Genomic DNA, 72,089 nt, shown 5'->3' with positions numbered 1-72,089 from the left:
ACAATGCTCTTTGGTCGTCATGGTGCCTTTTACGATCTCCACTGTACCTATAGATGCCCACATGAATGTTACCCAGAACATAATGGAGCCTCCATCGGCTTGTGTCCGTCCCGCAGTATAGGCGTCAAGCAGCTGTTTCCGTGGCAGTATAGGAGTCAAGCAGTTGTGCCCGTGGAAGGCGACGGATTCATGCCCAGTAATAGGCTTGATGAAGAAGGTATCGGGATTCATCAGACCATGCAATGCTCTGCCAATGCGCCAATCTCCAGTGCCGGTCGTCACGTGCCTGTTTCATTCATATTTGTCTAACAAGGGGAGGCCGCCAATAATAAACGCTCATGGCCAGAGGTGTAATGTGGCAAAGCACCAAGACGCACTTCTCAGCCATTGTCGAGAAAATCGACAGTCAAAAGAAACCGCTGCGGTGAAATACTCTCTACGATTAATAATTTTCTACAGCATCGTGGCGCAGCGGTAAGCGCTCGGGATCTTAATTCGAAGGTCACCAGATCGAATCTCGCGCCATGCATTCTTTTTTTTAGTATTTGTTTTTTGTAATTCATATGTGTGTATACATACACACACACACACACACACACACACATATATATATATATATATATATATATATATATATATATATATATATACGAGGGGCGTTCAGAAAGTAAGCTCCGATCGGTCGCGTAATGGAAACGACTATGAAAATCCGATAAAGCTTTGCACAGATGTGTTGGGTAGTGTCTCTAGTATAACCCCAGTTAGCATCACGTCGCTCTTCTCATTTCTGAGCTCGCAGTGAGTGCGTAAAGATGTCTAGAAAATAGTGTCTGCCGCCAAGTACGAGGGCCTGGTGAGAAATTTCGCCTGAAGCTATGCAGCTAACATTACATAACTGTCGTGCTGTTTCTTCTTCAAGACAATTCTCAGCCGCATTCTGCAGGGGCAATGAAGATGCTCCTGCATCGTTTTCAAATGGAAATGTGAGATTACCCACAATACAGTCCGCAATTGTCTCCCCCTGAGTTTCATCTCTGGTCACATGAACCGCTGTCTTTGAAGACAACATTTTGACACAGACAACGAGGTGTAGGCCAGCGTGGAGAATTGGCGGAAAGCACTGGCGGCTGCCTTCTATGATGAGGCTATTGAAAAGTTGGTACAACGCTATGACAAAAGTCTAAGTCAGAACGGCGACTACGTAGAGAAGTAGCTGAAAGGTGTAGCTAATTGTTACAAGTAAAACATTTCTGATGTTCACTGTGGTTTCAATTTGGCAATCAATCGGAGCTTACTTTCTGAACAGGCCTCGTATATATATATTCCCGACAATCTGTTGCAACAATTATGCATATAATAAGTTGTCGAAAGTCGTTTGTCGTGGAAAAACTGGCGACTTCGAACATCATGATGTTTTCCGCAAACAAAGTTGTATTTCATAAATGTTATTAATTGTCCTCGTAATGTTAACCACGTATAGTTAACGGAAGACGTAGAAACTATATTCCGAAACGAATACATATAGCGTAAGTCAAACATTCGAATTGGAATAGACCCCACGAACACAAATTTGCTGTGGCAGGTATGAAATATAAACTCCGTTACTCGCTCGTTACACTTGAAGGACAGGTGTTGAATGGGCCGAAACGACCCGCCGCATAACAGCGTAGTTGCCTGCTAACTTAGAAAGAAGGTAGATGCGGTCCCTAGCGCAACTTATAACATCGTCGAAAATTGGTGCGGACGTGAGAGCTTTGGTACACCCTGTTAAACAAACGGAAAAATGGAGGCGGTACAATTGGAGAGCGATCTGCCTTCACCAACATGCATAAGCAATTCACTAATAGTATATATATATATATATATATATATATATATATATATATATATATTACAAAAAACTAATAATAAAAAAATTGCATGGGGCGACATTCGATCCCGCGACCTTTGGATTACGAACCCGAGCGCTTACCGCTGCGCCCAATACGCTGTAGATAATTATTAATCGTAGAGAATATTTCACCGCAGCGGTTTCTTTTAACCGTCGATTTTCTCGACAACGGCTGAGAAGTGCATCTTGGTGCTTTGCCACATTACACCTCTGGCCATGAGCTTTTATTATGCGCAGTATGAATCGAATCTGAGCCCGCATCTCGTGGTCGTGCGGTAGCGTTCTCGCTTCCCACGCCCGGGTTCCCGGGTTCGATTCCCGGCGGGGTCAGGGATTTTCTCTGCCTCGTGATGGCTGGGTGTTGTGTGCTGTCCTTAGGTTAGTTAGGTTTAAGTAGTTCTAAGTTCTAGGGGACTTATGACCACAGCAGTTGAGTCCCATAGTGCTCAGAGCCATTTGAACCATTTGAATCGAATCTGAATTTCACAATTGGCGGCCTCCCCTTGTAAGACATGGTGTTAACATTGGCACAAGCAAAGGTCATTGGCTGCGGTGGCCCATCGTTAGTAGTGTTCGGCGCAGTGCGCGTTCAGACACACTTGTACTCAGCCCAGCATTAAAGTCTGATGTTAGTTCCGCCACAGCTCACCATCTCTTCTGTTTTACCACTCTGCCCAGCCTACGATGTCTGATATCTGTAATGAGGGGTGGAAGCCCAACTCCACATCTGGACATCGTTTGACCTTGGTTTCGCCACGTGTTGAAGACACTCACCACAGCATTCCTTGAACGCTCGACATGTCGTTAAGTTTCCGACATGCTCATGTCGAGCCTCTGGGCCATCAAAATCTGTCCTCGGTCAAACTCAGATAGATGAAGCGCGTTCCCCATTCTACACATGGACAGGACGCTCACTGAAACCGCATGCACCGTGCGTGTTTCTGACTAGCAGCCATTCCTCGCCAGGTTACGCTGCTATCGCCTGGACGGAATTATATCGACAGTAGGTCGACGGTTATAATATTCTAGCCGATCAGTTAATATACAGGCGCCACGCTTGTAGATACCTTTCGTGGGCCAGATACGGCCCCTGCCTCGCCTCGGAGGATGTTTGTCAAAAGAAGCGTCGCTATGCTGTGTACCGTCAAGCTTCCTGGAGCAGCCACAGCGTCTGGGAGCGCCAGCCGCGTCGCTACGTGGCGTGCAGGTGCAGCACACGGGGCTGCAGTCGCAGACACCTACTCGCGTCTGCGCGCTGAAGTGATACCGCTTATGTATTCTTCCACAGACTTCTATATAGGTCGGCAAACCACCCCTTGTACACTCTCAGTCCCGAGTTGAGTACGGCGTGCGACGGAACAGCATACGGACTTGGAGGTAGCTGCCTCGACTGCCCCAGAGTGGGCCGATCGCCGTGTGCCAAGACTTGACCCGCCGTCATCCATCGAAGACGAGCTTGGCAACGGCAGAAGGCAGATCGAATATGACGACCTGCCGCACGAACGTGGACTTCGAGAAAGAATGCACGGTTTCCACGGAAGAAACCCTGGACTTAGAGCTGTCTACTACGACCTCCAGACGTAAACAGACTGACGCACTTACCACCAGTGAGGCACTTCAAAATTCAGCAGCAAAGACAACAATAGGAATAACAAACACAGCAGCATCAGCAGCAAGAGTAACAACAACAGCACAGTTAGAAGATACCGTCTATAGTTCTTCAGTGCTTGGAAAACTGCAATACCTTGTACGACTGGCTAGTGCAGAATTTCTTCAACCTTTCACGGCCTAACAGCAAGGTGGCGACACGTTAAAGCTGTTCTGTACTATAACCAGCAACTATGTAACGGCGATTAACATGGCACAAATCAATCGCATCCCATGGCTACACGTTTCCTGCCACGAAACCGGCTATCAGTAAAAGAGTTATAAGGGGCGTTCCAAAAGCAATGTCTCATGATGTAGAGATGAAAGAAGAACTTAGAGGTATGGGCGTCACCATATCAATTGTTGGCTATCACAGGACACTAGACACACAGAAGCAAATTCTAATGAGAGTGGTAATTCTCCATGACACTGAAGACCACAGGAAAATCTGCGCATTCATCGTCGGTGTTGAGAAGGTGTGAGCATGCAGAGGACCTCCGCAGTGCTTCAGGTGCCAGGGCTCTATTATGCAGCCCGGCACTGCACCAAGCCATAAAAGTGTAGCGGCAACCACGACAGTAGGGAATGCCCACAGTCAAAGAAAGATGCCGCCAAATGCTTTAGCTGCGGCGCCCAGCACCCAGCAAGCTACAGTCGCTGCACCGCGCACCTAAAAGCTTGGCGACGCCAGATGGGTCTCCCACCTCTTGATACAAAGACGATGCAGTCCCACAAACATGTACACCAAGCAGCGAGTTCGCAGCCCAAACAGCAGCAGGAAGTACAACCAGACTGTCCACCCGCCATGGAATGTCGTTCAGCTAGACATTTGGCAGGGGATTCTAACGCCAGACGATGTAAGGTGCCACATCCCGTCACCAACAGCCGCAGAAGACAGTCACCCTCAGCAGGGATCTGCACCCAGAGGTCTGCGTAACAGACTATTATGGACCTCTCCCACATAGTCTCTGAAGACTCTCCTCGAAGAAATGTCAAGAATGCTGACCAATGTCCCTACTGTAAACGTCTCGGCTGTCACTGCAGCGATAAGAAGACTGAACAAGCCCACATATAAAGGCAATGAAGACTTCGCTTACTGCAACGTGCAATGCCAATGGCAAAGAACTCCAACCTATTGGAATTTCGGAAATTCCTACAGGATGAGAACACTGACGTTGGTTTTGTGTCTGAAATCTATCTTAAGCCAGGATTGCGAGCCATTGTCGCAAGCTATAGTTGTTATCGGAATGATCGGCTCACTGCTGAGAGAGGCACAACAGTTTATGTCTGCAACTCTCTGCAGCACTACCAAGCGCCGTCTTACCAATGCAGAAGGCACGTCAGCCACTGTGGAGACCCAACAAGGACATGTAACTCTCTTCGCGGTCTACTGGTCACCATGTGGACATTTCACGCCTGAAAATGCTGAACAACTGCTTCAAATTACAAGCAAAGGTTTTTTCCACCGGTCATCCAAGTGACCTTAACGCGAAACATCCGATCTGGAGCTCCAGGATGACCACATGCAGTGGCCGCATCCTGCTATGAGCTATCGACAGATCCAATGCTCAAGTGTGTGGACCCCTTGAACCCACTACCCACCCGCAAGGAAGAGGAGCACCAGATGACAGTGACACTAGCATCTTTAAGGGATTCCCTAGTTCCATCTCAGCACAGGTCATCCATGTCCTCTCCTCAGATCACCTGCCAGTGGTGTTTCCAGTGACGCTGCAGCCCACTGCCAACCCATGAGGATTCGACACTGCCAGGACCAACTGGGACTGATACCAACAGCACATTCACAATACACTTGAAGAACACGCAGTTGGTAATATCACGAATGTCATTGAAGCAGTAACTCACGTCACCGATTCAGTGAGGGAGGAAGTTCACAACACCACTCCATCGCAGCGACACGGGACAGCAAACACTCCCTACAGAATTTTACAAATCATCCGATAGAAAAACCAGGTATCCAAAAGAATGGGTCTCACCAGACAGTGTCAGACGAAAGCTCGTATTAATATCCTCCACCGCCCGACTGAAGCGCCCCTAAATGAACACCGCAACAGATGCTTGTCCAATAAACTTGCGACGCTTCGGCAGGTCGCATTTTTACAAAAGTAGGCCGCGATTGTAGCCACTGACAACACCAGCTGGTCATATGCACACAACTATAGGCAAAGCAAATGCCCCTGGCTGAAGCATTTGAAGCGAACTTCCGAAATCTGCAGGACCCAATCAACCATGCACACGTCTAGATGGTTGAAGAATGACTGCAGGCTGGTGGAGAAGACGCAGAAGAACAGGAAGGAATAATAGTACGCGCAGTACAGCAATGCACGAAGGCGAAGAAAGCTCCAGGGCACAGTCTCTCTTCTTGGTAGTCACACTTTCACTCACGTTATGGCATGTCAAATAACAGCGTGGATGTCACCATAATACAAGCAGCGCCAGATTTGCACGTGTGGGCACAACTGGTAAGTTGTTTTCCAGCATAGATCGGTCCATACAAACGCATTCGTATATCTACCAAGTTTCATTGCATTGCCGTAATTGCAACCCACAATGAATCTCCATGAGCAGCTGCACTATAATTATAACCACTTATTACTAAGAACAGGTGCACTCTAAATACAAAGCTAGATAAATACAGGGCGTCCTAAAAAGAATGACCCGATATTAAATAGAATTATTTATTAGGAAGAAGGGCTAGACACCAACAAATTGCATACTAAATCCGTCATAAATGTTCAATATGTCCTCTATTGGCTACACGGACGACATCTAGCCGATAGTCAAATTCATCCCAAACTGAGCGTAATGTGTCTTCTGACAGTGAAGCTACAGCAGCTGATATTCTGATTTTTACTTCATCAGTGTCACGAGGTAAGGTACGAACGTAAACACATTGTTCAACATATCCCCACAGGAAGAAATCATATGGTGTTAAGTCAGGGGGCCTAGGAGGCCAAGCGTGTAAAGCCTGGTCTCGCGGTCTTGTTCGCCCTATCCAACGTTGAGTCACGTTGGCATTGAAGAAACTGCGCACATTGTTGTGCCAGTGCGGTGTTGCTCCATCTAGCTGATAGATGAAATTGTCAGAGTAAATTTTTGGGAATAACCAGTTCCGTAGCATCGCAGTATGTCCTGTTACGGTTTCTTCCTCAAAAAAGTAGGGTTCATAAACCTTGCTTTGAGAAACAGCACACAAAAAATTCACTTTTGGTGAATCACGTTCGTGTTCAATTGTTTCATGAGGATTTTCGAGCCCCCATATACGCAGATTATGACGGTGAACCTTACTGCTCACATGGAAAGTTGCCACATCGCTGAATATCATCCCTGACATAAAAGTGTCATCTTCCATGTCCTCTAGAATAGCACTGCTAAAGTCCACTCGCTTCACTCTGTCAGTATCTCGAAGTGCTTGTACCAGTTGTAAGCCGTAACACACGCCACACTGTCATGCGCGGTAACGCAAGTTCTCGGCTAGCACTACGCGTAGACTTGCGGGGGCTCCGCTCAAATGCTCGTCGGATTTGTTCCACTGTTTGTTCAGGAACGCGTGGCCGGCCAGGACTTTTGCCTTTACAGAGGCATCCTGTTTCTTTAAACTGTTTATACCACCGCCGAATGTTCTTTGGTGATGGTTTAGCACGAAATCGAATATGAAACCCCCGCTGAACTGCGATCACTGACTGAGTACGACTAAATTCAATAACACAATACGCCTTCTGATGCGCGGACGCCATATTGCGCGAGACTGGCTGCACGCTCCAGGTCAGCGCTCGTAACGACAACTAGCGGATTTTTTCCTGAAACTCTAGACCATGTATCTAGCGCTGTTTTAGTTACCTAGTGGCATTTGTCTCAGTATTATTACAAGTTAAAACCGGGTCATTCTTTTTGGGACGCCCTGTACTGTAACTCAATATGTCCGTCAGAGAAGAATCAGTTGTCCAATAGTGTAACACATAATTTTCAATAATGGGTAACGAGGGGCAGGGAATTTCAGGGGCGTCATATTAGAGGTCGTTACCAAGGAACAAAGTGAAGTACATTGTTACCCGTCCGCTACATATGTCGATGTCGCCGAACATTCAATTTCTCTCGCAGGAATACGGTACCCCAATGACGAACCGAATAAAATGAGACAGTCAGGGAAGAAATCGATGAAGCACGCACAGCACAAAAGGAAGACTGGGGGAGAGCGAGAACAATTGCTAACAGCCTATAAGAGAACCTCCCCTCCCTCCTGATTGAAACTGCGGAAAGAGTAAATGGAAACAAAAGGTCCGAGCTGAATGGCCGCGCCAACGGCCGCTCGCTATACGCACCTCATTTGTGGAAAAGCGCGAGATCTCGCCGGCGTACATACATCATGCGAGTGTCCAGTAATTAAGCGGGACACGGATACCGAATTAGGTTCAGTGCGGCGTGATGTGTGTCTAACGAGAGAGCGAGCGACAGCGCCCAGCCGACTAACAGTAATTTGGGAAGAGCCCTGCGTTGTTCGGTGTGCGACCATTATGATTATCGAATGTGTTAATCATGCGCAATGAAACGCTGGTGAATATTCAAGCAGCGTCAGGCCCAAAACGTTATGCTAACACAGAAAAAACAACCTTCCCGCTAATTAGCTAAACATTATTTGCCGCGGCCTACTCAGCAATACGTATTTTGTGTGTGTACTGTTCCCTCTGGACCACGACTGACTGCGTCTGATGTCCCTGTGCTGCTCCCAGAAACAAGAAGAAGCACCATTTTTCCTGTCCGTCATAGTAAATGCTGTACTACGGACTCTGAACATGCGCTAATCAGAGATCAGAAATCGCCGTTATGTCAGTGTGGCACTTCCGATCGTCAGTAGCTCTGCGAGTATGACGAGTCTGATGAGGGAAACTCGCCATCGCACCTTCCTCAGATTTAGTGGTAAAGTGGCCCAGTGGACAGCGCGTCAAAAACTGGACACAGATGAAGCATGGAAACAGGAAGAAGTGTGCACTGAACTGTGAAAAAAGAAGCAAAATAAAAATAGTGAACGGTCCAAGTTCAAGGTATGCAATAACTAATGGATTTGAATAGCAACGCCGTCGCGGTTATGTTGACACGGTGTTGGATTGCGAAGGAGGAGCCGACCGGTGTGGCCGAGCGGTCCTAGGTGCTACAGTCTGGAACCGCGCGACCACTACGATCGCAGGTTCGAATCCTGCCTCGGGCATTGATGTCTGTGATGTCCTTAGGTTAGTTAGGTTTAAGTAGTTCTAAGTTCTAGGGGACTGATGACCTCAGAAGTTAAGTCCCATAGTGCTCAGAGCCATTTGAACCATTTTTGCTATGGAGGAGATCTGGGACCAAATCTCCCTCATGCCCATTTTTTTCACAAAATTTTGAACTGTCTGTCCAGTCACTGACGTGTCGTGGTGTAACCTCCAGACGTACGTATCTCCTATCCATTCTACACAAGTATCACATCTTATGAGTCTTCTGTTTCGTTTTGGAAATTTTGACTCTTGAATTTCTTTGTTGTAACACAGCCCACCCGCTTATTTGTTGTTTTCATTTCTGTAAGAGGTCTAGGCGGCATCTGACCTGCCGTCACTGTTCATCACATTTACTTGAGGCGGTAATATATTCTTACCAGATGATTCATATCTATAAGCTATGTATAGTATGACAATTGCCAAGACAACAGAAGGAGAACAGAGACGTCAATGACCGGACGAACAGTTCATAAGTTCGTTGGAAAAAAGAAGTGAGAGAGAGAGAGAGAGAGAGAGAGAGAGAGAGAGAGAGAGAGAGAGCACAAGGGACCTCCCGCTCCACGGTCCGACACCGTGACCACGCAACAACGACGCGGTTGATACAGCAATTCGCTCGATGTTACATGTCTTGAGCTTGGACCGTTCACTGTTTCTATTTTGATTCTTTTTCAAAGTTCAGTACACCTTCCTGTTTTCATGCTTGATCTGTGTTCAGTTACCGACGGGCTGTTCAATGGGCCATTTTACCATTAAATCTGAGGAGATGCGATGGAGAATTTCCCTAGAGAGAACCGTGGCGCTACTGTCGCTTCCTTGATTCGTTATTGCTTAATAAAATGTGCTGGAGAGACAGGCTGACTTGTTTTGTGGGACTGTGGAGGGTGCAAGACTAAAATTTATTTATTTATTTATTTATTTATTCATTTATTTATTTATTTATTTATTTAACCTGGCAAGATTAGGGCCATCAGGCCCTCTCTTACATCTAACCAGGCATTCTACTTATTTTACATTCATATGTTTTAGTAGGCATGTTAAACGACATCTAGTATAAAAAGTGAAATAAACAATTTGAAAGGTACACCTGGAAAAATACATACATATAGAGTTTATATTCTTAGAACACAAGTACTGTTATAATTAGACATTATTGAAGAGAGAGATTTTATATAGGAGTGCTGGCAGCAGGGAGTATGAGGGAGACTCATGGTGAAGGGAGGAGAAGAATAGAGAGACATGATGAAACATAGTTAAGGAAATATAAAGGAAAAGAAGATTGCGTGGCTAATAGAGATAGATGAAGAGGAAGGCATCTCAGGAGCAACATAGGAGACGCTAGCTTTGCTATTTGACAGATGAGGGGATTGCCCTTGTACATTAATTTTGTGGAGAACTTTATGAGGATGATAGTAGTAAATGCTTCAACTTCTTCTTAAAAGCAGCAGGAGATTGAATTTTGCGGAAGGTAAGGGGAGTTTGTTCCAGAGGCGAACAGCGGCAACTGAGAAAGAGTTTGCAAAAGTTTTTGTTTTGTGAGTGGGCACAGTTAGGATACCAAATAAGAGTGACCTCGTGTTTCGATTATGATGACATGACAGGTTTTTAATCTCTGAAGCAAGGTACTGGGGTGCTTGCGCGACGAGGAGTCGGTGGAGTAGACATAGAATGTGGTAGTCACGCAATTTGTCCGGCCGCAGCCACCCTAGCTCAGAGTATGAAGCACTAACATGATCATATCGGCGAATGTTGCAGGTGTAACGCACACAGGCATTCATGGTTAGCTCTAGCCGTCTTTTGTTTTCAGTACTCGTGCCTTGTTGAATCACATCACAATAGTGGAGGTTCGGTAGAACGAGTGCTTGCACGAGCTGGCGTTTCAAGTCCTGTGGAAATATGTCCCGAAACTTTTTGAGAGCATAGAGACAAGCAGACGTCTTTCGGCACACTGCGACTGTATTCTCCGCCCAGTTGAGATGCTCATCCAAAGTTACACCCAAGTTCTTCACTGTTTTCTGATATGGTATTGGAGTACCGTCGAGCAGAATAGGAGGTAGCCGTTCGCGGAAATCTGAACTTATTAATTTCTGATGCGTCTTTTTTGCATTTAGTTTAAGCCCCAGGTTTTTCGCCCATGTCACTACTGAAGACAGATCATCATTCATCTGAGCGATTGCAGTGTTTACATCTTCAGGTCTGACGCTTAGGTAGAGCTGGAGGTCGTCGGCATAGAAATGATATTTACAGGAGGACAGAACCGACGAAATATCGTTGACATATAAAGAAAACAAAAGTGGTCCTAAGACTGATCCTTGGGGCACTCCCGAGGAAACATGTTTCCAGGAAGATTTTTCATTTACGCAGACAACACATTACTGTCTGTCTTTTAAGTAGCTTTCAAACCATCTCATTGCACTATCACAGAAATTAAGCTGTTGCATTTTTCTGAGCAATATGTCAAAGCTAACAGTGTCAAAAGCTTTGCTGAAGTCCAGTAGCGTCAAAATTGTTGCCTTTCGATTGTCGATGGCATATTTCAGGTCATCAGTTACTTTAATTAGAGCAGTGTTTGTGCTGTGATGTTTACGGAAACCGGATTGAAATTTGTCATATAGGCTGAATTCATGCAAGTGTTCAGTGATTTGGTCATGAACAATATGTTCAAGTGCTTTGGAAACAGCAGGCAGTATGCTAATTGGTCGGTAATCACTAGGCAGTTGCGGGTTTTCGATCTTAGGGATGGGTCGAATTAGGCTTCTTTTCCATGCAGTGGGATATATTCCGTTCACGAGGGAAAAATTAAATATGTCAGTTAAGACAGGTACTAAGATATCGGCAACATTCTTAATCATGGTTATACCGATACTGTCGTTGCCTATTGCATCAGAAGAGATTCTCATTATTGCTTTTCTTGCCGTATTTGTTGTTACATGTTTTACATGGAAGGTATCGTTGTTAGTTATCCTGTTTGGGGATTCTTGTGGACGGTAATTATCAGCTGTGCTGGTATTCAGAGGTGCAGAGAAGAATTCATTTAATTCGTTAGCTGACACATGAAAAGTAGTTTCCGATTTTGCCTTTCCGACCCCCAAGCTACGGAGATTCTTCCATAGAGTCGTGGGCGTCAGATCGCTGCATACAAGGGAGCGAGCGTACCTGATTTTAGCATTGCGAATGCATTGTTTCACTCTGTTCCGTAGCTTTTTATATTCTTCGAAACGCTCGGGTTTCGGATCTGCCTTGAAACGCCTGTGGGCAGCATCCCTATTAGTCATCATTTGACGTAATGAAATGATGTAGTGCATACAGTCGCCATTCAGCATTTAATATGCTCCATTAAAGGAAGAGTGTTCCAGAATGAGATTTTCACTCTGCAACGGAGTGTGTGCTGATATGAAACTTCTTGGTAGATTAAAATTGTGTGCCGGACCGAGATTCGAACTCGGGACCTTTGCCTTTCGCGGGCAAGTGCTCTACCAATTTAATTTTTTTAAACATATTTCTATTTTTTTGTTATTTTTCTTTAATTTTTATAAAGCCCCTTAATAAAACGAAACTAAAAAAACAACCCTAAGTGCCACCGCCACTTTTCATCCTATAACAAAAAAATCTGGTCCACTTCAGGCGTTGGCTCCTGACTAAACCTACCCCAGAGAGCTGCCTATATACCAGGGGAAATATGGGAAATCAAGGTTAGGGCTATCGTTACAAACAAAACAAAATCTTCCTTTTTCTGAATTTTAATTTTATTTTTATATTTTTTGTGTAGTTTTGTTTTGTAATTGATCAGAGGCCATCTGCGCCCCGCAGGTAATATGTTGAGTCACGTCTTCTCGAAATTGATGTGTTCCGTTCAATTGTTCAGAAATGTTCATTGGTTCAAACAGGAAACCTTCTTCTCTCTTGGCTTAACACATTCCAGCTGCGAGGCGGGTCGTGGAAAGCACTCCCAAGGAAGTTCGAGAAAAATTGTCTGTATTTTGGGTGACGGACAACGACATAATGATGGTCATTGAGGTATGTCCAAAAATCGAGTACAGAGTCTACAGTTTGTCCAAATAGGTAGTGAATGACATGTCCGCGAATCCAATTCACAGCATGGGTCTTTGTCCGAGGAAAATAGTCACGTTCCGGTAATAATAATGAAAGGGGAGTAATCCGATCCGGAATGTCGCGCGTTAGAAAAGCCACAATACGACGAATCAAGTGCCAAACCTCCGCCGCCGGTCCGCAAACAAACCGATGTTCATCATTGTCTGGCACTCCACACGCGGAGCATAGAGGTGATTGGGCGAGGTGGATACGATGAAGGCGAAATTGGTTGATTTGCTTACCACTGACAGTTAGGTACCAGACAGATTGAACATTCGTGTCAAGGTAACAGGCGAACACCGCGCGCCATACATGACGCCAGTCAACCTGGGGGAACTTTTGTTCAGTCGGGTTACGTGGACGACCTAATTGGAGGACATTATATACTGCCTTCGTCTTGAGTAAAAGCTGTCTTGGTAAGGTGAGGCGTAGGTAACTGAGTTCATGAAAGAATGGTCGTATATAATGGAACTGGGCCGGAACATACGAGATCATCACTGGGGCTGACAGTGAGGCCGGCGAATATGCCGACAGGAGGAGACCAGTGAGGCTCGTTGGGCAACGTGTCCATACCGTCATCTGGGAGCTGTCAAATAGGGCGCGAGCTCTATCCGGCACGTGGAACAAACCTATCCCACCTCGTTCACGGGGAAGAGTAAGGGTTGCATAGTTAACTTTGAACAACAGCCCAGAGCTGACGAAAGATGCAATCGCTGCCAACATGCGACGTGCCACAGTAAGCGGGAAAGGTGGAACTTGTGCTACATGGGGAACTCGGGATGCGATATATATATATATATATATATATATATATATATATATATATATATATATATATATATATATATATATATAGCTCGTTGGAGAATATCTAGGGATCGAAGGCGATGGCCCATAAGACCTGCTCTGATCATTAAAAGGAGGCGTCGGCAGTTGATGGTGGCTGAACGCCGGAGATCAGATGCAAAATCTATTCCCAAACAGCGAATGGTATCAACGGTGGTGAGAGGTGTAACGCACTCCACGGGAAGTCCCGTGCCAATGAACATAACTTGTGACTTACGTATGTTTAAAGAGCTACCCGACGCCTCACCATAAGTCGCTACCCACGTCAAAACAGCTCGAACCTCGTCGGCATTACGTGGACTCTAACAAATCACGGAAGATGCAATAAAATTCGAGGGGAAGACCGTCGGGTCCTGGGGAGCGATTGATGATTCCTACTCGGATCGTATCGCGGACTTCATCATCAGTCACCTCTGAAATCAAGTCAAAAGCCGCATCTCCTGGGATACCACCGAAGTTGAGCTGTGAGACTTCCTCGATCAACTCTGGGGAATGTGGAATTGCGGCGTAGAGCTGCTGGTAGTGGGCGTGAAGCACATTCCCTATTGCAGATTGGGTTACGTAGCGACGCCCTTGTTGGTCTGTTAGGACGTGAATCAATTTTCGGCGTCGATTTTGGCGTTCTTGGATGATATGGTACATCGATAGATGTTCATGAGGCATGCGATCAGCAGTACGAGATCGTACTATCGCTCCTTCCAAATGCCTTCGCATGAGATTGGAGATTTGGGCCTTAGCATGGTTCATCCTTGTATAGCGCTCAGGGGAGGCTGCCATCGTGGAGCATTCTCGTAGGATCCTGTAGTAAAAGTCCATAGTGCTCTTCTTGCAGGCGACAACATCTTTGCCATAACGTATCAAAGTTTTTCGAAGAGCAGGTTTTGCACACTGGATCCACCAGGATATGGTAGACGGATACGTGGGACCAACTGAGCTACCCAAGCACCACTCACGCCCCGTCCTCACAGCTTTACTTCTGCCAGTACCTTCCAAACTTAACAGAAGCTCCCCTGCGAACCTTGTAGAACTAGCACTCCTGAAACAAAGGATATTGCGGAGACATGGCTTAGCCACAACCTGGGGGTTAGAGCACTTGCCCGCGAAAGGCAAAGGTCCCGAGTTCGAATCTCGGTCCGGCACACAGTTTTAATCTGCCAGGAAGTTTCATGGAAGAGTGTTGTCAGGAAAAAGTTCGATGCTGCAGCACACACTTCAGATTAAACATGCATATGAATAGTTTGTATTCTCGCTTAGTCCACATCCTCACAAGTAAACACATTTGCTCCGTCAAACGAAAACTGGGCACAGAGCAATGTCATTGTTATGTTCCTGCGATCACAACGAGCTCTTTTTGTGTATTGTTTTAGCCATGCGAACCTGTGTTTATGAGCTAACAGAGAGTTATGTAGCTTATAATTAATTTCTGTAACTTTTTCGGAAACAGTTGTAAATTTATTTTAACAGTTAATCTTCATTTAGAGAATTCAACTCCTCCTCATGCCCTGTTTTCTTGTACAGTCGCCACATACCCGGTTACGTGTGAAAAGTGTCTACTTAATTGCTACATCTCTGTGTAGAGATTAAATATCAAAATAAATCTATAGCAATTTTCGAAGAAGTTTTGTGTGTACATACCTTCGAACATTTATTCATTTGGAAGCAGTCATATGCTTACATATATACTTATACATATACACACAAATGCCCAGATACACACACACACACACACACACACACACACACACACACACAGATATAAATATATATAAAGGGTGGTCACAAACTTTCTGGAAAGCTTGTAAGGTGTTGCAGGGTTGGTTAAGCTGAAAAATAATTGTTAAGAAAATTTTTTTAGATAAATTGCTCCATTTCTGACTTAATTAGCATTGAAGTTAGCCAATCAGGGCGTTGTGAGCCCAAATTCAAACCGCCCTGAAGATACAATTAGTGTCAATTAAACTCGCAGCGTAGATGATAACGCACGACACTGTTGAGGCTTTGGTTCGGGTTGTATCCCTACTACCGTTCTATGCCCAAGTTTTGTATCGCTCCCTTCTTCGGTTTTAGGAAACCAAAAGGAGAACACTTTTGGCGACACCGTCTCTGGCAGGTCGCTTGAGTTTGCAAAGACCTGACTGGCCAATTTCAGTGCTAATTAACTCAAGAACGGGGCAACATACCGAATTTTTGTCTTAACAGTTGTTTCTCAGCACAATACATCCCGCAACAACCTTACAAACTTTTCAGACTGTTTCTCACCACCCTGTATATACAAATACATACACACATGTAAATATCCGAGCGCCCACACGCAAGCAAAACACACATATACACACACACACAGTTAAGCAACCCTGAATTCCAAAAAATCGTGTGGTGGAAAATTGAGTTTCTTGTTGGGGAGGGGATGTTTGCATTGGCAACAGATGACCTTGTGGGAGCCACGCAGCACGTGTTATCCACGCAGTTTCCCGCCCATTTGATGACAGTGTTGAGTTAATTGCGTACGAACAGACATTCGTTTTTTCGGAGTCTAAATGTGAGTTCATTCTCGAAAAATATTTGAAATCGCAGTCTTTCTTAAAATATTTCCTCAAGTAAGTGTGCCTAATAAATCAACGATTTCGTACATAGTCGCTTATTTCAGAAAAACTGGTAATGTCAATGAGTGTGAACGTTCCGGCCGACCTTCGTTGTTAAATGATGCGTCTTTGAGAAATACCCGCTCATCCATGCTATTTTTACCAATAAATTCGATACGAAGCAGTGTCAGCTAACTGGAGTGCGTTACGGGAATATTCGCAGAGACACAAAGAAGCTGAAACTCCGTCCGTGTCGCACGCATGTTGTGCATGAGCTTCGAGAGCTCAGCAGGGGCCAAAGGCTGCGTTACTGTCAGTGGTTTTTGCGTTTTGTTAGCAACAGCGATCTGTTAATGAATTATGCTTTCTCTTCTGATGAAGGGTGGTTTCTTCTAAGTGATTATGTAAACAGCGAGGAACACAAATATTGGAGTCCAGAAAACCCTCACGTTTTTCCATGAAAAGGTTGGGGTTTGGTGTGCAATTTCGCGCTAAATAATTGTAGGTCCAGTTTTCTTTCTCTGAAACAATAACAGCTGAACGTTACCAGGACATCATCATGATATTCGTAGCATCGTTAGAGACTTACGCGAGACGCTGCTGGCTGCAGCAACATGGTGCTACAGTGCAGACGGCGAATACAACTGTGGTAATGTTGCGTAGCTTCTTTGGGGGAGACCATTTCACGTGTCCTGTGGCCGTCTAGATCCCCCATCCCCAGCTTTTTTCTTTGGGGACGACTGGAGGATAACGTATATAAGAACCCCTGTCCCACAATCGACCAACTGAAGGACATCCTCGAAGACGAAATAACCATCAAGAGTGTAGCAACCATCCAAAAGATAGCAGCTAGGATGAAGAAACGTGCTGAGGAGTGTGTTTCAGCACGTGGAGGACATTTTCAGTATCTACTATAGCAAAGGTCCGCCCCGATAGCTGAGTGATCAGCGCGGCGGTCTGTCACGCCAAGGGGCCCCGATTCGATTCCCGGCTGGGTCGGAGATTATCTTCGCTGAGGGACTGGGTGTTGTGTTGCCCTCACTATCGTTTCATCATCATCAGTGGAAGGCAACGGGAAACCACGACTTCTCTAGACGCTCATGCGGTGGACCTCTCTGACAAGGCTTCCCCCATGACAAGACCTGCCGTAAGGCAGAACACAAAGTTATGGGAAAACACAGATTGTGATTGTATATACTACAATAACATTAATAAAGATACTATTTTTAAGTAGCGTTGAGTAACTTCTAGCTCGCCCTCATTGTTTGTATTGCTAACCGATCTGTCATTGAACTGGTACATAGTAATCGTATTCCTGCTCAACGTGTGCAGGGGCAGTATCGCGCGTCAACGGTTACTCATGCGAACTGTGTACTCCCTCTCCCTTCTCCAATGGGACAGCCCAATTGTACATGATTGAGATGGTAGATCTATGGTTGGAATGGGAGTGGTAAGGTGCTAGTGCATGTTAGATTTTTTTTAAAGTTTAACATGAGCCAATTTTTATTTCCACTTTCTTGCTAACAACGTCAAAACAACACAATGCGTCTGAAATTACAAGCTAAACATTTCACTAGGTTCAGATAACAAATCTTCATAGATTACCCCTGAGACAAATCTCACAACAAAGAAAACGCCAACTATTCACATGCTGATATTATCTAGCTTCCATTTTTTACATCCACATAAAAGCAATAAAAGCGTATTTTAAGCACACATTAGAGATGGCAAAGTCAATTTTGAGATACTCCAAAGAAACAAATGTGTATGCAATAAATCGCTGATGGTGTGCAGCAACAAGCCACAAATCTCGTTTTAGCTTATTTTATTCAGAAAGTACCGTTACCGGCTTCGAATTTTTCACCGTTCATCATCAGACGGTTTTCATGCTTTCATCAAAACAAAGGTCGCACTTGTTTCCTTTGAACTACCCTAGGATAAATAAATAAATACCCCAAGGCAACTCACAGTTTCAAATGGCTCTGAGCACTATGGGACTTAACTTCTGAGGTCATCAGTCCCCTAGAACTGAGAACTACCTAAACCTAACTAACCTAAGGACATCACACACATCCATGCCCGAGGCAGGATTCGAACCTGCCACCGCAGTGGTCGCGCGGTTCCAGACTGTAGCACCTAGAACCGCTCGGCAACTCACAGGAAACCGATGTATAATTCATTTTGATGAAAGCATGAAAACCGTCTGATGATGAAATGTGAAAAATTCGAAGCCGGTAACGGTACTTTCTGAATAAAATAAGCTAAAACGAGATTTGTGGCTTGTTGCTGCACACCATCAGCGATTTATTGCCTACACATTTGTTTCTTTGGAGTATCTCAAAATTGACTTTGCCATCTCTAATGTGTGCTTAAAATACGCTTTTATTGCTTTTATGTGGATGTAAAAAATGGAAGCTAGATAATATCAGCATGTGAATAGTTGACGTTTTCTTTGTTGTGAGATTTGTCTCAGGGGTAATCTATGAAGATTTGTTATCTGAACCTAGTGAAATGTTTAGCTTGTAATTTCAGACGCATTGTGTTGTTTTGACGTTGTTAGCAAGAAAGTGGAAATAAAAATTGGCTCATGTTAAACTTTAAAAAAAATCTAACATGCACTAGCACCTTACCACTCCCATTCCAACCATAGATCTACCATCTCAATCATGTACAATTGGGCTGTCCCATTGGAGAAGGGAGAGGGAGTACACAGTTCGCATGAGTAACCGTTGACGCGCGATACTGCCCCTGCACACGTTGAGCAGGAATACGATTACTATGTACCAGTTCAATGACAGATCGGTAACGGGACATTTTAAGCAAAGTAACCTAAAATCACTTTGTGGCTGGTTGCTAAACACCGTCAACAGTTTATTTCATATAACAGTTACAATCTCCAACCATGTTTCCATGTGACAAAAATATATATGTATCTCTGCCTTTATTTACTTCGACAGTTACAATAAAACAGAGAACACAGTAAGGTATACACTGAAAGTTGTTTCAGCAGTACAAGACAGGCTGAGCAAACTAGGTCTTAAGTTTCAGTATTTATCCTAGCGACGATCCAAAGTTTACGTAAAACAATGAATGAATACCAGATTTTACAACATGATTTACACACCTCTACAGTTTACGACGCCCCATGCAGACCCCGGGCGCCTCTGGTCTGGTTCGCCATGCGCCGAATCCTTCGCCTCTACGAGGTTGGAATAGGCCGCGCATCCCTTCCCCAGTCCCAACAAAGAACAGTAGCCAAATAAATTTAAAGGCTCTAGGGGGCGCACATAAGATCCAACCTTAAGAACACAGCAACCATTACACATTAGTACTCAAAACATTTAGTTTGTAAGTTCAATACACTTAACACAAGTAGTCCAAATCAGAACACCCTCCGCAATAACGTCAAAGAATCACCAGTTACCGGCCGTTTGTATCAGTTCACAATTGCTAATAATTACTCTTTTAGTGACTGTGAACAAATGCGTCAAGAGTATACTTCGGCAAGAATTGATTAAACAACAACACTGAGTCGAATGAACAAAATAATTCGTACTTCCAAGACTGGCATACAGGCAAGCAGATGACAGTACCCAAATCCATCTGAAAAACAACAACGCCACAACGAAGATGAGTATCTGCTGGAAACGGTAACAGTAACTATCCAGATTGACCATAAGTGGAATGACCATATAAAACAAACAGTAGAAAAACCAAGCCGGCCGAAGTGGCCGTGCGGTTAAAGGCGCTGCAGTCTGGAACCGCGAGACCGCTACGGTAGCAGGTTCGAATCCTGCCTCGGGCATGGATGTTTGTGATATCCTTAGGTTAGTTAGGTTTAACTAGTTCTAAGTTCTAGGGGACTAATGACCTCAGCAGTTGAGTCCCATAGTGCTCAGAGCCATTTGAACCAAGAAAAACCAAATGCCCGACTGAGATTCATAGGAAGAATCTTAAGAAAATGTAACTAATCTACTAAGGAAGTGGTTTGTTCTACTTATCAATATTCCATCAATACGTGATACTTATCAGATAGGAGTGACGGGATGTGTAGAGAAGATCCAACGAAGGGCTGCGCTTTTCGTCATGGGATCGCTTACCCGTCCTAACAAAGTGCAGTGGCAGACGCTACAAGAGAGGAGTTGTACATCACTGAGAGGTTTACTGTTTAAATTTCGAGAGAGCACTTGCCGGGGGGAGTCGGACAACATACTACTTCCTCAGATATACATCTCCCCTAAAGACCTTGACGACAAAATTCGGAAAAATTGGAGGCTGTAAAGAGGCTTAATGACATCTTGCCGCACACCATTCGCGAGTAGTACAGGGTAGGGGGGCGGTATGATCAGTTAGTAGTACCAGGAACATGCTCCACAACACACCACTAGTCCCTTGCAGAGTATCATGTAGATGTGAGATGCGACACGTATTTTGAGTTTTGAGACGAGTACCGGGTTTTCCTACACTAAGTACAGGGTGTTTCAAAAATGACGGGTATATTTGAAACGGCAATAAAAACTAAACGAGCAGCGATAGAAATACACCGTTTGTTGCAATATGCTTGGGACAACAGTACATTTTCAGGCGGACAAACTTTCGAAATTACAGTAGTTACAATTTTCAACAACACATGGCGCTGCAAGTGATGTGAAAGATATAGAAGACAACGCAGTCTGTGGGTGTGCCATTCTGTACGTCGTCTTTCTGCTGTAAGCGTGTGCTGTTCACAACGTGCAAGTGTGCTGTAGACAACATGGTTTATTCCTTAGAACAGAGGATTTTTCTGGTGTTGGAATTCCACCGCCTAGAACACAGTGTTGTTGCAACAAGACGAAGTTTTCAACGGAGGTTTAATGTAACCAAAGGACCGAAAAGCGATACAATAAAGGATCTGTTTGAAAAATTTCAACGGACTGGGAACGTGACGGATGAACGTGCTGGAAAGGTAGGGCGACCGCGTACGGCAACCACAGAGGGCAACGCGCAGCTACTGCAGCAGGTGATCCAACAGCGGCCTCGGGTTTCCGTTCGCCGTGTTGCAGCTGCGGTCCAAATGACGCCAACGTCCACGTATCGTCTCATGCGCCAGAGTTTACACCTCTATCCATACAAAATTCAAACGCGGCAACCCCTCAGCGCCACTACCATTGCTGCACGAGAGACATTCGCTAACGATATAGTGCACAGGATTGATGACGGCGATATGCATGTGGGCAGCATTTGGTTTACTGACGAAGCTTATTTTTACCTGGACGGCTTCGTCAATAAACAGAACTGGCACATATGGGGAACCGAAAAGCCCCATGTTGCAGTCCCATCGTCCCTGCATCCTCAAAAAGTACTGGTCTGGGCCGCCATGTCTTCCAAAGGAATCATTGGCCCATTTTTCAGATCCGAAACGATTACTGCATCACGCTATCTGGACATTCTTCGTGAATTTGTGGCGGTACAAACTGCCTTAGACGACACTGCGAACACCTCGTGGTTTATGCAAGATGGTGCCCGGCCACATCGCACGGCCGACGTCTTTAATTTCCTGAATGAATATTTCGATGATCGTGTGATTGCTTTGGGCTATCCGAAACATACAGGAGGCGGCGTGGATTGGCCTCCCTATTCGCCAGACATGAACCCCTGTGACTTCTTTCTGTGGGGACACTTGAAAGACCAGGTGTACCGCCAGAATCCAGAAACAATTGAACAGCTGAAGCAGTACATCTCATCTGCATGTGAAGCCATTCCGCCAGACACGTTGTCAAAGGTTTCGGGTAATTTCATTCAGAGACTACGCCATATTGTTGCTACGCATGGTGCATATGTGGAAAATATCGTACTATAGAGTTTCCCAGACCGCAGCGCCATCTGTTGTTGAAAATTGTAACTACTGTAATTTCGAAAGTTTGTCTGCCTGAAAATGTACTGTTGTCCCAAGCATATTGCAACAAACGGTGTATTTCTATCGCTGCTCGTTTAGTTTTTATTGCCGTTTCAAATATACCGGTCATTTCTGAAACACCCTGTATCATGGTGCACATATCCAGCTGTGCAGGCTCTGAGGAGAACGAACATTGCCAGACTGCATTCGTCACCGCCGTACCATGGTGCCACTGGGCACACAACACGACCACCCCTGGTTCACAAAGCCGGTAATTTATTTCTTCCTTCACGTTCTCCATAACGTTGTGTTTTAACAAGATAACGCAAGACCGCACGTTGTCCGTGCTGTCCTTACCTGCCTCCATACATAGACTGTTCGACTGTTGCTGTGGGTATAGTATGCCGACAGACAAGCATGACTGTGAGATACATGTATCTGCCATCTAAGATCAGTTCTGCCGTAAACCCATTCGGGTTGGAGCAGTTTTTGTTCCCATGGGTTGTCGTGTTAAGCCTCACCCGCCGACTGTTTCCGCCTACAGTGGCACCCAATGAACGTGACGACATACTTTGTGCCCTTGGAAGCATCTGACTCGATCTTACTTGCAGGTGGGAATCAAGCAGCCACTTTGAACATCGACGACAATGATGTACGATGAAGCACTGAAAATTTGTAAGAGCAACGGGATTCGAACGTTGGTTGGGTGGTTGTTTTGGGGAAGGAGACCAGACAGCGAGGTCATCGGTCTCATCGGATTAGGGAAGGACGGGGAAGGAAGTCGGCCGTGCCCTTTGAAAGGGACCATCCCGGCATTTGCCTAGAGCGATTTAGGGAAATCACGGAAAACCTAAATCAGGATGGCCGGACGCGGGATTGAACCGTCGTCCTCCCGAATGCGAGTCCAGTGTCTAACCAGTGCGCCATCTCGCTCGGTCGGGATTCGAACCCAGATCTCCTGCTTACTAGGCAAATTCGCCATCCGCTGCGCCACACTGGCACCACGGCTACGGCAGCTGCAGGGGTTACCTCCCTTGCCGGTACAAATTCCAGTTCACAGCTAGTAAGCAGGAGGGCCGGGTTCAGTACCTGTGCTGGTGCAAATTTTAATTCAATGCCTCAGCCTACAACATTATTGTAGAGACTCAATGTGTGTCGGGAAGATCAATGTATACGATTAATATGTGATCATAAATTAATCGAAGCTGATCATGGAATTGTAGCTGAGTAGGAAAGGCACTGCAACAGTCATAACAGCGGAAAGGTTCAAATGGTTCAAATGGCTCTGAGCACTATGGGACTTAACATCTATGGTGACCAGCTCCTAGAACTTAGAACTACTTAAACCTAACTAAGGACAGCACACAATACCCAGTCATCACGAGGCAGAGAAAATCCCTGACCCCGCCGAGAATCGAACCCGGGAACCCGGGCGTGGGAAGCGAGAACGCTACCGCACGACCACGAGATGCGGGCACAGCGGAAAGAGGCCAAATTCTAGTCCTTACTTGCGATATAGTTTGCTTTCAAGATGTGCGAGGTAATCGGTTGTGCTACTGGATTCGTGATTTCGCGCCAGAAATGTCACTTTTCGCGGTAACGGACGTTCCCAAAGGAGTCTTATAGACCCTGTGCTGTTCCTAATCCAAATTAATGGCTAGGGGACAGTTAGACCAGCCCTCAAATTGTTTGCAGATGATACTGTAATTTTCCATCTAATAAAGTAATCAGATAAAAACCAACTGCAAAATGATTTAAAAAAGGTATCTCTAAGGTTCTAAAACTGATAATTGACTCTAACGAAAAGTGTGAGGCCATCCACAGGGATACTAAAACTAATCCATTATATTACGATTACACGATAAATCACACAAATCTAAAGGCTGTCAGTTCGAGAAAATACCTGTGGATTACAATTACAAACAGCTTAAATTGGAACGCCCACATAGAAAATGTTGTGGAGAATGCGAACCAAAGACTGCGTTTTATCGGCAGAACACTTAAAAGATACAACAGATCTAATAAGAGACAGCCTACACTATGATTGTCCGTCCTGTTCTAGAGTATTGCTGCGCGGCGTGGGATCATTAGCATTAGCAGATAAAATTCACGGAAGACATCAAAAAAGTTCAAAGAAGGGCAGTTCGTTCCTTATTATAAATAGCAGAGAGAGTGTAACAGATATGATGCGCGAATGCGGCGGCAATTGTTAAAACAAGAGTGTTTTCTTTTTTTCGTCGAGATCTTTTCATGTAATTTCAGTCATCGACTTCTTCCTTCAAATGCTAGAATGTGTGTCATTCTGATACTGGTGTCCAAAACTAAAGCAACAAATAGCTAATTCAGGACACAATCATGCAAACTGTCAACAGACGTCAGAACGATCATGTTCTGCACGGAAGATGGCATTCCGGTCAACGGAGAAGCACCACACCCCTGACGTTAGGGCACCTATCAAACAGGGTAGACCTAGTGTTTGCCGGGTAGTCGCACATCCGTAATCTCTGTGTACACAGCCACAGACGGTGCTGTATGGCACAGGTAAGACGCCTACCAGAACCTCTGCGATGGAAGGCCACAGAAAGAGTGGAAACAGGGAAGGATGGAAACAGGGCAGTTGCAAACTGATGTGGCCTGATGGTTTAATGTGAGTCGTTCTGTTGTTTCTCGAACGTGGCGACATTTTATAGAGACCAAAGCTCTGTCCCGAAGACCAGGGCAGGGCCGACCACGTGTGACATCAGGAAGAGAGGACCGTTCCTAGGACATAAGGGTAAAACGGTACCGCCGTAGTATTGCAAGACAACTGGCATCTGACCGCAGCATCCACTGGACGTGTTGTATCGAGGCAAACGGTACACAGAAGGCTTCGGCAGAGTGGCCTTTATAGTTTCGAGACCTGCTGTACGTGTACCTCTGACGCGTCTTTACATAAAAACGTCTAGAGTGTAGTCGTCAATATGCCACCTGGAAGGTCGAACAGTGGGCCAATGTCCTTTTCACAGATGAGCCCGGTTTGGGCTGGACAGTGATTCTCGAAGGATTCACATCTGAAGGAACACGATTTCGGGACGCAAACATTGTGGAAAGAGAACAATATCGAGGAGGATCCCTAATGATGTAGACGGGGACTATCTAGGCAACTCGAACACCTCTTAAATAGTACGGGTGAATCAGCAAAATTTAATTGCTGTCAGGTATTGTGACGAGATTTTCGGACCTCACTTGCGGTTGTCACGAGGTACTGTGGGCCCAGACTTTGTACTGATGAACGATAGTGCTCGAACTCGTAGATCACATGTGGTTGATACTGCACGCGTGGCATGGCCTGCTCACTCTCCCAATTTGAATTCCATAGCGCTTGTCTAGATGCACTGGGGAGACGGGTTCCATCACGTCATTATTAACCAACCACTCTCTTGGGAGCAGTTCTGCAGGAAGATTCGGCCTTATTGCCTCAACGTGAGACTGATCACATCACCTTAGTCGCTGTCAAGCCCGTATCGCTCCCAGAGGTGTTCACAACCCATACTGTGCACATTAACTAGTCGTCACAATTTGTCTACTGATCCGTTGAGTTGGTGAACAATGAAGAACGTTTTGTCTACAGTTATGCACGTTGCAGTTGCTTACATCCTGTATTCTTTACATTGTTTCTACTTTACTGTCACATGCTTATACTGTTTTGTGGCAAAATAAACGCAATCTTGCAAAATTTCTGGTTGTTGCTTTAATTCTGGACACTAGTGTATATTTGACTACGAGGCCGCGTAACGTTTTCAAGCTATCAGTCTTCAGACTGAAGTTAAAATCTTCTGGGTTATTAGGCCGCGTCATGTTTCTTCTAAAATGTTCGACGTTTCGACCCCTCTTCTGGGATCTTCCTCAGGATCTTTTGGTGTCCACTATTGCTACAAGAAACATGACGCGGCCTATTAACCCAGAAGATTTTAACTTCAGTGACAACGGCCACGAAAGCCTGCAGACTTACATAAAGCCTGCAGACTTACATAGTCTTCAGATTGTTTTGATGCACAGCGCCACGAGTTCCTCTGGGGACCGACATGAGGCTGTCCTTGCAGGGTCCTATTTAAAAACCCAGTCCCAGCACTATTTCCTAACGCATTCCTAAACGACGTTCCTACAAAAAGCTATGACTGCCTCACCAGCGAGTTCTGAGGGATCTCTCCAGGTCTGTTAGGTTGCCATTACCTTGCTTCTCCTAATCGCCTACTATCTCCTGGCCTCCTTCATCAAACCAAGGTTGTTCTCTCGCGGTCACCACCAATAATTAGAGTTTGAAAGGTGTCAGCATGTAACGCTGGAAATGCATATCCTCCTATTTCCCTCTATTGTACTATAATTTTTTCCTTATTTTGTCACCTGAAGATATGACATTTCTGTCTCTTTATATATTGTAATTGTTTTACTGTTTATATATATATATATATATATATATATATATATATATATATATCGATATATAATTGGTTTGTTTTGTAAATATTATTTGTATTTTTACGCTGGGTCTTGCCTAGGGAAAACTATGCTATCGAACGATTACATCGATAGGTCGTGTGAAGAACCAAAGTGTTTAGGATCTTTGGGAGTATTAACTCTGTCGCGTGGAGCGCGGGCAGACGGGGTCCGGCTGGAGTAGTGCAGTGGAGCGGGTGTGTTGTGTGACGCTCCCGCGAGTTGCCGCGCTTTCGGGGTTTGGCAGCATGTAATTGCGCTCGACTTGCTATGTTAGTTTCTGACACGGTGTCGCGGACGGGAAGCGTTAGCTGGCACACATCAAGAGCCCGTTTCGGCTGGAGACCGTGCCGAGGAGAAGGCGCGCCAACATCCAGCTTCTGCAACAGTGACGGCCGACAATGAGTGACTGTCGCCACCTCCTCGATCGACGACTTCAAACCTTCAATCAACCAACAAGGAAGACTGGTAGCACGTAAAGTTTTAGAACTGTATGGCAGGCATCAGCTTTTCAAACTGTTAAATTTTTCTCACTAAATTACAGCAACGTAGCATGAACCTTTGTTGCTCATTGTCCCAATTGCATTACCAAGCAGGGTCCCTTCCTTTTCCGGAATGAACCCGAGTGTCGTTGAAATTCAAACGCCAGCATTAAAGTAATATCATTCGATTTCACTGCTTTAATTTCAAAGTTCAGTTAAGGTATTCATAGCTGGCTACAATATTTAGATTATTTAGACGTCTCAGCTGTCCCATATCACTCCAACAACACACGCCCCACTCCAGTAAAGAGCCTCCACAGCTTGAACAGTCCCTTGCTGGCACGCAGGGTCCATGGATTCGTGATGTTGTCTCCATACTCGTACGTGTCCATCCGCTCGATACAACTTGAAACGAGACTCGACCGACTAGGCAACATGTTTCCAATCATCAACAGTCCAATGTTGGTGTTGACGGGATCGGGCGAGGCGTAAAGCTTTGTTTCGTGCAGTCATCAAGGGCCTTCCGCTCAGAAAGCCCATGTTTCGTTGAATGGTTAGCACGCTGACACTTGTTGATGGCCCATCACTGAAATCTACAACAATTTGCCGAAGCGTTGCACTTCTGTCACATTGAACGATTCTCTTCAGTCGTCGTTGGTCCCGCTCTTACAGGATCTTTTTCCAGCCGCAGCGTTGTCGGAGATCTGATTGTTTGACGGAATCCTGATATTCACGGTACACTTGTGAAATGGTCGTACGAGAAAATCCCCACTTCATCACTACCTGTGAGATGCTGCGCCGAGTGTAATATCTCGTTCCAACTCCCTTAAATCTTGATAACATGCAGTTGTAGCAGCAGTAGCCGATCTAACAACTGCGCCAGACACTTGTTCTCATGTATAGGCGTTGCCGACCGCAGTGCCTTATTCTGTTTCCATATCTCTGTATTTGATTACGCATGCCTATGCCAGTTTCTTTGGCGCTTCAGTTTATAAACAGAAGTTAATAAAATTTCGTTACTGATATTCTGTTGCTGTCCAACAAGTGCACATCGCATATGCTATTTTTAACTCAAGTTTGGCTATTTCAATTAACTCGTCACAGAACTTAAATTTTCACAAATAATATAGTAGGATTACCAGAAATGAAATAATATTTGTTATTAGTAGAATAAAAGCTGTTATCGCGTACGCGTCCGGGTAATTATCAAGCTGTGGCGTTTCTCATTACGCACTCCGCCCCTCTGTACAACAGCAGCTGCTGAAATGTAGACACGGAGAAGCAACCTGCGAAACCTAGGCCCCGCACCGCTGAACGGCACTTAGGGTCTCACCGGGCTTGGGGGAGCACCTGTTGCTTCGGAAAAACCGGAGGTAGCAGTGCAAACAGAAGTACGGAGCAACACATAACGGAGATTTTTGTTTCCATAGCCTCCAGACATCGGAGTAAACAACTCTTGGACTTCGTTTGTAGATACCAATAGATTCGTTACTTTTCTTTTCGGCTTATTGTAGCATAGATATTGCCACCACAACTAGGCCTCGGCTTAAAAAGCGACAGGGCATTTAATAATGTTAGGATTACCAACGAGAACCAGCTATACATGTGGAGAGTGGGAAAAAGGTGTATTGCTGCTGTTGAAACGTTAACGTCGTTTCATTATTAGGGTAAGAATGTTCAAATGTGTATGAAATCGTATGGGACTTAACTACTTAACCTAAATTATCCTAAGGACAAACACACACACCCATGTCCGAGGGAGGACTCGAACCTCCGCCGGGATCACCGCACAGTCCATGACTGCAGTGCCTGAGACCGCTCGGCTAATCCCGTGCGGCATTAGGGTAAGATTATTCTGAGAAAGCATTTACTGGTGAAATATATCTGTGGTGTCACCGCTAGACACCACAATTGCTAGGTGGTAACTTAAATCGGCCGCGGTCCTGTAGTACATGTCGGACCCGCGTGTCGCCACTGGTAATCGCAATCCTAGCGCCACCACATGGCAGGTCACAAGATACGGAATAGACCTCGCCCCAGTTGTACGGACGACATAGCTTGCGACCAGACCTACCAAGTCTTCCTCTCATTTGCCGAGAGACTGATAGAATAGCCTTCAGCTTATTCCATAGCTACTACCTAGCAAGGCGCCAGGTGTATCAGTGCTTATAGCTTACTACTATTCAAGAGATGTATTCCAACAAGAGAATAAAGTTAAGTATATTATTCCAGCTACGTACTGTTCTTCTTATTCATTAATAAGTCTCATGTTCCAGTACTTCACGCCCGTCTGCGTTAGTTTAGCGTGCACTTTCAGCCACTTCGATCTACAAGGTGTTGGCCCAGCTGCCGACACATCACATGGCGACGAGAGAAAGTGTTTTTTCTGCTTTGGACTGATTTGTTCTTTTTCCCTTTTTTGTGCTCTGAATTGCTTGTGTCATGGCTTCGCCACAATCTCCAGATGTACTGTCCGAATTTTTTCGCTTGCAGAATCAGCAGACGCAGGCGTTATTGGAAGCCCTTGGACAGCTCGTCCAGGGTCAACGTGCGCTGCAAACCGATGCGGCAGCCGCCGCTTCATCGCTACCGCAGCCACACACCGCTGTCGCACCGCCATTTAGGCCCTTTGAGGCCACGTGCGAAACCTGGACTGAGTGGGCCAGCCAGTTCCAGTTTCATCTCGCGGCATACAGAATTCAAGGTAAAGAGCGGCAGCCGTTTTTGCTTTCTTGTGTCGGTGTGTCTACCTACCGTGTGATAGTGAAATTGTTTCCCCGACGCGACGTAGCAACTCTGACCTACGAGGAAATTTTGTCGGCTTTAGATGCCTATTTCAAAGAAACAGTAAATGTAGTTGCAAAACGGTATACGTTCTTTCGTACAAAACGTACGGCCGGTCAGACTAATAGGGAGTGGGTTGCAACTTTGCAAGGCCTTACTAGAGACTGCGCGTTTGCCTGTGAATGTGGCCTCCCATATTCCGATACAATGGTGCGTGATGCAATAGCACAGAACGTTTCTGATGTTCGCATACGGGAACAGATTTTGAAACTCGTAAATCCCTCCCTTCAACAAGTGATAGACATATTGGATAGGCAAGACACACTTGACTTTGCTCAGGACTCATTTGAAACTTCGCCAGCAGTGTGTCACATTAATCGGCCCGCCGGGCCCGCTGCACGGGACGCTAAGCGGCCCTCGCGCCCGTCGCAGCCGCGCTCGCAAACACGTGCGCCGCGTAAGCAAGCAACTGCAGTGAAATCATGCCCGCGGTGTGCAACTAGACATTCGCGTGAAAATTGCCCGTCACGCCAAGCTATTTGCTTTTACTGTCAAAAGAAGGGACATGTACAACGTGTTTGCCAGAAAAAGCTTAGATCAGACAATCGCAATAATTCCAGGCCTTTTGCTTCGCGCCGGAATCGAACCCAGGACAATCAGGCTCGTGGACCTTCGCCCATGGACATTAATGTAGTTCATTCCCACCCGTCCAGTGACACTTTAGCTAACAGTGACTGTGTTCGTCCCACCCAAAGTGTGTGTCGACGTCGCAGGAAATCCCGTAAAGTCGCAAGTGCTTCTGTACCTGTATCAGTTCAAATTGCACGTGACAGTCGCTCTTGTCGTCAGCAGGACAATAAACTTTTTGTGGACTTAGCCTTTGAAGGCAAAGTGATCCCATTCCAGCTCGATACCGGAGCTGCAGTTTCATTGATTAATCACGACACGTACAAACAACTGGGCCAACCGCCATTGCGTGCCGCAAATGTTAAGTTACATAGTTACTCAGGACAGCATATACCTGTGTTAGGACAGTGCAGCCTTCTTGCAACATACAAGGGACAAACAAAACTTGTGTCATTTTACGTTCTTCGTTCTTCTACTGCAGTGAACTTGTTTGGTTTAGATTTGTTTCAATTGTTTAATATGTCTATAGTAAATCAGGTCCTATCAGTGAATCAGACTGTGCCTTCCGCCAGTGTTTCTAGTCTTTGTGAAGAATTTGCAGACATTTTTGCACCGGGCCTTGGTTGCGCTAAGAACTATGCAGCACATTTGGAATTGAAAGACAACGCGCAACCGAAATTTTTCAGAGCGCGCAATGTTCCCCACGCATTGCGTGATGAGGTCGCCAGAACATTACACGAGTTAGAATCTCAAGGTGTAATTGAACGTGTGCCGGCTTCTCTCTGGGCCTCACCCTTAGTAATTTTGCCAAAACCTTCCGGAAAACTGAGACTTTGTGTGGACTTCAAGGCCACTGTGAATCCACAACTTGTGACTGCTACTTTTCCTTTGCCCCGCCCGGAAGATCTTTTTGACAAACTGTGCCCGGGAAAATATTTTTCAAAATTGTACCTAGCAGATGCGTACTTGCAGATACCTGTGGACGAAGACTCCCAGCGCGTCTTGGTGGTAAACGCATCTTGGCTTGTATCGCTTCAAAAGACTGCCATTCGGGTGTGCATCCGCCCCTGCATTGTTTCAGCAATATTTACAAACTAGTTGTGCGTCGGTCCCTACTGCTGCCAACTATCTGGACGATATTGTGATCTCAGGACAGACAGAAGCAGAACATTTGTAAAATCTCCGAACATTATTTCAGGTATTGCGTCAGAATGGTCTTCGCTTGAGAAAGGACAAATGTGTGTTCTTTGCTCGGGACTTACCCTACCTGGGGCATGTCATAAATGCCCAAGGTATACATCCGAGTCCAGAGCACCTCCGTGCCATACAGGACTTCCCTGCTCCGCAAGATTTGAAACAGCTACAGAGTGTGCTGGGTAAAATTGCTTATTATTCAAAGTTTGTGCGCCATGCTTCTTCCATTTCAGCTCCGCTTCATCGCTTACGCCGTAAAGGTGTTCCGTTCGTCTGGACGACGGAATGCGAACGCGCCTTTCGCCAGTTGAAATCGGCGTTACTTTCACATACTTGCCTTACGCCATTCGATCCCCGAAAACCCCTTTTGTTGATGGTAGATGCTTCGGAATTCGGGATCGGTGCTGTGCTTGCGCACAAAGATGGCTCGCATGATCGCCCTATTGCCTTTGCGTCCAAATTGCTCTCATCTGCGCAAAGAAATTATTCACAGATAGAGAAAGAAGCTTTAGCTCTCGTGTTTGGTGTTACCAAGTTCCATGACTTCTTGTATGGTCGTCACTTTACCATCATCACGGACCACAAACCTTTGACATCGCTTTTTCATCCGAACAAGCCTGTACCTCCACGTACAGCGCAGAAATTCATTCGCTGGTCTCTTTTTCTCTCGCAGTACCGCTACGATATCTTGTATCGGTCCACTGCTAAGCACGGAAACGCTGATGCGTTGTCCCGTTTGCCTGTTGCTGAGGATAAAGCATTCGATTCTTCCGAACTGGCTTGCATGTTCATTGATTCGGAAGCCGATGACGTGGTCGCATCGTTTCCGATTGATTTTCGTCGTGTAGCTACAGCCACAGCTGCTGATCCTGTCCTTGCTACTGTTTTGCGTTTTGTTGCTACGCAATGGCCCTTGTCAAAGTCACGGATCGAAGATCCTTTGGTTCGCCGTTTTTTTGCTCACAAGGAGAGACTTTTTGTACGACGTGGTGTTTTGTTGTTGCGTTCTGATAATGATCAATCCCGAGTCGTGGTCCCACGTTCGTTGCAGTCCTCTGTCTTAAAGCTTCTTCACCAAGGACATTGGGGTATAGTGCGTACGAAACAACTTGCTCGTCAGCACTGTACTTGGTTCGGAATCGATGCTGCGATTACGAATATGTGCTCCTCTTGCGTGGCGTGTGCCGAACACCAATCCGCACCGCCGCGTAAATTCTTTGCATGGCCGAACGCCACTTCCCCTTGGCAACGCTTGCACATCGATTTTGCTGGTCCATTCTGGAATGCTCGATGGTTGGTTGTGGTCGATGCTTTCAGTAATTTTCCTTTTGTTGTCCGGATGTCTTCCACGACGTCTTCTGCCACAATCCAAGCCTTGTCTGCTATCTTTTGCATTGAAGGTCTTCTGCAGACTATTGTTTCCGACAATGGCCCACAATTCATGTCCGCAGACTTTCAGTCATTCTGCAAGGCCAATGGTATTCAACATCTGACATCCGCGCCGTTTTCGCCTCAGTCCAACGGTGCCGCGGAACGATTGGTCCGGACTTTCAAGTCACAGATGTTGAAATTGAAAGAATCGCATTCTCGGGAGGACGCTTTGTTACTCTTTTTGTCTTCGTATCGCTCTCAGCCCCGCGATGGTCGCTCGCCGGCTGAATTGCTCCATGGTCGATCTCATCGCACCCTGATGTCTTTGCTGCATCCGCCACATCAGGTTCCTGTGCAGCGGCAGACTCCTGTTTTTGCTCCTGGCGACGTTGTCTATTATCGCAACTATCGCGGTTCACAGCGTTGGCTCGCAGGGCGCATTCTTCGCTGCCTCGGCCGCGCGATGTATTTGGTTTTGGGGGCCTCTGGTGAGGTGCATCGGCATCTCAATCAGCTGCGCCTCTGTCGTCGCCTGGGTTCTGCCGCTCCCCGTCTGCTTTCAGCGACGGAGCCGTCAGGTCAGCGCCCTGGGGACCCATCTACTGGCTCGCCTCATCCCCAGGTGTTACCGACGCTGCCTTCCATTTTGCCCCATGGCGTCGCGCCGCCGCCGCCGCAGCAGCCGCCGCAGCTGCCGCCGGCGCCGCCCGCAGTGGACGCTTCGCTGCAGCCGCCACGCGCCTCCCTGGGTCACGCGCCGCCGCTCGCTTCCCGTGACCAGCCGTCCTCCGCCATGGACCTCTTGCCCGCTCCGGACCAGATGTCGTCTTCGCCCGTCGGGTGCTCCGACCACATGGAGGTCGACCCTTCTGTCTCATTCCGTGCGCATACACCTCATGTTGACGTGCACCCTGGACTAGGTTTGCAGGCGTTTCCTAGCTCCCCTCGGACCGAATGGCCGGGTGCGGGTGGCACAGCCTCGCCTGTTGTTAGGCTCCCCACCTCATCGCATACGTCAACATGGGGTCCTCCCCACGGCGGGCGGAAGCCTTATCTCACGACCGTTCGCCGATTTGCGGGGGAGGAATGTGGTGTCACCGCTAGACACCACAATTGCTAGGTGGTAACTTAAATCGGCCGCGGTCCTGTAGTACATGTCGGACCCGCGTGTCGCCACAGGTAATCGCAATCCTAGCGCCACCACATGGCAGGTCACAAGATACGGAATAGACCTCGCCCCAGTTGTACGGACGACATAGCTTGCGACCAGACCTACCAAGTCTTCCTCTCATTTGCCGAGAGACTGATAGAATAGCCTTCAGCTTATTCCATAGCTACTACCTAGCAAGGCGCCAGGTGTATCAGTGCTTATAGCTTACTACTATTCAAGAGATGTATTCCAACAAGAGAATAAAGTTAAGTATATTATTCCAGCTACGTACTGTTCTTCTTATTCATTAATAAGTCTCATGTTCCAGTACTTCACGCCCGTCTGCGTTAGTTTAGCGTGCACTTTCAGCCACTTCGATCTACAAGGTGTTGGCCCAGCTGCCGACACATCAATATCTCCATAGAAGCGTGTGATAGTCGTATCTAGCCCACAGTGTAGAGTGTTCTCTTTGACAGCACACGGATGGACGACAGAAATAAGTTGAAGGTGCTAGGGGTGGAAGAGAAATAACGTATTCGTTGATTGACAACAAAGGACAAAGACCCTGGCAGCCTCATATGCCTTTGATGCTTTGATGAAATGTAACCATAGTGATACTTTGTGTGTGAAGTGCATTGCTGCACTTAATTTTTGCTATGATTCGTAAGTCTATTGCTTTACACATGTGCTTGCGTATTATTTTGCACTGGTTGCAATGTTATGCAGGTTTCTAGATTCTGTCATTTTGTGTGGATATTTTTACGCCAGGATGCTTTGTAATAATTTTTGTTTGGTTTTTTTCGGTAACCACGTGAATAGAAACTTTGTTTTCTTCGTACAACTCTACTCCCCACCCCTACATGTTTGCTTGAAAAATTTAATAGAAAACGACTGCTAATGTCATTTTCTTAATCTTCTTTCTTGTCATGTTTTTACAAGAACTGAGTTTTTATGTTGTGAATTTTAGCCAGCGAACAGATGTGTAGTTATGTTACTTCCATTTCTGATTAGGTTGAGCACGATCAGTACCCGCACGTGTAACTTCTTGTTCAAATAAATTAATTTCGGCATCTCAAATGACTATTCACAGATACGTCTCTGATCCATTACCATTACCATCTCTTCATTACCATTACCATCACAAGCCTATGCGATGCCCTGAGCATTCTAAGAACTTTATTTTGTTGTGCAATCCTCTCTCTGTAAATCTATGTTTCTTTTATTTTGTAATTTTCACCTTCGTTAGGTTAAGTTCAGCACGCTATGACCATGTGTATTACAAACCTCTATGCGTGCGATGTGGGAGAAACTCAGTTATGGCCCACGGAAAGGCCAACGTATTTGTGCTTATTTGTAAACCAGTGGTGATGTGTTATCGTAGTCAGACGAGAGTATATTTTTCACTCATTTATGTAGTTTTCACTTGATACAGACAGCTGAGACATGTGCCCTGTACCAGTTGTCACTACAAAGAATGATCTATTTACAATAAAGTTATAACCATGTATTATATGCCTTCAGGGCTTAAACGTTTAGATTTTATTCAACCTCCACTCTCCCTCACGCATGGCTAATTCAATTATTAATTCAGAAATCTCGCACTGTGTTTGCAGAGGAGCGCAAATGGATCAGCGACCCAAGTGACTGAAAGGCCGTCAGACTGCGCACTTCACGTTAGCACTCGAGAACTGGACAGCAAGACATGCCGTAAAAGCGCGTTTTACTGACACCAAGAAGTGGTCGCCCGACGTATGGTACACTCGAGTTCCGATTCCTGTTGCTCAAAAGGCAACTTGTGGCTGTACTGGTATGAGCAGCCCTTAGAGGCTCGCCTTCACACATTCCATTTAAGTACTTTGTGACTAAAGCGCTTCTGGCCTGTTATTTACTTTATACGTGACTTGTAAGTGCTGTCTCTGTCTTGTATTGTTAGTCAGTACTTACACTTTTTTATATAAAAAATTGTCCTTCCCATAAATTTGTAATTAAATGTCTAAATTCTGATGAAGACACTCTTAGAAGTGTTGAAACCTGGTTAATAAGACTAAAAAGTTGTGACCGAGGGCTCATTTGTTTCGGTTTTAACTTTTAATAATTTTTTTAAAGAAATAAAGCCTATAAATCATCAAATAGATCAAAACAATTTAATAAATACATCAACACAATGAGCAGCATTGGCACCTACTTAGGCAAAGGTACAAGACGTTAATACTTAAGTGCCATACTGACCACTCAGAAGCTACGTACGAAAATGACTTTCACCTTCCGAAAGGAGCAATATTAGCATTTGCCCAGACCGTAGCTTACAATTCTGATCGAACTAACTTGCTCCTGTGACTATTAACTTCCTCCCGGCCCCATTGCAGGTATGGATATTATTACCCAGACCAGAATTCGAAGACAACTCTTCAGAATACATTAACAGATCAACAAATCATACTGCATAAAGTAATTATTATATACAGAAGAAAGTGTCTTAAAACAAAACCAAATCAGATTATGGTTCAAAATTTAACAAGCATAACACCGCTGGTCTAGGGGTAGCGTCTTCAATTAGTGATCAAAAACTCCTCAGTCTCAGATTCAAAACCAGCCACATCTTCAACTTTAAATAAAAATAACCAGAAATGGCTGCCGAAGACTTCCGGCATAAGAAGTCACCCTCATTCAGTCAACATCCTTCTCAAAGAGGGCGGAGGATTGGACAGAGGTTCAGGGCACTCTCTTGTCCTTGGAGTTGGAAACTTCCTCTAAAGCAGAAACATCAGCAATGATCAACGGCATGAGAATGCAGAAGGCAATGGAAATCACTGCATTATAGGCACATAATGTGTATCCACTGGACATCTGGCCAGTAACTGGATGTCATGATGATCTCTCCATTTTCAAAAGATTCCCGATTTGTCCCCCTTCAGACCTCTGGGACTGCCAAGGGGGAGGTGACCATGAGAAAAAGGTTAAAGGAATACATCTACCAAATAACGGAGGATGTAGGTTCCTAGTGCTGCACTGAAATAAAGAGGCGGGCACAGGAGATGAATTTCTGATGGACCGTATCAGACCACAGAACTCTGATGAATTAACAAAAAGTTATAAGATAGAACTACTAATCACTAAAAGATATTTTTTTATAACACAATACATAACTTTTTACTACAGACTGGCCACCACTGTGGTCCAGTATACTGAATCAGTTGAATGCAGCAAGAACCAGGATAAGAGATACCACTTCTTACAATAGGGGCATACTACATTAACGCCCAAAACTCACAATGGTGACAACTGTGCTGGCGTAAGCTGTCGCCAGCACACCGCCCGACAAAGAGGTTGCAAGAAATCGACGATAGGCGCTGAAACAAGCGCGCCTACCAGGAGAGAGGACATAGACAATCTCGCAAGAAACGCGCCAACAACGTCCTCTTGTATTTAGATCGCTGCTACGGACCGGAGAGCCCAGTCAGTCACAGACCGAGTCAGTCAGTACCTAGCGACCGGACTAGTGTACTTAGCGGTACTGGTACTTCACCAGTAGTGAGGCTAACGTGGATTACTATGGAAGAGCTTGTACCACAACAACTTGCTTAAAGATAAGTAGTTACAAACATCCGGCAGTTCACTCGAAATTGTGTGGAACAATATGTTCGCCGGGAAAGTTTTAAATCTCACAAGTAGCCCCTTGTTCTTATGAATGAAGAACCCCGTTAATATATTTGTGCAGTTGTGTTATACAAAAAAGATACCAGCCACCAAACAACATCCTCTCGAGCATGCTTCCCATGGTACAAGACTCTACAGTGACAACGACGACACAAAAACAATTACATAAACACTAGCCAAAGTGCCTAGTTAGTAACGTCAACAATGGCCTCTATCAAACCGGAGGTGGTGCCTGTGAGCTCTGACAAATTTCTTTATTTAAGCAGAAGAATACGACCTCGGCAACGAAACCTCAAAGGATCCAGTTTGAGATCAACAATCCGGAGAGGGAATACACACAAACACAGTAACCACACCGAGCTGAAGATCGTGATGACAACTAGAATTTGACTTCCTGCAGCACACAGGGTCATATCGCCGACTTCAGTTTGTTGCCGAAATGTGGACATCGTTTCATACTCGCGTATTATGACATATCAGGAGACCGAAAAGTCATGGATACCGTAAACAACTCAGGTCGTTCTGTTCGACCACAAGAGAGACTGATGTCATGTTCGTTGACTTTCGGGTGACAGTCGAAACACTTCCACAAAGTCGTCTAATGTACAAAATACGAGCGTACAGAACATCAGACTCTGGTTCCGCGCCTGAGTCTTTACTCGACTTTGAGAGGACTGGTCTTTTCTGACAAAAATGAAATTGCACGAAAACCACGAAACATCGTTTTCCGGCTATTATGGAGCTTCATTTTGTGTTCGCCTGGAAGCTAAGCTTGCGCTGAAGAACGCCCAGGTATTGGGAGGCACGTGAGCTGGCCGCGCCGGCACTGACAATGGGCAGTGTTTCGCTGCGCGCCGACCCGCTGCCGGCGCGAACTCTGGACAATGGGACTCGGCACGCGGGCGAACCCAACAAGTGGGAATGCGACGACCGAAACACACAGGCAATCTCTACCTCACGCGGCTGCCTGATGAACGGCTGACGACGATTTCCCTTTTTCTCCTCATCCTCCCCCTCCTCCACCTCCTCATACACCTTCTTCTTTTTCCGTTGACGTGAATATTAGTACAAATATAAGAACAAGGTACGAGGTGTATTCAGAACCTAATGGGAATTTTTTAATTTGTAATGACAGTCTCTGACGCTACGAAGTTTGCCGCGTCCACGATATACAGCTACAATATCACATTTACGAGTGAGCATTTCACGCTACTTTCATCTCCTGTGTCAGCCTCTCCACCTCAAAGTAGTACTTGCAACGTCCCCAATTATTTGCTCCATGTATTCAAATTTCTGTCTTCCTCTACGGGTAATCTTACCCTCCAACACATCACCATAATAATTCTCTGTCACTGCGTAAGTTTTGAAAGCTTCGTGAGGCGTAAGATATACAAAAGAAAATCTTCTTACTTATCTTCATTTTGGCTGCAGTTATTGTGTCCAGGGGTACATTCTTGCGGCTGAAAGGTTGTTTTTTTTTTGGGTTCTTTTTGATCTGAATAATGTTTGAAGATTTGCCTCTTTTACTCTTGAATTTTATTTTTCTCACATTTTTCAATATCACACCTTCGTTACAAATTCCATTTAATATTCCAAACTACATTGTTAGTGTCGATCATAAAAAAATACGTCTGTCTCCATCAGAGGCGTACCCACTGCTATCTACTTTCTGCGGTACTCACAATGTTCCAAAGAGTTTATAAAGCAAAAGAGTTTACAAACTTTCATGAGAAAAGAGGAATCTTCGCTAAATATATCATTATTTTGTAAATGAGTCCAGAAATAAATTTAATAATTAGCGTTAAATTGTGCAATTTACAATATGAATTTTAAGTATACTAGAAGTTTCGTAATTTCAAATACATCTAAAAGAAGAATTTTAACTAGACATACAGTGTAACAAATTGATTTCTTTTTATACATTTTAGTATGAAATTAAATACATCGTATACAAAATCATATGAAATTCTTTTAGATAAATAACTGAGATAATTTTCATCTACGCAAGAATCGATAGTATAAATGGTATTGGTTATTTCTATAAAAAAAAGAGAGGGTGTTCCATTACAAGCTCCCTCTAGTACCATGGAAGTTATTCCCCGACATCTTAACAGATGTCATTTCATCCTATCGCTTCCTCTTATCAGTGTTTTCCATATATTCTTTTCCTCATCGATTCTGTAGAAAAACTCCTCATTCCTTATGTTACAGGGTAATTGAATTATCAGCATTCGATCTAGCACTACATCTCAAATGCGTCGATTCTCTTCCGTTCTAGTTTTCCCACAGTCCATGTTCAAATGTGTGTGAATTCCTAAGGGACCAAGCTGCTGAGGTCATCGGTTCCTAGACTTACATACTACTTAAATTAACTTAGGCTAAGGACAACACACACATACATGCTTGGGGGAGGACTCGAACCTCGGGCGGGAGGGGCCCCGCAGTTCATGTTTCACTACCATACATCGCTGTGCTCCAAACGTACATTCTCAGAAATCTCTTCCTCAAATTAAGGCCTATGTTTAATACTATAGGCTGATTAAAATCATTCAATAGTTGACACGCCACGCGTTGGAGCTGGTTTCCTCCGATCAGAACGCTCAACATCACGCCATAACCCTTCGCCGTTGCCAAACCACCACAACAATTGGTCAATACTCTTCTAATTCATTGGCTGGCATTCTATCTTGATGTGTTTGTATCCCGAATCATGCGTGTGGCACTTTTATTTCGTATTTCATCATACATGATAACCACACCACAAAAAACACACATAGGTAACAATGCAAATGAAATACACACATTTCGTACACAGCACTAACTGAAGACTAATGCATACTTTGGCACAAGACGCGATTCAGAAACACATATGCAATTTCCACAATCACGTAGATAGGCTTAAATTAGATAAGCTTCACGTAACGCTGCTTAAAACCGAGTTTTTGAAATATGCAAGTCATCAGTGTGACTGGGTGATCACAGTTAAAAATAAAACATGTTGACCCAATTTTGTATTTCAATGCAACGGTTAGCGTAATAGCCTGCCATTTTGATGGTCGTAGGTTAAAATGTTGTGAAATTTTTTTATTTACAAATGTTATCGGAAGAGTTTGATTATCATTTTTATTCAATAAATTGGTATTTACGCAATTTTTTTATTTCTAATTCTTAGTCACACATCACTGACACACACTATATCTAGATACAGCCTCAGCATTTTACTTTTCGGATTTTCCAGCTTTCGAACCACGTTCAAACTTCTGAAATCCCACGCCCGATTCGCAGGAAGTTATCTTTTCGTTGTTTATTCACTCTTTGTTTCGTGGTTGTCTCCTTCTTAGAAGACCCCCTCCCCCTCCTCTGGGAACCGAATTGGGACTGGTCCGGACTCCTTTGTCAGTGGAGAGACAATAATGACACTTTTGAATTACATGCCTCATGCCCTGTGGATAGACGACATGTGTTTTTCATGCAGTGGATTCCATCGCCTTCAACATCCTCATCCGTTGACCAAATTATGATTCAAATGGTTCTAATGGCTCTGAGCACTATGGGACTTAACATGTGAGGTAATCAGTCCCCTAGAACTTACAACTATTTAAACCTAACGAACCTAAGAACATCACACACATCCATGCCCGAGGCAGGATTCGAACCTGCGACCGTAGCGGTCGCGCGGTTGCAGACTGAAACGCCTAGAACCGCTCGGCCACAACGGCCGGCGACCAAGTTATCAAAATTTGAAATTATAATGTCCATGGCTCTTTCTGCTTTCTGTCGTTGACTCATTGTACGAAGATCTTACGGGAATGGATGCTTGTGTAAGTATCTTATTTAAATAAAACACTAAAAGCAGTATTTTCATGTTACATTACCTAGTACCTCAATCCTGATAATAAGATATTTAATCAATTTCATACAAATATGAAATAATTATCATTACCTTAGAGAAATATTTAAATTTGTGGTGTGTTCTGAATTAGTATCCTATCTGGTGTTTTCTAGTATTCATCATTGTTATTATTTCATTTAGTGGCAATAGAACCTGCACTTCCGATAGGAGCCAGATCCAAATGTTTAATTTTAACGTAATTTGCATAAAAATTAACTATAATAAAATTTCGTTATACCAGATCGGACGTTTAAGTTATACTACTGCATTTATTATACAGGGTGATTCAAAAAGAATACCACAACTTTAAAAATGTGTATTTAATGAAAGAAACATAATATAACCTTCTGTTATACATCATTACAAAGAGTATTTAAAAAGGTTTTTTTTACTCAAAAACAAGTTCAGAGATGTGCAATATGGCCCCCTCCAGACACACGAGCAATATCAACCCGATACTCCAACTCGTTCCACACTCTCTGTAGCATATCAGTTTGGATAGCTGCTGTTATTTCTCGTTTCAAATCATCAATGGTGGCTGGGAGAGGTGGCCAAAACACCATATCCTTAACATACCCCCATAAGAAAAAATCGCAGGGGGTAAGATCAGGGCTTCTTGGAGGCCAGTGATGAAGTGCTCTGTCACGGGCTGCCTGGCGGCCAATCCATCGCCTCGGGTAGTTGACGTTCAGGTTTCATAACTAACCTTTTTCGTAGGACTCTCCATACAGTTGATTGTGGAATTTGCAGCTCTCTGCTAGCTCTGCGAGTCGATTTTCCTGGGCTGCGAACAAATGCTTGCTGGATGCGTGCTACATTTTCATCACTCGTTCTCGGCCGTCCAGAACTTTTCCCTTTGCACAAACACCCATTCTCTGTAAACTGTTTATACCAACGTTTAATACACCACCTATCACGAGGTTTAACACCATACTTCGTTCGAAATGCACGCTGAACAACTGTCGTCGATTCACTTCTGCCGTACTCAATAACACAAAAAGCTTTCTGTTGAGCGGTCGCCATCTTAGCATCAACTGACGCTGACGCCTAGTCAACAGCGCCTCAAGCGAACAAATGTACAACTAAATGAAACTTTATAGCTCCCTTAATTCACCGACAGATAGTGCTTAGCTCTGCCTTTTGTCGTTGCAGAGTTTTAAATTCCTGAAGTTGTGGTATTCTTTTTGAATCACCCTGTATTATAAACACTTAATAAATTTTGAACTTCCAAAATCGCTAAAATCATTTAATTATATAGATAAATACGTGAATAAATGACTTCAGAGATCTTGAAGGCTGAGAATTTATTCAGTGTTCATAATACTGCAGATCGCCCCGATGCTGACAATGTCAGAAATTATAATGTGAAGTATGTTACACGATCTATTTTATGCATGTTAATGAATTTCGTGTTATTAATTGTTATTTACGAAAGACTACAGAATGTTTGCTGTTGTTGTTTTCTATTTTTTGCATGCTCTACTCCGAGATTTAGTGTAAGCACATGGATCTTTTGGGCGCTGGATCGCGATTTCTACGAGCCGACAGCTATTCCTTGCAGGAAGATACCTGAAGCATTATCAACGTGGCATTATCTGTTACCGGTGTTTAAAAGACAGAAAAATGTTCATGTTAACACTGGAACAGTTGCAGTTGTTCCAAGCTTGCTTACACACACAGACATGTTTCAGTAGCTTAAAGTTTGTCATTGCGTGGCAGTGACACGCAATACATTCATTTCCAGTGCAGAAGATGAAATCATACTTGTGTGATGAATTTATATATGACATCTAAAAGGAATTATTTTGCACTTCATCTGCTTGAGTGATACTTGCGATTTATACAAAACCTGAGCCGAACATGAAGTGACAATATTACTAAAAACTATAGCGGTATATTATCTCTAACTGTCTATAATTTCGGGTGAACCGAATTCATAAATGAATAATCTTTCTTGAAGGGAACAAAATACAAACAGTCTATTTGTGAAAATTACACCGTTTGACAATTTGAAAAGTGACCAGAAACAGGAAAAAAATTTAATTTGGCTTGAATATTTGTCCAATCCGTCCAGAAATTAAAGAAATGCTGCGCGTCAGAAATGCTGGTTCTCATAGCAACATGCTAAACAGCAGCAGAAGTTACCAAATAAGCATCAACCAGTCGCAAAATCATGTTTTATTTATTCACTTTTGCAGAACGATTTCAACTGATTAACAGCTATCATCGGTGCTTTCAACGAATATGTGCCCTGAGTAGTAATACTGACTTAAGTTTGACCTCTGCTTAAGGGGCTCCGGAACGCCCTATACTTGCAATGTTAAAATAACGCTTCTAAATAACATCTTTCCTCACAAAGTATTTGAGGTAGGAAGTTGAACTTTTTACAGATTATTTATTGGCATATGGGCTACAACTTAACACAGGGATTTTACAAAATTTTAGTTCAGTTATTAAAGATGAATTTTTTTAAATTGTAATGAAAATTCACAACATTTTTTTGCAATTTTTTATTTATATGTTCAAAAATATACAGTTTTTTGGAAAAAGGCTGTGTTAAAATATGCAGAAGGTACTGTGTAACATTTACTGAAAGTTTGAAACAAATATGTTTGGAAGATCCTTACAAAACATGTAATTAGTATGAGAAAATAAAAGTTTTGGGAATCGAGCGACAAAGATTGGATGAACTTTTTAGTGCATTCCAGGTCCATAGGATGGATTATCTTCATCCTCTGCAAACTCCTCCTCCAGCTTCCTCTTGTTCCTCCTCCTGTTTACTCTTGCTTGTATTTCTAGACTCTTTACAGCCCTGTCTGCAGCCCGAAGGCGTTCCTTGTCTAAAGCAAGCATCGCTCGTACCATGTTAGAACCTATCTTCATTCCCATATTTCTAAATACCTTGCACCTTACAATGTTGCCAGCATTGAAAGTCGCAACAGCATCATACACACCAAAGTGAAGTGTTTCTATTCCAACAAATACAGTCTTGGGGATTCTCGACCATATAGCACTATTTACACTTTCATTGGGGTTTTGAGTTTTTCCGTGAATACACTTTTTCAACAGTTCAGGTGCTGCTAAGTCTCTGAAAATAGGTTTTATCACCTCCATTATTGCATGAGGCAGACTATGCTTATGAGTGTACACTTCACCAGTTAGCAATCCTTTGTTATATTTACACCAACTGTCTTCTTCTTTGGGACACAAGCTATGTTGGGGATTTTCATCGGTTGAAGAAGTATGAAAAAAAAGAGCCCAAACAGCCTTCTTCATTTCGTCGACACTTTGTGTATTTTGCCTAATAGCCATTCCATAATAGTTCTGTATTTTGTCAATTACACTGTCAGTTAACCTTCCCTTCCCATCCAACACTTTACCATCACTGAGTTTTTGTTTTTTGTACGAAGCTTTCAGTCGCCGAAGCCTTGTTCCCATTCGCTTCTGTACGTGTCCAATACACTCAAATTTCTGCACTGCAACATCATCACCATAGGGCCTCAGTCCTTGAACATGTCTGAAACTTTTAGAATCACCGTCACCAAGGTAATTAACATATCGCACTTTATCACACGCCTCAGAACGCTGGAATATACTGGCAACACCAGCCACTTCCATTCCTCCACTACTGCCACTATAGTTCGCTTTGCAATTATTTTCATGTGTATCTTTATATTTTTGTGGACATCTACAATACTTTGATATTACTGCTACATCTAAAACTTTCCCTGTATACATACTGGTGGCAGATACTGCACCATGAAGAGATGTGTGTCCCCGTTTATGCCAGGTACCATCGAACGCTGCAGTCAAATCTCTGTTACCATTATTTTCCATTACTACCTCTTCCACAGCGTTCTTCATAGATTCTATACAGACATCTCCTACTTTAGACCCTATTAATTTATTATAGGTCGTAAACTTGGTTGGGGGATTTGGAAGATTCATGATGCCACAGAAAATTGCACCTGCAGTAGCACCCTTACCAACTGAACGCAAGGAATAAACAAATCTAATGTTGTGTTCGTAGATTTTGCTACCATTTTCTTCAGTTGCAGTTACTACAACACTGTTCCAAAAGGTGGTCATGTATGAACACTTATCACATTTCAGTTGTATTTCACTAGCAAGTCCTACGTGCTTTATTATGGAGAGATCCAGACCAACTTCACTACAATGAATACATCTTACACAGTTTGAAAAAATTCCTTTGAGAACCGACATATCAAATATTTCATTCACATCCGATTCGCCCATAAAACATTCATAGTTTTCACTCACTGAACCAAGCTTCTTCTGTGAAGTATTTTCTTTCCCACTTTGACTGCTATGGGCAGGTGTACTTGAGAGGTTAGGTTCACTCACTTGGTTATCGTCTTTATTGTTTCAGTAATAACACATACCTTTGGCTTTCCAACATTTCTCCTTTTCTTAAAAGCCTTCAGAGGATTTCTAATAACTTTACTTTTACTCATTATTATACTTCAACAAAACAGAGACTCAAGAAACAGAATTAATTACGAATATTTTCGAGATAACGACAGAGTAAATAAACATGAAACAATCGACAATCACACCAGCAATATATATTGAACCACCACAGGTTAGCCACAACACATACTTTATCTCACATCACTAAAATGTACCTGATGAACACGGACGTTAATAATAACACCATTTGACAGCAGTTTAACAGCGCCACAGTGGGTCACGTCCATGTAGAACACATTTCAAAAAAAAATTAAAAATAGTTGTAGTCTTCGGAATTGAATAAATTATATATCTATTAAAAGGTAATAGTCTGCAGATTCAGAAAACGCAAAAAAGTAAAAATTGAACTTTTCATGATTTTGAGCCTTTCCGGAGCCCCTTAAGTCAGTATTACTACTCAGGGCACATATTCGTTGAAAGCACCGATGATGGCTGTTAATCAGTTGAAATCGTTTTGCAAAATTGAATAAATAAAACATGATTTTGCGACTGGTTGATGCTTATTTGGTAATTTTATGGTTTACGGTCTCTGCACAACTTGGGAACCACATGGAGCCCACAATTCAGGCAGCGGAAGTATTACGAAAGACTACAAGTGTTACGAAAGACTTTAATCTGAACTTTTACTGGGCAAAGACAAAAGCAGTTCTGCCTCTATTCTTCCTAAAATTTTAGACGAATCTGCAATAATATTCTTCGGAATGAAAGTGTAATACTGATACTTAAGTACTCAGCTAATGTCTTTTTGAGCGACGAGTACAAAGTTATTATGATGCAAACCAACACTACATTCGTCGTAACACTTTAAATTTTCGTGATATATTAGCCCGATTTGCTCGATTTTTTTCGTTGTTCTATTAGTAAACTTATTTGAATTCACTGCCGGAAAAAGAAATAGAAATTAGTACTCCTGGGGGATAGCAGAGGTATTGATAATGTTTTCAATGTTGTCAGCTAACAGATATCGGAGTGACGTAGATACCAGAACACCATCTGTGTCTATCCTTCAATAGGAAATGCTCACAGTCAGAAGTCACCGCGTGAAGCAAGCAGGCAATCACTCCACAAAGTCGCACTAGTGCCTCTTGCAGCCAACTGAGCGGTTTGAAAGGTGTCAAATGATGGCCTTCCGAGTGGCGGGATGTTCCTTTCGGAGAATTTCCACACACGCTGGACGAGGTACGTCACTTGTGCAACGATGCTCGCATCAGTAGTCAAGTGAACGTTCGCGCACCCGTAGACGAGGTTCTGGACGTCCTAGTAGCACAGACGCCGGCCAAAATCGTCGTCTTGTAAGGGCAGCAGTGGCAGATCTTACTGCTGCCGACGCACATATAAGAGGCTTGTGAACCCACACCTTTCTACGCAAACTGTTGTGAAATGGTTATTAGGAATGGGACTACGGGTGAGCTGAGCCCGTCTTCAACTCATGCCACAGCATCGACGTGCCCGGCTCCAATAGCGCCGTCAGAAGAACGCTTGCAAGATGGAATGGCGTGCTGTAGTCTCCATCAGTCTGTGAATTCCTAAGGGACCAAACTGCTGAGGTCATTGGTCCCTAGACTTACAAACTACATAACTAACTTATAACTTAAACTAAGAATAGCACACACAACCATGTCCGATGGAGGACTCGAACCTCCGGCGGTCCGGTGGAGAGGGGGGGGGGACGGGAGGGGGGGGGGAATTCCTTGACAGGACGCCTCAAACCGCGTGGCTACTCCGCGCGGCCTTCACCGATGAAAGCAGGTTCTGCCTGCAAAGCAAGTGACGGTCGTTTGCGCTGCGATGTAGAGCTGGTGAGCGCTGTCTCAAAAATGCACTCCTCCAAAACACATAGGCCCCATCCCAGGCCTTATGGCCCAGGTTGCAATTAGCTACAACTTTCGTTCAGTGATGTTTCGGGAGGCGACGATCACCAGCACTCGGTATGTGCAGTATGTTGTGTTAGATACGTTCTTTTATCGCCCTTGAAAGAGGATAATGCTTTCCTACATGTTGTTGTGGTCTTCAGTCCTGAGACTGGTTTGATGCAGCTCTCCATGCTACTCTATCCTGTGCAAGCTGCTTCATCTCCCAGTACTTACTGCAACCTACATCCTTCTGAATCTGCTTAGTGTATTCATCTCTTGGTCTCCCTCTACGATTTTTACCCTCCACGCTGCCCTCCAGTACTAAATTGGTGATACCTTGATGCCTCATAACATGTCCTACCAACCTATCACTTCTTCTAGTCAAGTTGTGAAACAAATTTCTCTTCCCTCCAATTCTATCCACTATCTCCTCATTAGTTATGTGATCTAGCCATCTAATCTTCAGCATTCTTCTGTAGCACCACATTTCGACAGCTTCTATTCTCTTCTTGTCTAATCTATTCATCGTCCACGTTTCACTTACACACATGGCTACACTCCATACAAATACTTTCAGAAACGACTTCCTGACATTTAAATCTATGCTCGATGTTAACAAATTTTTCTTCTTCATAAACGCTTTTCTTGCCATTGCCAGTCTACATTTTATATCCTCTCTACTTCGATCATCATCAGTTATTTTGCTCCCCAAATAGCAAAACTCATTTACTACTTCAAGCGTCTCATTTCCTAATCTAATTCCCGCAGCATCACCCGATTTAATTCGACTACATTCCATTATCCTCGTTTTGCTTTTATTGATGTCCATCTTACATCCTCTTTTCAAGACACTGTCCATTCCGTTCAACTGCTCTTCCAAGTCCTTTGCCGTCTCTGACAGAATTAAAATGTCATCGGCGAACCTCAAAGTTTTTATTTCTTCTCCGTGGATTTTAATACCTACTCCGAATTTTTCTTTTGTTTCCTTTACTGCTTGCTCAATATACAGATTGAATAACATCGGGGATAAGTCGTAGGGTCAGTACTGCCTCATGTGTTCCAACATTTCTACGGAATCCAAACTGATAATCCCCGAGGTCAGCTTCTACCAGTTTTTCCATTCGTCTGTGAAGAATTCGTGTTAGTATTTTGCAGCCGTTGCCAGTTAAACTGATAGTTCGGTAATTTTCACATCTGTCAACATCTGCTTTTTTGGGATTGGGATTCTTCTTGAAGTCAGAGTATTTCGCCTGTCTCATACATCTCGCTCACTAGATGGTAGAGTTTTGTTACACCTGGCTCTCCCAAGGCTGTCAATAATTGTAATGGAATGTTGTCTACTCCCGGGGCCTTGTTTCGACTTAGCTCTTTCAGTGCTCTCTCAAGCTCTTCACGTAGTATCGTATCTCCTATTTTATCTTCGTCTACATTCTCTTCTATAATATTGTCCTCAAGAATATCGCCCTTGTATAGACCCTCTATATACTTCTGCCACCTCTCTGCTTTCCCTTCTTTGCTTACTACTGGGCTTCTATCTTGATATTCATGCAAGTGGTTCTCTTTTCTCCAAAGGTCTTTTTAATTTTCATGTAGGCACTATCTATCTTTCCCCTAGTGATATGCGCCTCTACATCCTTACATTTGTCCTCTAGCCATCCCTGCTTAGCCATTTTGCACTTCCTGTCGATCTCATTTTTGAGACGTTTGTATCCCTTTTTGCCTGCTTCATTTACTGCATTTTTATATTTTTCTCCTTTCATCAATTAAATTCAAAATTTTTTCTGTTACCCAAGGATTTCTATTAGCCCTCGTCATTTTACCTACTTGATCCTCTGCTACCTTCACTATTTCATCTCTCAAAGCTACCCATTCTTCTTCTACTGCATTTATTTCCCCCATTCTTGTCAATCGTTCCCTGAAGCTCTCTACAACCTCTGGTTTAGTCAGTTTATCCAGGTCCCATCTCCTCAAATTCCCACCTTTTTGCAGTTTCTTCAGTTTTAATCTACACTTCATAACCATTTATACCCACATACTACCCCTGAAACTCAAGGTGCTCTGCAAGACGATCAATAACTTCCCTGGCCAGCACTATCACAGGAGTTGTCTCCAATATATGCTGGGATGATATTACTCTAGTAACTCGTCAACCAACAACTCGGGCTAAAATACGTGAATAGGTCGAGCAGACGAGGCATAATACATCCCAGAACAGCGCTGTCGCTCGTGGAAGCTACACCACGTGCTAATGTGAGTGTTTCAGAATGGTTTGGTGCCTGGCACATCAGAAATGCTTATGCTAGTGATCAGTAAATGTCATCTTTTCTTGTGCTCCTTGAGCACTGTCGCAACAATAAACCTTGAGTGAAATGGAGGCCTGTAAATGGGTGTACTATTTTTTTCCGGCCGTGTAGTTTCTAACGTTGTTGTTTAGGTAGACTGCAGTTCGAACACTTCGTTTCCAGCAGCTTTCCACAGCGTTGTGTCGTGGTAACTCGTCTCTGTGTATCTACTGCAGTCTACATCCATTTGAAACTGCTCACTCAGTCGAGCTACTTTTAGCGCTCTCCTTTTCTTCCATTACTAAAGTGCCGACTCTGTGACAGGTTTTTTCCTATCAATAGTGCCGGCCGAGGTGGCCGAGCGGTTCTAGGCGCTTCAGCCTGGAAACGCGCGTCCGCTACAGTCGCAGGTTCGAATCCTGCCTCGGGCATGGATGTGTGTGATGTCCTCAGGTTAGTTAGGTTTAAGTAATTCCAAGTTCTAGGGGACTGATGACCTCAGATGTTAAGTCCCATTGTGCTCAGAGCCATTTAAATCTATCAATAGCGCTCTTATTTTAGGCTGTGGCACAAATTTCTTTTGATAATAAACCGAACCAAAGAAATCATATATTAGCCGATATTAGAGAGCATAGTTATGTATGGAGTGGAGAATTGGATACTAATCTGAAACACATAAAGAAGCCACAAGCAGTATAAATGAACTTCTGGAGAAGATCACCAAGAATTTGTAGAAAAGAGAAAGTAAGAAGCGACGAAATAATAAAGAGGATGGAAGCAAGAGAAAGAATACATGACGTGATGGATACAAGGAAGTTACAAAGGTACGGGCCTGTAAGAAAAATGGAGGAAGCCAGAACTCCGAAAATGACCTTGGAACGGAAACTGAAGGGAAAGAAGAGAAGAGGCCGCCCTGTGACCACCTGGCTCCAAAATGTACGATTAACAATGAGAAGACTTGGCTCAGAGGAAGAAGTTATACAAGATCGGAACACCTGAAAGGACATCCTGAAGAGATAAATTAAGATCTAATGTAACAGATGTAATAATTTCCGGGTATTTGCTACGTTTTGGAGAAAAACTTTTGTCTAAAGAAAATCCCAATAAATAAATACACACATTTCAAAAGACTCAGTGCACCGATGATTACAAGGAAACCTCATTGCCACTGAAGAGCCACAGTTCTGTAAAAACTGGAAATCATTACGAACCTGTCCTCTGCAGCCTGCGAGAATACGAAATCACACATGTACCGGGCATACGTGTCAGGTTGTTGAACGAGGGAGCAGGTGCTCTCTGCTGACATCCGAGCTGATTATGGGTGGCAGTGGTTGTAAATTCCAATTAGCTATCTGGCTCTCGGTCTGTGCCATCGTGCCGTCTGTTCCCTCTTTCGCCCGTTGTCACAGGCCACCATTTTCTCGGTTAGACGCGTGTGTCTGCATTCGTGCTCGCTCTACAATCGTTACACATTCGCTGGATACACTTTGTGTCGGAGATCTCTGCTAAAAGGTTTGTAAACAGAGAATGTGTAGAACGTAAACGCAGAACTCTCGAGGAAAGCACGCAAAAAAGATGCACGGGTCTTCAGATATTTCGATAGCTTAGCCTTTCACGGGTGCAATGAACCTGACCTAATGTAAATTTCGTCCCTACTTAATAATTTACTTGTTACAGAGGTATTTATATACACATTTATTTCTATATAGTTAGGACAAATATGCTCAATTCTCAATCGCGTTCAAATACTCAATAATTAGGACAAAGATATTTAATTCTCTATAACTTTTTATAAAAGTATCCCATGGGAACATCGTGATAAGGTAACACGTGGAAGCAAATCTGTTAATCTGGCATGAAGGTATTGGTGGGGAGGGGGGGGGGGGGTGGAGGAGGGAGGACTGATAATAAATCGCGTAAGTACTGTGTGATCGTCGTGAAATATAGTAAAAGGTAGAACTGCTAAAGGCAAAACGAAGAGTTTTATAAGATACTAGCTGGCATTGGTTGTGGGATTTGGGAGGTCATGTTTCATGATTTGCAAGATACACTACTGGCCATTAAAATTGCTACACGAGGAAAAATGCAGATGATAAACGGATATTCACTGGACAAATATACTAGAACTGACATGTGATTACATTTTCACGCAATTTGGGTGCATAGATCCTGAGAAATCAGTACCCAGAACAACCACCTCTGGCCGTAATAACGGCCTTGAAACGTCTGGGCATTGAGTCCAACAGAGCTTGGATGGCGTTTACAGGTACCGCTGCCCATGCAGCTTCAACACGATACCACAGTTCATCAAGAATAGTGACAAGCGTATTGTCACGAGCCAGTTGCTCGGCCACCATTGACCAGACGTTTTCAATTCGTGAGAGATCTGGAGAATGTGCTGGCCAGGGCAGCAGTCGAACATTTTCTGTATCCAGAAAGGCCCGTACAGGACCTGCAACATGCGGTCGTGCATTATTCTCCTGAAATGTAGGGTTTCGCAGGGATCGAATGAAGGGTAGAGCCACGGGTCGTAACACATCTGAAATGTAACGTCCACTGTTCAAAGTGCAGTCAATGCGAACAAGAGGTGACCGACACGTGTAACCAATGCGCACCTCATATCATCACGCCGGGTGATACGCCAGTATGGTGATGAGAAATACACGCTTCCAATGTGCGTTCACCGCGATGTCGCCAAACACGGATGCGACCATCATGAGGCTGTTAACAGAAACTGGATTCATCGGAAAAAATAACGTTTTGCCATTCGTGCACCCAGGTTCGTCGTTGAGTACACCATCGCAGGCGCACTTGTCTGTGATGCAGCGTCAAGGGTAACCGCAACCACGGTCCATGCTGCTGCAAACGTCCTTCGAACTGTTCATGCAGATGATTGTTGTCTTTCAAACGTCCCCATCTGTTGACTCAAGGATTGAGACGTGGCTACACGATCCGTTACAGCCACGCGGATAAGATGCCTGTCATCTCGACTGCTAGTGATACGAGGTCGTTGGGATCCAGCACGGCGGTCCGTGTTACCCTCCTGAACCCACCGATTCCTTATTCTGCTAACAGTCATTGGATCTCGAACAACGCGAGAAGCAATGTCGCCATACGATAAACCGCAATCGCGGTAGGCTACAATCCGATCTTTATCAAACTCGGAAACGTGATGGTACGCATTTCTCCTCCTTACACGAGGCATCACAACAACGTTTCTCCAGGCAACGCTGGTCAATTGCTGTTTGTGTATGAGAAATCGGTTGGAAACTTTCCTCATGTCAGCACGTTGTAGGTGTTGCCACCGACGCCAACGTTTGTGTGAATGCTCTGCAAAGCTAACATTTGCATATCATAGTGTTGTGTCTAGACCATACAGCCCAGACACAATGCTGTAGCCGATAGGGCACGCAAGGCTAACGCAGACGGGCGTGAAGTCTGGAACATGAGACTTATAAATGCACTAAAGAAAAATACGTAGCTTTTTTAATACTTAACTTTATTCTCTTGTTGGAATACATCTCTCCTGCATACTCGTAAGCTATTGGCACTGATACAAATGGCGCCTTGCTAGGTGGTCGCCATTTAACTTAGCAGAGGGCTATTCTACTATCTCTCGGCAAATGAGAGCAAGGCTTAGCACGTCCAATCGCTAGCTATGTTGTCCTTACAACTGGGGACGAGGTCTCCTCAGTCTCTCGAGACCTGCCTTGTGGTGGCGCTAGGTTTGCGATCCCACAGTGGCGACACGCGGGTCCGACATGTACTACAGGACCGCGGCCGATTTAAGTTACCACCTAGCAAGTGTGGTGTCTAGCGGTGACACCACACATAGCATCTTCTTCCTGTCGGTTAAATTTCACGTCTGTAACACGTCATCTTCGTGGTGTAGCAATTTTAATGGCCAATTGTGTATTTCGTTAGAGTGAAGCTCTAGAATGTTAATGCTGTAAACCGATGTGACTCTCCTTACATCTCCCACAGAAGCGGCTCTGTCTCAAAATATTATACCTGTTGACGGCAGAAATCCAGCGGTCTGAATCAGCTGTAGGGCTTGTGACCTCCTTTCTATGCTAGCCTCATAAGCCGAAGAGCTGCAGAGCAACGCGACAAGGCGACCAGGAGGTGAGGAGTACCACAAGTCTCTGATGAAGTGTCTTACTGAACTCTCTGGAACTTTCTGGAAATCTCGCTTTATCGTGTTGTTCGTTACGAGCTAGCCGTGTTTTGCTGTATTTCTACTTCTTGCGTGCACCGACCACTAAAAATTCGTCTCTGAGAGCACAGCTCCCCTTCCCTGGGTTGTTTTCAACTTGGTTAACCAGTTTCCTCGGAAAATATCGTGCTTTGCTAATTTCTCTCTCTTTCTTTAGCCAATAACGTAGCTTCCTTTCAGTATCGCGATGACAACGGTCACTCCGGTAAAGAGTTCCATGCGAACCAATGTCCGTTCTCCTTATATTCTTAAACAAAGTTGTATTGTAAGAGGTGTGGTTGCAGTGGCGTTCAAGAGTTTCATGGACTTGGAGCTTCTTTTCAACTGCCCAGCAGCATCGCAAAAGTCGTTTCTACATTCGGCAGACAAAAGCGCCTTCCGCTACAGTTCCTCGTCGCTCCATCTCATAAAAAGATTCCGCAAACGATTGCTCGAGGAAGTTCTTTCTGATACAGAATCCTCTCGGTGGCTCCGCTGGGGGCCAGAGGCGGCCCTGCAAGGCCTTAACCATTGTGTGGCCGCCACCCGTCGTTGGCCCTTCTCCGAAAAAGTGCAACGGAGCGTCTGGCCATCCTCGAGTTCGGGTTACTGGCTGTGTCATCCAGTTTGCTTCCAAAGCACTTTGCTGCTTCCCAGTAGCTTGCAAATACAATTTATACCACTACAAGTAACGATTTTACTCACATTTAAGATAAAATAGTTACGCACCATTTGAAAATGGTGAATTTGCCTATGTTGCAGGCCTGTTCTGAAAAACAGTCCCGTAACGCTAAGCAACTCACTGCTGCCCGATCAAGAGGGAAGTCTCCGAAACTCATTGTAAAGAAAACTTTAGTTTGATGACTGGTTACGATATGTTTTTTTGTTTATGGTTAATAATTCCAGTAATTATGGATGTAATCTTTTTACACATTCGTATGCTAACGCAACTTCTCGAAATCGCCGCTATATATAGCTTTTCAAACAAATATCTGTCCTGCAGTTACGGATTCCGCTTGAAACGTACCCTTAGTATGTACAGAATGAGAGTGCTGGAAAAAATCTTACGTTATTTGATTTTCAAACAGTTGAGCAAAACTGAAGGTACTTAGACAGTTCTCTCTTTACTTATTCTGATTATCACTAAACTGACACACAATATTTTTAGAGCAACGCAATCTGACTTTCAATAATCGCTACAAACGAATGGCGCTGACTAACTATAACCTATACCTGCCGTGAATCACTTACCTCACAAAAATCTTCGTTACTCGAACTACTGCAATACAGCGAGCGCCATTACTGTCATCTAAATAAAAGATTCTAACTACTGAAGGGAATAATTACTGTTAGGCATAGTTAGCAAATGAAAGATTTTGATAGAGAACACACAATGAATTTACTTTAATAGTGTTCAAAAGTCATTATATAGATAATAAAGATATCAGTTCATGACATCCAGTCTTACAAATTTCCTTTTTCTGACGGACAGATGTCCAGATCGTCCGCTCATTGAAAACTCTAGCATCTCTCTGTCCACATCCACCACTGCTGGCGGCTCACCTCCAACTGCCCAACGCTACGCGCTGTTCACATCCAACTGCCCCACACTACAATAGCAAATATTCCACCAATGAGTCCAACCAGCCACAGACTGCCCACAGCGCAGTCAGCGATTTTCATACAGAGAGCTAAGTGGCGTTACCAACATAAAAACCTAAAGAGCCTACTTACATGCTTCTTCCTTTTTTTTCGGTCTGTTACCCTAGTCAATCATGATCTCAGGGCACTTTACTACAGGCAGAGGGTGGTGTACGAAGTAACCTGGCCAGAAGCTGCACAGAAAGCACACGAGGGGAGATGACAAAGATGGCGATGGAGGCTGTGAACGTGCACTACGTGGCAGAGGTGCAGTTCGACACTGTACCCTATGCACAAACGTATTTCTTGCGCAACTTGTAAGTACATCTAGCGATTCTCCGAATGCTCTTATTGACAGTTTATGCTAATGTGAAAAACAATTTGATAATGATAGACATTAAAAGTCAACAGTTCCTCACAAGCACACAGAAAAGGAAACGGTTGTCTAAACAAAGGACCAACCGCTGCGAAACAAGACTGATCACACATTGCCAAAGGAGATTTCATGCACCCATGTGTTCTTCTGCATGTACCAGGGCTTTTCAGTAGGTACTCCAACAATTTTTTTCTGAAATCAGGTTTGTAATATTCAAGATTCCAGGACACTATATTATTCTCCACTCTTTTGCTACAAAACCCCGTTTTCCATTATAGTCTTCGTTCAATGGGACGGCCTTGTGCTACCTTACTGGGAGCACCTCTAAAAGCCAAGATGGTACCACTCTACATGTGGACGTTGCAGCCGACGTCTTGATGCATCAATAGCCCCCCCATCAGCCATCTTCTGCTTCCCGCAGAGTGCGTCGTTCGTTCAATGGAAGTCGGAAAGTGCGAGATGTGGACTGTGGAGAGGACGAGGAAGAACATTCCAATAAAGCTTTATAATGTAGCGGCACCACAGTTTAAGATAGGGAAGTTAGATTTGGTGCAGTATTTAATGAACAAAGTAAGAGCATATGGACTATCAGACCAATTGTGTGATTGGATTGAAGAGTTCCTAGATAACAGAATGCATCATGTCATTCTCAATGGAGAGAAGTCTTCCGAAGTAACAGTGATTTCAGGTGAGCCGCAGGGGAATGTCGTAGGACCGTTGCTATTCACAATATACATAAATGACCTTGTGGATGACATCGGAAGTTCTCTGAGGCTTTTTGCGGATGATGCTGTGGTATGCCGAGAGGTTGTAACAATGGAAAATTGTACTGAAATGCAGGAGGACCTGCAAAGAATTGACGCATGGTGCAGGGAATAGCAATTGAATCTCAATGTAGACAAGTATAATGTGCTGCGAATACATAGAAAGAGAGATCCCTTATCATTTAGCTACAATATAGCAGGTCAGCAACTGGAAGCAGTTAATTCCATAAATTATCTGGGAGAACGCATTAGGAGTGATTTAAAATGGAATGATCATATAACGTAGATCGTCGGTAAAGCAGATGCCAGACTGAGATTCATTGGAAGAATCCTAAGGAAATGCAATCCGAAAACAAGGGAAGGAGGTTACAGTACACTTGTTTGCCCACTGCTTGAATACTGCTCAGCAGTGTGGGATCCGTACCAGATAGGGCTGATAGAAGAGATAGAGAAGATGCAACGGAGAGCAGCGTGCTTCGTTACAGGATCATTTAGTAATCGCGAAAGCGTTACGGAGATGATAGATAAACTCCAGTGGAAGACTCTGCAGGAGAGACGCTCAGTAGCTCGGTACGGGCTTTTGTTGAAGTTTCGAAAACATACCTTCACCGAGGAGTCAAGCAGTATATTGCTCCCTCCTACGTATATCTCGCGAAGAGACCATGAGGATAAAATCAGAGAGATTAGAGCCCACACAGAGGCATACCAACAATCCTTCTTTCCACGAACAATACGAGACTGGAATAGAAGGGACAACCGACAGAGGTACTCAAGGTACCCTCCGCCAAACAACGTCAGGTGGCTTGTGGAGTATGGATGTGGATGTAGAGATGTAGATTTCGGAGCGCACAACTTTCAGCCGCGTGCGGGCTGGATTACAGTAAGTTACGCTGACCAGCGGTTGCGAAGTGGAATGGAGGCCACAGGGGCCATCGAACCGCTGAAAAGTGTAAACGCAGCGGTTCGCATGTCGCAACACTATAGGAAGAAAGGGCCCACTGGCGCAACCGTGGTGTGGGGCGTACGTGGCTCGGAGCGATGCGTTAGCGAAACAGAGCCGTGAAGCCGAGTATAAATAAGTGTGGTTTTCTAACGAGATTCATCCAAGTGTGGCAGCTCTCCCGGACGGCGGGGCGTGTCACACTACCGGCGACACACGGCAACAGATGGGGCGATACCGTCCCAGTCCACGGCGGGTCGTTGGTTCGACCCTCTGATGAGGCCGACGCGGGGTCCGCAGCCAGCCAGGGCGGGCCTCTCTTCGGGTCGCCACCGCGGACAGTCGCCTCGGCTCTCGACACACGCCGGAGACTTACAAGGCGAGGGCCGCAGGTTCGGACGCCGGAACGAGAGCGGTCTTGCCGCCGCATTCCCAGCTACGCCAGCCGAGGAAGAAGCAGAAGCACGAGCGCCGCCGGCTACGGCTCCCGGCGGAGCAGTGCGGAGTCAACGGGGACGGTGGCCTCTGAGTCGGCTGCTAGCGCAGCCATCCTGGCGTAACTGGAACTCTGCAATAAGTTCCTTCCAGGAGCGCAGACTTGGGCGAGGCCTTGCGTTGTCATGGAGAAGGAGACATTCGTTTGCACTTTTCTGGCGATGAACACACTACTGTCAAGCTTCAGTTTCTTGAGGGTAGCGCAATACACTTTAGAGTTGATCGTTGCACCATGAAGGAGGACATCAAAGAGAATAAACCATTCAGAGTCGCCGCGAGTTTATATGCTGAGGGAGTGGCTATGACCTTTTTGTTTCTAGGCGAGATGGCGTAGCGCCACTTCGTGGATTGTCGTTTTATTTATGGTGCGAAGTGATGAACCCTTGTTTAATCGCTTCTCACGATGTCTGACAAAAAATTGTCTCGAACAGTCTCGTGGCGCGCAAGCACTTCGAAGAAAGTGGCCTTTCGTTGCTCTTTATGGTTTTCTGTTAGACGGACAGGAAACCAGTAGACACATACAGGCCGGCCGGAGTGGCCCAGCGGTTCTAGGCACCACAGTCTGAAACCGCGCGACCGCTACGGTCGCAGGTTCGAATCCTGCCACGGGCATGGATGTGTGTGATGTCCTTAGGTTAGTTTGGTTTAAGTAGTTCTAAGTTCTAGGGGATTTATGACCTAAGAAGTTAAGTCACATTATGCTCAGAGTCATTTGAACCATTTTTCGGACACACACATTTGAGTACTCACAATGGTGGACGAAAGTGTCACCACTACCAACAGAGACGTCCAGTTGTCCAGTGACGTGTTTAATTGTGATGGGGCGATCACTACAATTGAGATTGTGCAACCTCCCCATTCCTAATCGGGCTACTGTATTGCAAATATAATTGATCGTGATCGCACATGCCTAATGAAAATTTGCAGTGAGTAAGACTATCGTCCTACCCCCCTGAACCATGGACCTTGCCGTTGGTGGGGAGGCTTGCATGCCTCAGCGATACAGATGGCCGTACCGTAGGTGCAACCATAACGGAGGGGTACCTGTTGAGAGGCCGGACAAACATGTGGTTCCTGAAGAGGTTGGTTGGTTCTGAGCACTATGGGACGCAACTGCTGAGGTCATTAGTCCCCTAGAACTTAGAACTAGTTAAACCTAACTAACCTAAGGACATCACAAACATCCATGCCCGAGGCAGGATTCGAACCTGCGACCGTAGCGGTCTTGCGGTTCCGACTGCAGCGCCTTTAACCGCACGGCCACTTCGGCCGGCTTCCTGAAGAGGGGCAGCAGCCTTTTCAGTAGTTGCAGGGTCAACAGTCTGGATGATTGACTGATCTGGCTTTGTAACATTAACCAAAACGGCCTTGCTGTGCTGGTACAGCGAACGGCTGAAAGCAGGGGGAAACTACAGCCGTAATTTTTCCCGAGGACATGCAGCTTTACTGTATGATTAAATGATGATGGCGTCATCTTGGGTAAAATATTCCGGAGGTATAATGGTCCCCCATTCGGATCTCCGGGCGGGGACTACGCAAGAGGACGTCGTTATCAGGAGAAAAAAAAAAAACTGGCATTCTACGGATCGGAGCGTGGAATGTCAGATCCCTTAATCGGGCAGGTAGGTTAGAAAATTTAAAAAGGGAAATGGATAGGTTAAAGTTAGATATAGTGGGAATTAGTGAAGTTCGGTGGCAGGAGGAACAAGACTTTTGGTCAGGTGATTACAGGGTTATAAATACAAAATCAAATAGGGGTCATGCAGGAGTAGGTTAGCTAGTACAAACAGCATAGTGAACGCATTATTGTGGCCAAGATAGACACAAAGACCATGCCTACTACAGTAGTACAAGTTTATATGCCAACTAGCTCTGCAGATGATGAATAAATTGATGAAATGTATGACGAGATAAAAGAAATTATTCAGGTAGTGAAGGGAGACGAAAATTTAATAGTCATGGGTGACTGGAATTCGTCAGTAGGAAAAGGGAGAGAAGGAAACATAGTAGGTGAATATGGATTGGGGGGAAGAAATGAAAGAGGAAGCCGCCTTGTAGAATTTTGCACAGAGCATAACTTAATCATAGGTAACACTTGGTTCAAGAATCATAAAAGAAGGTTGTATACCTGGATGAATCCTGGAGATACTAGAAGGTATCAGATAGATTATATAATGGTAAGACAGAGATTTAGGAACCACGTTTTAAATTGTAGACATTTCCAGGGGCAGATGTGGATTCTGACCACAATCTATTGGTTATGAATTTCAGATTGAAACTGAAGAAACTGCAAAACGGTGGGAATTTAAGGAGATGGGACCTGGATAAACTGAAAGAACCAGAGGATGGAGAGAGTTTCAGGGAGAGCATAAGGGAACAATTGACAGGAATAGGGGAAAGAAATAGAGTAGAAGAAGAATTGGTAGCTCTGAGAGATGAAGTAGTGAAGGCAGCAGAGGAGCAAGTAGGTAAAAAGACGAGGGCTAGTAGAACTCCTTGGGTAACAGAAGAAATATTGAATTTAATTGCTGAAAGGAGAAAATATAAAAACGCAGTAAATGAAGCAGGCAAAAGGGAATACAAACGTATCAAAAATGAGATCGACAGGAAGTGCAAAATGGCTAAGCAGGGATGGCTAGAGGACAAATGTAGGATGTAGAGGCTTATCTCACCAGGGGTAAGATAGATACTGCCTACAGGAAAATTAAAGAGACCTTTGGAGAAAAGAGAGCCACTTGTATGAATATCAAGAGCTCAGATGGAAACCCAGTTCTAAGCAAAGAAGGGAAAGCAGAAAGGTGGAAGGAGTATATAGAGGGTCTATACAGAGGCGATGTACATGAGGACAATATTATGGAAATGGAAGAGGATGTAGATGAAGACGAAATGGGAGATACGATAGTGCGTGAAGAGTTTGACAGAGCACTGAAAGACCTGAGTCGAAACAAGGCCCCGGGAATAGACAACATTCCATTAGAACTACTGACAGCCTTGGGAGAGCCAGTCATGACAAAACTCTACCATCTGGTGAGCAAGATGTATGAGACAGGCGAAATACCCTCAGACTTCAAGAAGAATATAATAATTCCAATCCCAAAAAAGCCGGTGTTGGCAGATGTGAAAATTACCGAACTATCAGTTTAATAAGTCACAGCTGCAAAATACTAACGCGAATTCTTTACAGACGAATGGAAAAATTGGTAGAAACCGACCTCGGCGAAGATCAGTTTGGTTTCCGCAGAAAAGTTGGGACACGTGAGGCAATACTGACCCTACGACTTATCTTAGGAAATACACTCCTGGAAATTGAAATAAGAACACCGTGAATTCATTGTCCCAGGAAGGGGAAACTTTATTGACACATTCCTGGGGTCAGAAACATCACATGATCACACTGACAGAACCACAGGCACATAGACACAGGCAACAGAGCATGCACAATGTCGGCACTAGTACAGTGTATATCCACCTTTCGCAGCAATGCAGGCTGCTATTCTCCCATGGAGACGATCGTAGAGATGCTGGATGTAGTCCTGTGGAACGGCTTGCCATGCCATTTCCACCTGGCGCCTCAGTTGGACCAGCGTTCGTGCTGGACGTGCAGACCGCGTGAGACGACGCTTCATCCAGTCCCAAACATGCTCAATGGGGGACAGATCCGGAGATCTTGCTGGCCAGGGTAGTTGACTTACACCTTCTAGAGCACGTTGGGTGGCACGGGATACATGCGGGCGTGCATTGTCCTGTTGGAACAGCAAGTTCCCTTGCCGGTCTAGGAATGGTAGAACGATGGGGTCGATGACGGTTTGGATGTACCGTGCACTATTCAGTGTCCCCTCGACGATCACCAGTGGTGTACGGCCAGTGTAGGAGATCGCTCCCCACACCATGATGCCGGGTGTTGGCCCTGTGTGCCTCGGTCGTATGCAGTCCTGATTGTGGCGCTCACCTGCACGGCGCCAAACACGCATACGACCATCATTGGCACCAAGGCAGAAGCGACTCTCATCGCTGAAGACGACACGTCTCCATTCGTCCCTCCATTCACGCCTGTCGCGACACCACTGGAGGCGGGCTGCACGATGTTGGGGCGTGAGCGGAAGACGGCCTAACGGTGTGCGGGACCGTAGCCCAGCTTCATGGAGACGGTTGCGAATGGTCCTCGCCGATACCCCAGGAGCAACAGTGTCCCTAATTTGCTGGGAAGTGGCGGTGCGGTCCCCTGCGGCACTGCGTAGAATCCTACGGTCTTGGCGTGCATCCGTGCGTCGCTGCGGTCCGGTCCCAGGTCGACGGGCACGTGCACCTTCCGCAGACCACTGGCGACAACATCGATGTACTGTGGAGACCTCACGCCCCACGTGTTGAGCAATTCGGCGGTACGTCCACCCGGCCTCCCGCATGCCCACTATACGCCCTCGCTCAAAGTCCGTCAACTGCACATACGGTTCACGTCCACGCTGTCGCGGCATGCTACCAGTGTTAACGACTGCGATGGAGCTCCGTATGCCACGGCAAACTGGCTGACACTGACGGCGGCGGTGCACAAATGCTGCGCAGCTAGCGCCATTCGACGGCCAACACCGCGGTTCCTGGTGTGTCCGCTGTGCCGTGCGTGTGATCATTGCTTGTACAGCCCTCTCGCAGTGTCCGGAGCAAGTATGGTGGGTCTGGCACACCGGTGTCAATGTGTTCTTTTTTCCATTTCCAGGAGTGTAGATTAAGGAAAGGCAAACCTACATTTCTAGCATTAGTAGACTTAGAGAAAGCTTTTGACAATGTTAACTGGAATACTCTCTTTCAAATTCTGAGGGTGGCAGGGGTAAAATACAGGGAGCGAAAGGCTATTTACAATTTGTACAGAAACCAGATGACAGTTATAAGAGTGGAGGGGCATGAAAGGGAAGCAGCGGTTGGGAAGGGAGTGAGACAGGGCTGTAGCCTGTCCGCGATGTTATTCAATATGTATATTGAGCAAGCAGTAAAGGAAACGAAAGAAAAATTCGGCGTAGGTATTTAAGTCCATGGAGAAGATATAAAAACGTTGAGGTTCGCCGATAACATTGTAATTCTGTCAGAGACTGCAAAGGACTTGGAAGAGCAGTTGAACGGAATGGACAGTGTCTTGAAAGGAGGATATAAGATGAACATCAACAAAAGCAAAACGAGGATAATGGAATGCAGTCGAATTAAGTCGGGTGATGCTGAGGGAATTAGATTAGGAAATGAGACACTTAAAGTAGTAAAGGAGTTTTGCTATTTGGAGAGCAAAATAACTTATGATGGTCGAAGTAGAGAGGATATAAAATGTAGACTGGCAATGGCAATTAAAGCGTTTCTGAAGAAGAGAAATTTGTAAACATCAAGTATAGATTTAAGTGTGAGGCAGTCGTTTCTGAAAGTATTTGTATGGAGTGTAGCCATGTATAGAAGTGAAACATGGACGATAAATAGTTTGGACAAGAAGAGAATAGAAGCTTTCGAAATGTGGTGCTACAGAAGAATGCTGAAGATTAGATTGGTAGATCACGTAACTAATGAGGAGGTATTGAATAGAATTGGGGGGAGAGGAGTTTGTGGGAAAACTTGATAAGAAGAAGGGACCGGTTGGTAGGACATGTTCTGAGGTATCAAGGGATCACAAATTTAGCACTGGAGGGCAGTGTGGAGGGTAAAAATCGTAGAGGGAGACCAAGAGATGAATACCTAAGCAGATTCAGAAGCATGTAGGATAGCAGTAAGTACTGAGAGATGAAGAAGCTTGCACAGGATAGAGTAGCATGGAGAGCTGCATCAAACCAGATCAGGACTGAAGACAACAACAACAACAAGGCTACCGTTACCGAAGGAAGATAATACCGGTGAATTGTACAACAGTCTCTCCTGAAGGAAGGAGCTATTCTAAATGTAAGCTGAATTTAGATGATAAATTTGAAATGGGTGGAATATAGTGGTTCAAATGGCTCTGAGCACTATGGGACTTAACATCTATGGTCATCAGTCCCCTAGAACTTAGAACTACTTAAACCTAACTAACCTAAGGACAGCACACAACACCCAGCCATCACGAGGCAGAGAAAATCCCTGACCCCGCCGGGAATCGAACCCGGGAACCCGGGCGTGGGAAGCGAGAACGCTACCACACGACCACGAGATGCGGGCTGGAATATAGTGCAATCGCTCACAAACCGCACGGGATGGGGGGGGGAAGGGTGGGGGGGGGGTCGACCACGTACTACTTACTACAAAAATCACTGCTAACACAAAGAAAACACAGATTAGCTAAAAAAAAAAGAAGGAAAATTAAACGGTCGACAACCCGCGAGGCCGATGAGTCTCCAGAAGCTTGAGGAAAGTAATGGCAAAGAAATTTAAGCAAATAATCACTGGCGTGGCACTAGAAGGTTGTCACGCTTTTCCACAACACTACAGTTCACGAGAAAATAAATGAATCAGAAAGCACTGCATTTGCAGTTACTCATTCTGAAATACTAATAAATTTGGAAAGTAACATTAAATGAAATTGCCGGTTAAGTAAAGGACTGGCTTAACCTAAACAAGGTTGTGTTAAAATAAATAACTTTCTGTAACCTCAGTGCAACGTAATGCAAAATTTAGAAAAAGACATGCAATTTACTTTTGATTATTGGAAGACAGAACTGTATTTACTGTGAGCAAATGAACAATTAGTTCTACTTTTAAAATAACGAGAATAAAATACTTACCGAGCCAGCATAAGTCATTCGACAGGCTAAATACAGAATTGCGCACACGTAATGTGTGCTCTATCTTTCGTTATTCGTCTTGCCTGTGGTATTTTACTTTATTTTAAGTAACCTCTGTTATGCAGTACAAAAATAAACAGTTACTGTGGCACAGAGTTTAGACTAAAAATGGTAGTACATTTTTAATTTATGATATTCTTACGACACTCGGTCTTTGCATGGAAAAGAAAGGGACCCTACTTGGTAATGACGTCTGAGGACAATGACAACACAGGTGCCCTCGAAGTTTTAACTATTGCAAGTTATTATTCAAGTTATTCATACGATGTGAAAGGAATGTTGCTGGGCAAAGCCTCTACATTACTCGGTTTGTCAGTTAACAGTCCTACGATGTTGTACGAGTAGTGTGCGGACGACGAAGAATGTAGCCGACGACAATGGTGAGCTGCCGTTGCTGCTGCTGCTGCTGTTCGATGAGAACCCCGAGTCGTCTCCAGAGTCACGGATAGTTACGGGGCAGGCAATAGTTGGAATTGCAGCTTCCTCCGCCTGTCCACTCCCATCGAGCTCTCAATACTAGCAGGTTAACAGATCACGCGCGTCTACATCATCGCGCGCACGGCTGCACACCGCATCGACGAGAGCGCTTTGACAGTCTCACTCCGTCATGACTCAAACAATAAACAACGGCATAGCTACTACGATTTCGCCGCTGTTACCGATGCACCTCAATAAAGCTCTCTTGGCTACTGCTGAGCAATTTACAATATCTTCATTATAACTACCGTCAGTAACATACAGTCAAAATTAAATACACCTGCACATCTATTACATACACTCCTGGAAATTGAAATAAGAACACCGTGAATTCATTGTCCCAGGAAGGGGAAACTTTATTGACACATTCCTGGGGTCAGATACATCACATGATCACACTGACAGAACCACAGGCACGTAGACACAGGCAACAGAGCATGCACAATGTCGGCACTAGTACAGTGTATATCCACCTTTCGCAGCAATGCAGGCTGCTATTCTCCCATGGAGACGATCGTAGAGATGCTGGATGTAGTCCTGTGGAACGGCTTGCCATGCCATTTCCACCTGGCGCCTCAGTTGGACCAGCGTTCGTGCTGGACGTGCAGACCGCGTGAGACGACGCTTCATCCAGTCCCAAACATGCTCAATGGGGGACAGATCCGGAGATCTTGCTGGCCAGGGTAGTTGACTTACACCTTCTAGAGCACGTTGGGTGGCACGGGATACATGCGGACGTGCATTCTCCTGTTGGAACAGCAAGTTCCCTTGCCGGTCTAGGAATGGTAGAACGATGGGGTCGATGACGGTTTGGATGTACCGTGCACTATTCAGTGTCCCCTCGACGATCACCAGTGGTGTACGGCCAGTGTAGGAGATCGCTCCCCACACCATGATGCCGGGTGTTGGCCCTGTGTGCCTCGGTCGTATGCAGTCCTGATTGTGGCGCTCACCTGCACGGCGCCAAACACGCATACGACCATCATTGGCACCAAGGCAGAAGCGACTCTCATCGCTGAAGACGACACGTCTCCATTCGTCCCTCCATTCACGCCTGTCGCGACACCACTGGAGGTGGGCTGCACGATGTTGGGGCGTGAGCGGAAGACGGCCTAACGGTGTGCGGGACCGTAGCCCAGCTTCATGGAGACGGTTGCGAATGGTCCTCGCCGATACCCCAGGAGCAACAGTGTCCCTAATTTGCTGGGAAGTGGCGGTGCGGTCCCCTACGGCACTGCGTAGGATCCTACGGTCTTGGCGTGCATCCGTGCGTCGCTGCGGTCCGGTCCCAGGTCGACGGGCACGTGCACCTTCCGCCGACCACTGGCGACAACATCGATGTACTGTGGAGACCTCACGCCCCACGTGTTGAGCAATTCGGCGGTACGTCCACCCGGCCTCCCGCATGCCCACTATACGCCCTCGCTCAAAGTCCGTCAACTGCACATACGGTTCACGTCCACGCTGTCGCGGCATGCTACCAGTGTTAACGACTGCGATGGAGCTCCGTATGCCACGGCAAACTGGCTGACACTGACGGCGGCGGTGCACAAATGCTGCGCAGCTAGCGCCATTCGACGGCCAACACCGCGGTTCCTGGTGTGTCCGCTGTGCCGTGCGTGTGATCATTGCTTGTACAGCCCTCTCGCAGTGTCCGGAGCAAGTATGGTGGGTCTGACACACCGGTGTCAATGTGTTCTTTTTTCCATTTCCAGGAGTGTATTAAACGTAGTTTCTGTAATACTTAGAATAAATAGTACCGTGAAAGTTATCAACGGATATTAAAGGGCGAATATTTTCGATGGTGCAGAAGGTATTTTATCTGCATTTTCAGTATTACAAGTGTCCGCACGCTCCAATGTTGTAGGAGTAAGAGCGATGGTAATACATGACTGGCCCAACGACCCAACGGGTTTCTGTTCGCTGGCAGATCTCCGTAGACATTCTACAAGCGCCTAAGAATATCTGCGACGCTCTGGATTTCCGCCAAACGAAACTCAATGACAGCTCTCTGCATGAAACGCACCTGTGTTACAGACGCCATTTTGAAGGCTACGGCCGGCCGCGGTGGTCTCGCGGTTCTAGGCGCGCAGTCCGGAACCGTGCGACTGCTACGGTCGCAGGTTCGAATCCTGCCTCGGGCATGGATGTGTGTGATGTCCTTAGGTTAGTAAGGTTTAAGTAGTTCTAAGTTCTAGGGGACTGATGACCACAGCAGTTGAGTCCCATAGTGCTCAGAGCCATTTGAACCATTTTTTTTAAGGCTACGAATAGCACCACAAGCTATAGAAGCCGAAGCGGGAATATTCCACGATGTCCCACAGCAAATTCCGGATTTTTTTCTGCCTAAATTGGCAGAGGAAAAAATTTGTTGCATTACTTATTGATCATCCTTGTAGAACCACATTTACAACGGATAGATCACCTTTATACATGTTACTGTAGGTAACCTACACTGTACCATCTGCACATGGTCATGCTCACAAGCTATAAGGCTGACTGAGGGATCATTGCAGTTGTAGAGAGTGGGAGTAGAATGAGCTGTTGGGGTGAGGATGGAGGGTGTCTGGGTCACAGGCCGCTTGTGTGTGTGTGTGTGTGTGTGTGTGTGTGTGTGCGCGCGCGCGCGCGCGCGCATAGTTTTTACTTATTATTTTCTTTCTGAACCTATTATTTTCTTTCTGTTTCTAAGCGGTGGATATAGCCGCTCAGAAAGTGCAAGACTCAGAACTAAAACCAGAAACCTTACTGCCCGAAATAATAATCACCTTCATTACTAATGCCACTTTGTAGGACACTACACCCCGTCCTCAGGCCCGTCGGAACCGTCCGACCGCCGTGTCATCCCCAGTGAGGATGCGGATAGGAGGGGCATGTGGTCAGCATACAGCTCTCCCGGTCGTTATGATGGTTTTCTTTGAGCGGAGCCGCTACTATTCGGTCAAGTAGCTCCTCAATTGGCATCACGAGGCTGAGTGCACTTCGGAAAATGGCAACATCGCATGGCGGCACGGACGGTCACCCATCCACGAGCCGGCCACGCCCGACAGTGCTTAATCTGACGGGAACCGGTGTATCCACTGCGGCAAGGCCGTTGGCTATAGGACACTACAAGCGCTCGCTTTTGCTGTCGAGAACTGCTGTTTAGTAAAGGTTAATTTTTTTTTAATTTTATTAATTTCTGGTCTGTATTTTTGGATTAAAATAGCCTTGCTGATATTTTGAAATTCAAAGCTCTGATACTTCTGGGGTTTAAATGTTTATGAAGTTATCTACTTTCGTACATTGCATTGTGTAAGCTTGTAATTGCTAGCTCTTAAACAGTTTGTTTTGAATGCTGTAATATGGCCAGTTATTGCGTGAAGCTATCGAGTGATTCAGGTGGAGTGCACGTCCAGTTCTGGTGAGGGAGGCTACTGCTGCTTGTACAGTCTGAGCCCAAGCTGTCGTAAATTTCGTAAGTGTGCAATGTGTTAGGCACACGTCTATCCAGTCCATTTCACAGGAATTGCAAACTGCATCAGGATCCACTGCAAGTAATATGACAGTTAGGCGGGAGGTGAGAAAATTTGAATTTCATGGTCGAGCGACTGCTCATAAGCCACACATTTCGCCGGTAAATGCCAAACGACGCATCACCTGGTGTAAGGAGCGTAAACATTGGACGATTGAACATGGAAAACATTGTGTGGAGTGACGAATCACGGTACACAATGTGGCGATCCGATGGCAGTGTGCAGGTATGATGAATGCCCGGTGAACGTCTTCTGCCAACGTGTGTAGTGGCAACAGTAAAATTCCGAGGCGGTGGTGTTATGGTGTGGTCGTGTTGTTCATGGAGAGGGCTTGCACCCCTTGTTGTTTTGCGTGGCACTATCACAGCGCAGGCCTACACTGATGTTCAAGCACCTTCTTGCTTCCCACTGTTGAAGAGCAATTCGGGGATGGCGATTGCATCTTTCAACACGATCGAGCGCCTGTTCATAATGCACGGCCTGTTGCGGAGTGCTTACACGACAATAACATCCCTGTAATGGACTGGGCTGCACAGAGTCCTGACCTGAATCCTACAGAACACCTTTGGGATGTTTTGAAACGCCGACTTCTTTCCAGGCCTCACCGACCGACATCGATACCTCTCCTCAGTGAAGAATGGGCTGCCATTCCGGAAGAAACCTTTCAGCAGCTGATTGAACTTATGCCTTCGAGAGTGGAAGCTGCCATCAACGCTTAGGGTGGGCCAATACCTTACTGAATTGCAGCCAAGTATCCGGATACTTTTGTTCACATAGACATCTGTAATTATTATAGTCCAATCGAACATGCTCCAATCGCTCATGGCCCGAAACCATAGTGCATATTCTAAACGTTTGCATCTGTGGTTGCAGTTTTGAGACATCAGTCATGTGGAATGTCTTTAGATATACAGTGGTTATTCTAGAAGTGACGAAAGTTTTGATCTGACTAGCCATGCCGTGCTATTCTGTTTCCCTCTCCTCCCCCTCCCTCCCCCATACACAAAGCTCTCACCACTTCCGACGTCATTTCGTAGACTTCCTAATCGTTAGCACTAGTACAAAACTACAGCGAGCAGCAACAGGCGTTTACTACTTCATTGTGCGATTTTAAACGATCGCACCAAATGCAAAGTTCCTAGTGCAAAACGGCTTCTGAATGCAAGACAGGACCACACTATCAAAATTTACAGACAGATAGTTTAAAGCAATGTGATGAATAAAGCATCAGTTCTTAAATGGTGCGTCATGTTTAAAGGCGGACGAAGAAGTATTCATAATGAATAACGACTAGGCCGATCGTCAGTTGTGACTGACCACCTCAGATCAGGGACTGAGGAAGAAATCTAACAGGATGGACGTTTAACACTATTGAGACCATAAAAGCAACGAATCGGGATAGTCCACTAGCATTTTGCTTCTTCACAGTATCGCTGGCCAATATTCTGCTTCGATGAAGAATTTGCTTCAGTAGTTTAAGTGGGAATTTTTTCACGAAATGCTTTGTGGCCCAAGCTAGGTCTCAAGTGATTACCATCTTTTGCCGTGATGACTGGGTGTTGTGTGCTGTCCTTAGGTTAGTTAGGTTTAAGTAGTTCTAATGTCTAGGGCACTGATGACCATATATGTTAAGTCCCATAGTGCTCAGAGCCATTTGAACCATTTTGAACCATCTTTTGCCAGAGTTGCAGGAATTTTTTGGAGGCAAAGCACAATGCAAATCAAAACGGGAAACATTAGTCACAAGCGAGATATCCGCGATCCTTATGCCAAATATGCTTATTCTACTGTCTGTCTGAGACCTGGTACTTAGGGAAAGGCAGGATTCGGTGGGGACGGGACCGGAATCAGTTACCGTTGGTTGCTAAGTTTTTTTTAAAAAATCACGTACACTTTATTTGTAAACAATTGCAAATGAAATTAACAATAAGAAACAATTATCAAATTAGACTGTTAAGACACAACGTTTAATTAAAAAAATCCCTAAGCAAGTTGCACTCGTGGCTGAGGGCCTTATTGACAAGAAATCCAAATTATTTGTCAGCTGAAGGCCCCAACAGTAATAACTCAAAAAAACAATTTGACGGCTGAAGGCCTGGATAGCAAATTCTTAAGAACTAGTTAAACTTCTCCATGAGGTACTACATCTACATCTACATGGTTACTCTGCAGTTCATACTTAAGTGCCTGGCAGAGGGTTCATCGAACCATTTTCTTACTACTTTTCTACCATTCCCCTCTCGAATGGCACGTGGGAAAAAGGAACACCTAAATCTTTCCGTTCCAGCTCTAATTTCTCTTATTTTATCATGCTGTTCATTTCTCCCTGCGTAGGTGAGTGTCAACAAAATATTTACACATTCGGAAGAGAAAGTTGGTGATTGAAATTTCGTAAATAGATCTCGCCGCAAAGAAAACCGCCTTTGTTTCAGTGACAGCCACCCC

The sequence above is a fragment of the Schistocerca nitens genome, chromosome 2 (assembly GCF_023898315.1).
Source record: "Schistocerca nitens isolate TAMUIC-IGC-003100 chromosome 2, iqSchNite1.1, whole genome shotgun sequence".
Classification (NCBI taxonomy): Eukaryota; Metazoa; Arthropoda; class Insecta; order Orthoptera; family Acrididae; genus Schistocerca; species Schistocerca nitens.
The sequence above is the reverse complement of the archived record's forward strand: the minus strand, read 5'-3'. Positions refer to the sequence as shown.